The sequence below is a fragment of the Moschus berezovskii genome, chromosome 10 (assembly GCF_049115385.1).
Source record: "Moschus berezovskii isolate FMDL1 chromosome 10, NW_MosBer_1.0, whole genome shotgun sequence".
NCBI lineage: Eukaryota > Metazoa > Chordata > Mammalia > Artiodactyla > Moschidae > Moschus > Moschus berezovskii.
Window position 1 is genome coordinate 78,195,714 of NC_142469.1, and position 72,089 is coordinate 78,267,802.

Sequence of the window (72,089 nt, forward strand, 5' to 3'; positions counted from 1 at the left end):
CATCATGGATTAGGGTGTGGTCTAAATCCAATGACAATTGTCCTTTGAAGAGAAGAGAAGGAAGGAGGGAATGTAAAGACAGCGGCAGAGATGGAGCATCTGTGTCTGTAAAGTGATGCGAAGAGTTGCCAGCAGCCACCAGAAACTTCCCAGGTGGCACTAGTGGTAAAGAGCTTGCCTGCCAATGCAGGAGACTAAGGGATATGGGTTCAGTCTCTGGGTCGCGAAGATCCCCTGGAGAAGGAAAGGGTAATCTACTCTAGAATCCTTGCCTGGAGAATCCCACAGACAGAGGAGACTGGTGGGCTATGGTCCCTAGGGTTGCAAAGAATTGGACATGATAGAAGTGACTTAGCACACACACCATAAACTAGGAGGGAAAGTAGAACAGATTCTCTGTAGAGCCTCAGAAGGACCCACCCTGCCGACACCTTGATTTCAGACTCCTGGCTTCCAGAACTGTGAGAAAATAATATTTTCTTGTTAAACCACCATGCTTGTGGTAATTTGTTACTGCAGCTTCAGAAAACTAAGACAGATGGCAGTGGCCATGTGCTATCACAATCAAAAAGTTGTCCAGCTTGGACTTGCTGCTCTCCAGTAAAAGGGAAAGAAGTTCCCAGTGAGGCAGCCCGTTGAGTTATTGGGTCACTCTGCCCAGGTTCTCCCATTAGCATTTTCCCACAATGCTTCCCGGCTTTCAATAACAAAACATACTCATTTCCTTGGTTCAAGGTTACTTAGATGATGTTCCTAAAGGAAAAAAAAACAATGTTCCCCCAAATTCATGTGTGTGAGAAAAGATTCATGTTATATTCCAAATATAATTGTTATATATCCAAATATAATTGATGTATAAAGGTGCTGGTGTTAAGGAAGGTCATGGTAATCTAAAAAGCAACTGTGTATTAACAGCAAAGTTAACTGTCCAATAATTAGGAAGTGATGTTTTCAACATATTATATTCTACTGTACTTTTTTTTACTGTAAGGTTTTTTTACTTATATATAGGAATTATTGCACTTTAATAATTTAGTTGATGGATGGGGGTTATTATATAGCATATTTTAATTTTTTCCATTTTAAATAAGGGAAAATTGGCTTTTAGTTACTATTTTCTTTCCCCAGAATGTCTGATTTTAAAGAATGGATAATGCACCTTATCCAAGAGAGACTGATACTTCCTTTGTTTTTTATTGACAGATTTTAAAGGAACATGGAGGGACTGATGCTAAACCTGAAACTCCAATACTTTGGCCACTCATGCGAAGAGTTGACTCACTGGAAAAGACTCTGATACTGGGAAAGATTGGGGGTGGGAGGAGAAGGGGACGACAGAGTGAGATGGCTAGATGGCATCACCGACTCGGACATGAGTTTGAGTGAACTCCAGGAGTTGGTGATGGACAGGGAGGCCTGGCATGCTGTGATTCATGGGGTTGCAAAGAGTCAGACATGACTGAGCGACTGAACTGAACTGAACTGAACTGTACCTTTGGGGAAAATCTTTTGTTAGATTCAAGTTACTATATTTACCTAATTATCTGAATTCACAACTTTAAAGAGTGGCCAATTTAATTTAGATTTAGGATCTTTCAGTATCTTCAAATTCTAGTAGATTATTCTTCAGTTTTCATTTATGATACTGGCTAAAAGAAACTTTTGAATAAAGGTAATTTATTTAAAATAGACTGCTTTTAGAACATGAAAATGTTAAAAGTTGAGTTAAAATGTTGAGTTTTGGAGAATTAGACTGATAGCCCCAAAATGCTCTCTAATAGAAAAATCTAAAGGAATGCAGTATTTGAGGAAGAGTTTCAAATATGCCTAATTATCAGCAAAAAGTGTTTAGATTTCAGTGTCCTGAAGAAGTTAATCTGTCTTCCTACTTCAATAATTCCCAAGGAGTAAGATATTGGAAAAAGTAGCCAAAACTGTAAATTTGTAAAGCAGGACTTACAACCAACAGTGGATATGTAAATGCTCATTTGTTTAAAATTTGTATGCGGAAGGGCTCCTAGTTAAAAAAAAAAAGAAAAAGATTATCCAGAATGGATTTATCACAATTGTGTGTTCTAAAAACCCCATCTTTTTAAAAAAATGCCAAAGAAGACTGACACATGGAATTCATTACATTCTAGCTAATGGTTTCAATCAAGTTTATAACAGAGCTGAGTAGGCAGCAAGCATTTTTGGACCTGTGTCTCCAATCACCAGGGCACCCAGAGACACAGGCATTCCCACACAGGAAATTCAGTGCCCAGACTACTGAAGGCCTCCACCACCCACACTTTTTACTTCAGGGATAAAATAAGTTTCTCTTTTTAAATTTGGGCTCTATGAAAGGCCAAAATAAGAAGTTGGTAGGATAATTTTTTTTTAAGCATGACACTATGATAAGTTCATAGAATTAGATGGATTGGAGGGAGAATATTACATTTCTTTTTGTGGAATGGCATGGTATATTTTTCAAAACTTGGTAATTTACACATGGAGGAAATTAGAAAAATTTATTGACACTGGGAGTGCAAATGCATGTTCATTCTTTTTTATGCATTCAAATATGATTTAACATTGACATTTATCTAGATAATTTTTGAATTCTAATTTTTAGTCTGAGTGTTTTGTGAATTCTTCATGTATTATTTAACATACTTTGTTAACTTAGACAAATGAATTATCCTTTTTATTTCCTTTGGGGTATGGGGGTTGGTGTAAAGGAGAACTCTATGTGAATGTTTTATTTTGTTAATTTCTTTTCACAAGGATACTTTGAAAGGAATCAGCATTTGAAATTTATGGTAAGCTATGGATTTTGTTGGTATGATGAGGGAATTCTCTGCCTGTGTGTACAGTTTGGGCCTTCAGGGGGCAGCCAAGTGCAGCAAAGCTAACTGAACTGGCATGCACTGCCCTGTTTTCATGCTACCTGAGTAACCCTAGTTCAAAAAAATGCAGCAAAAGCCAAAGTAAGCACTCCTTCTCCATCTGTCACTGTGTGGAAGAGAGCTGAGGCAGCCATATTTAATCAACGCTGAAGTCTCCCCTTGGGTGATGTTCGTGCCCTTCTGTAATATTTTATTCTAAGCCATTTCCCAGACAGCATTATTGATTCGTGTCATTATTCTCTCTCAGCTCTGGGAGCTTGTGCAATGTGATACCAACTGCAGTTCTCTTCGTGAACATAACCTCAGAACCAAAAAGAAAGGTGACTGGCTGCAACATTCAGATTTGCCCAGATGGCATATTATGCAGTGTATCATAAGTATTCTAAGCTCTTACATTCTGACATCAGTTGATTATAATGCATTTGCAAAAATAGAAAATTACCAAAAAAAAAGGAGTTTGGCATTTGTTTCTCATTTCTGCTTTTTTACTTCTTAACTGGTAGACTTATGCTCATAGTGATAAGATACTGTATTATAGGTATTTTGTGTGGATAGTTGGGATGAGAAACTCCTCTCCCCAGAAGGCTTATTAAAAATAATAATATATCTGATATTTATCTCAATTAGAGTTCTGAAATTCTTTCCTCTCTCTTCTGTCAGAAATAAAGGATGATGGTAAACATTTTCTATTTTCTTAATGACAGATAGTGGGTTATCAGAGGAAGCCCTACTTGTTGAATGAATAAGTGAGGAAAGGAAGGAAGACAGAAAGCAAGATAGGAAGGGAGGAAAGAAGGAAAATCTAGTAATTTTCGTTATTCCTGAGATCTCTTACTCTCAGGAAATGGCTCATTGATCAATTTTCTCAAAGTCATTTCAATTTTTAATCCATCAGCATCCTTAAAACTGTGCATACTTTCATTTACCTTTCAGGCTGTAGTATCCTAAAGAGTCACAAACCTCCACCTCCATCTGTACCCCTACACACATACCCTAATGTGAAAGATCTGTAAAATACTACTGAGATAGTTGCAGTTTCAGCACCAAGGTTTTATTTTGTCTTGGACCCAATGGAGTAATGGAAGTTGAAATGCCCATTCTTTCCCTTCTCAACCAGAAATGTTTTTCTAATTATTGTATAAAAGACAGCCCCTGTACTACTAACCCTGCATTTCTGGTTGTATACACTTCAAGAGTCTTTTGGTTTAATTCAGTTTAAGCTTACTATTAGAGTATATTTCTATAAAATAGTCATTGTCAATCCAACATTTTGTCTGTTACTCTCTAAAGCATGAAGTCTTTATAATTTGTATCATGACAGATGATAGGTCAAGATTACAATAGTCACAATACTATCAACTATGGAACATCTATGCTTCAGACACTGTATTAGGCAATTTGTTTACATTAACACCCAACCTTCGCAATCAATGTAAGTAGGTATTATACCTAATTTGTATATGTTTAAATGGAAGCTCAGAGAGATTAAGTAATTACTATTGTTTTAATTATAACACTCACGTTACTACAAGGAAGGTAACTATTTTCTAAAGAATAATTATGTAATAAGGCCAGGGTACTGGAAGAAGCACAAGCTGGAATCAAGATTGCTGGGAGAAATATCAATAACCTCAGCTATGCAGATGACACCACCCTTATGGCAGAAAGGGAAGAGGAACTAAAAAGCCTCTTGATGAAAGTGAAAGAGGAGAGTGAAAAGGTTGGCTTGAAGCTCAACATTCAGAAAACGAAGATCATGGCATCTGGTCCCATCACTTCATGGGAAATAGATGGGAAAACAGTGGAAACAGTGTCAGACTTTATTTTTTGGTGCTCCAAAATCACTGTGGATGCTGATTGCAGCCATGAAATTAAAAGATGCTTACTCCTTGGAAGGAAAGTTATGACCAACCTAGATAGCATATTAAAAAGCAGAGACATTACTTTGCCAACAAAGGTCCATCTAGTCAAGGCTATGGTTTTTCCTGTGGTCATGTATGGATGTGAGAGTTGGACTGTGAAGAAAGCTGATCGCCGAAGAATTGATGCTTTTGAACTGTGGTGCTGGAGAATACTCTTGAGAGTCCCTTGGACTGCAAGGAGATCCAACCAGTCCATCCTAAAGGAGATCAGTCCTGGGTGTTCATTGGAAGGACTGATGCTGAAGCTGAAACTCCAATACTTTGGCTGCCTCATGCAACGAGTTGACTCATTGGAAAAGGGTCTGATGCTGGGAGGGATTGGGGGTGGGAGGAGACGGGGACGACAGAGAATGAGATGGCTGGATGGCATCACCGACTCGATGGACATGAGTTTGAGTGAACTCCGGGAGTTGGTGATGGACAGGGAGGCCTGGCGTGCTGTGATTCATGGGGTCGCAAAGAGTCGGATACGACTGAGCGACTGAACTGAATTGAATTCTAAGAAAAGAATTAATGCAAGACACTTGCTTTGATGGATATGAAACTATATAATAAAGATATAATCATTAAAAGTAAGATTTTGGCATTTGGCACAAGAATAAGCTGTTTGATAGGACTGAAAAGAAAAGTCAGTAATAAACCCAAGCAGACCTGGGGCAGATTTATGTCAATGTATGGCAAAACCAATACAATAATGTAAAGTAATTAGCCTCCAATTAAAATAAATAAATAAAAGAAAAAAATAAACCCAAGTGGAGCTGATAACTAATTTTATTGAAACTTTCTTAATAAAAGGTACTTGGCTAAGTTTTCTGCATACTATTTTTTTTTTTTTATAATTTTATTTTACTTGGTCCTGCCACTTGGAGTGAGGGATTTTAGTTCCCTGACCATGGATCAAACCCATGTCCCGTGCAGTAAAAGCATGAGGTCTTAACCACTGGACCACCAGGGAAGTCCTCGTATAATTTTTAATCACTTAATTTTCACGTGGTCCTAGGAGGCATTATTATCTTCACATTTTAGACAAGGAAACTGAGGCTTACACGAATAGATTTAGTAAGTTGTCCAAAGTTATACAGTTTTAGTTAGTGTGAACAGGGAAGTTCTGGAAGTTTTTATAATTCCAGAATCAAACTGCTTTACCATTAAGTTCACAGTTTCTCCAATGTTTCATGGAATTTAGTACATGATAAAAAAGTAGCATTTTAGGTCAACCAGTGGATAAACAATACATTATTTAGTAAGTGGTGCTAAGATAACTCTATCAGTGTGGTATCTAGTTTAATCATATCAAAATAAATTCCATGTGCCTCAAATATATAAACAATGAATGCATAAGTACACTAAAACAAAGTTAAAATGAATATTTTTATATTCTTGAAAAGGCTATTTTAAGTATGACAAGAAAACCAGGAATCATAAAATAAAATGTTGATAGCTCTGAGTATACATGCTTTTAAACTTTTGACTGTAAACATAGTTTAAAAGGCAAACAAGTTACTTGAAAAATATTTGCAGCATATATGCTAGGCAAAGTGTTAATGATCTTAATTTGTAAATGACTCTTCAAATCAGTATTAAAAGTCAACAATTTTAGAAAATAGGAAAAGTTTATGAACAAATACTTCACAAGAGGAGAAATACAAATGGGCAAAAATATCTGTAATGATCAAAGAAAAGCAAATTAAAACAGGAATGAGATAGCATTCTTTACCTTATTTGATTGGAAACAGATCAATGCTTTTTGCTAACAATGATTTAAGAAAAATCTGAATCCTATGAAATGTAATTTGCTATTACTAACGCTGTTACTGAAGCAAAAGTAAAAGCATATACCACTTGTCCCAATGTTACAATAATTCCACTTTAAAAATCTTAAGAAAATAATTATACAATTAAATAAAAGTATGTTATAAGAAGATATTTAGAACGTTCAAGTAGATTTATTGCCCCATTACTTATTACAGAGTTAAATTGGAAACAATATAAATGTCTATCATGAGGGCATTTCTGCTAGAGGTTATGGTATACGAACACAATGGAATACTATGAGCCAGGAGAAGTAATGCTACAAAGCTATATTTATGAACATGAAAATGTGTTCATGACATTTAAGTTAAAAAAAATGCAAGTTACAAGCCATCCATGAAAAATCATTAATATATGCGTAAAGAGACTTTTAATAGTTACTCAACAACACATTATTAATGTTGCAGTGTTTTTTAAAAAAACTTTATTGTATTTAAATAGTTAGTTTGCTTTATGATGTCTTATTTTTACTATTAGGAAAGAACCAAACTTCTTTATTTTCCTTTTAGTAAACGGTTGGGAGGACATACATGGGCTGGAGCTGAATGAAGCAGTATGGAAAGGTTATTCTGAGACTCCTCAGGCTTGCCACAGGCTTTACAGCCTCATTGGAACATCTCTGCTCCTGCGGAGCAACCACTGTCTTCTCCCTTTTAATGCTAATGTGTTGGGCTCTGCCATGACTTTGGTTTGCTCATAACTTTGGCTAGTCATGACCATTCTGTCATGGTGCCATTTCTGCATTTATGGTAACTGGCCTTTCTACTCTCTGGGTATTTACTCCTTAAGATCATGGAGAAAAGGAATCTGATTGACCCAAGGGCTTCCCTGGTGGCTCAGAGGTTAAAGCGTCTGCCTCCAATGCGGGAGACCCAGGTTCGATCCCTGGGTCGGGAAGATCCCCTGGAGAAGGAAACGGTAACCCACTCCAGTATTCTTGCCTGGAGAATCCCATGGAGGAGAAGCCTGGTAGGCTACAGTCCACCGGGTCGCAAAGAGTCGGACACGACTGAGCGAACGGAACGATCTATCCTTTCCTTCCACCTACACTCTGCCAAATGTCATTGACAGGCTTGTGACTTGGTTTTCCTTGAGTTAGGTGCTCACTTTGTACAATTACAAGGGCTGATTGGGCTATTACATGACACTTAGGCCAGTTCCTCAAGAAGTTTGGGAGCAAAGTAATTTCCTTTACAAGAGCATTCTGGTGGAGAGGTAGAGATTAGCCATTTGGCAATTAAAACTGTAGTATAGTGACTATCCTATTGCTTCCTATGACTGTTCATTTAACAATTTGGAGAGTTGATGGGGAAGAAGATATCAGAATTTCCTTTTATGTAACTGGATAATCTTGGAAATCTGGAAAAAAGAGACAACAGAATCATGTTTAGTAGGAAAACTGGTTAGAAAAGTTTGGCATTGAAATAATCAGATACCATTAGCAAATTTGAACCCTAGGTTCAAATACACAGATTATTGAGCACTCTGGTGTACATTTTTGAGAACCACTCAGAAATTTTTCATTGCATGTGATAAATTTTTGCTTCAAGAGATGTAATAACTCTTTACAAAGTAAAAAATAGAAAAATAACAATTAAATCAATGACAATTTAAGTAGTTTGGTCTAAATCTCTTTAATAGAAATTTATGGCAACATTAATTAGTCCATGTTGTACAAATTTAAAATTTTAATTTCTTTTAAGTTCTAAATGTCAGTGGTTTATTCTGGCCAACTACTATGATTTACTCTCTGTAAATGTCTTATTACAAATCACAAACTTTACTGACTTATAAGCTGAGATAAGAAATTTAAGTAATGACTTTGTCCAAATTTATATATTTACTTATTTGCTTGGACAAGGCAATATCAAATCTTGTGCAATTATTCTGGGGGCTAATTTGTTTGGCCAATGTTAATAGTACTGTGAAAATTCCCTAAGAAAATAGAACAAATGTTGATATTAGTTATCAGGGCCAGCGTTTCAGCCCAAATCTGAGGATTAGATTCCATGACATTACTTCTTTCAGATTATATTTATGAAAAGTTTTAATGCAAGTAAGCATAATCCTTTTATTACACCATTCCATTATTTCAAAACCATGATTAAAATTCCCAGTGTGTCTTAGCATATGCTAGCACTTGGGATAGAGTTTTAAAAGGATACAACTCTTAACATAAAGGAATTTAAAGTTTAGTGGAGGAGACAGACAAATAAAAAGATTATAGCATTATAGCATGTACTTTCCTAGAAAAGTGCTTAGGATGTTATGGGAAGGTGAGACATTATTCCCTTTCTCATTCTTGTTAGGAGTCATCTATATATTAAATATTCTCATGAACATTCAAGTGTTGCAATATCCTGGTTTTGAGTCTTTTTGAGGAGAGCTGTAACACATTTTTGGAGTTAATACATAGTCTACACATATGCACACAAGCCCTTAGGCATAATTTCTACTGATATGAAACATGACTTTAAATTCTTGCCAAACAATACTTCTGTAGTGTTTTTTTACTCCATGAGAACTGTTGTATTGAGTTCTGACAGCAATAAAGGTGTTTCATCAATCCATCTCATGAAGTAGTGGTACCCATCTAATGCAACCAACCAAACACTTTATAAAGTTTAATATTCTCATTTCATTTCCAAACACTCACTAAATACATGGTATATATATATATATACACATTGTTGATTTTCTATGTAGGATAAAAAGTATGTGCCTTATTCAAGTAATTGGTATTCAACCTCCTATACTTATCTCATTTAAAATTCCTTTTTTTTCCTGCTCTCTACTATCAACTTTCAAGTCATTTTGTAGTGCCCTGGATCATCTTATTTTGTTGATAAAAATCACTTAATACAAAAAGGAAAAAAAAAAAGGGAAAAGGTGAATTGGTACATGAGCTAAACATTTCCTTGATGGACAGTGCAAAAGACCTAAGGAATTTCCTTGATGATCCGTTTCATTTCCTAGCTATACTACTGAGAAAAAGATAACCTTCCAAAGAACCCTTTGAGAAAGACCTCATCTAACCTAATTATGGGATTTCAATTTCAATTAAACTAGGAATTTTCTCCACACAGTCTGAAATTGAGAATGAGACTGGAATCTTTCTATTTCAGCGAAGGCTGTGAGCTAGACAAATGGCCATGAAGGACAGAAAAATGGATAGAATAAAAATTCTGAATCTTCAAAAATTGTGTTACTACATGTTGAGATAAATACCATGTGTCAGAAGAAAGAGATAGGATGTTTTTCAGATATCTAAAACTCAATTTACAGCCACTTGCTAATAGAAACAGACTGTACAAAATGAATAGATTTTTTTCAGAGATCAAGATGCTAAAAGTTATGTGAATTGTTAGAGAATTGAAAGCTGAATGGTCATATTATATACATATTTTGACTTGTGCAGTACATAAAATCCTCCTGATTTGAATTTTTTTTTCCTTTCTCCTTCTCTCCCTGCCTTTGCCCCTCCCTCCCTTCCTTTCTCTTTCTTCCTCATTTTACTTTTTCAACCTGTTGAGATAATAAGAGAGTGGATGTATGTTTTCTTTTTTTTTTAAAGGCATTTACAACTGGCCTCCTGTTTGCATTTCTTTTCTGTTTATTGCAGGCTAATTATTTTACAATATTATATTGGTTGATTTTGCCATACATTGACATGAATCCGCCCCGAGTATACATGGGTTCCCCTTCCTGAACCCACCTCCCACCTCCCTCCTCCCTTTATCCTCTCTCTGGGTCATCCCCGCACACCAGCCCCGAGCATCCTGTAACATGCATCGACCCTGAACTGGTGATTCGTTTCACATATGACAACATACATGTTTCAATGCCATTCTCCCAAATCATCCCACCCTCACCCTCTCCCAGAGTCCCAAAGATTGTTCTATACATCTGTGTCTCTTTTGCTGTCTCGTATACAGGGTTATCATTTCCATCTTTCTAAATTCCATATATATGCGTTAGTGTACTGTATTGGTGTTTTTCTTTCTGGCTTACTTCACTCTGTATAATAGGCTCCAGTTTCATCCACCTCACTAGAATTGATTCAAATGCATTCTTTTTAATGGCTGAGTAATACTCCATTGTGTATATGTACCACTGCTTTCTTATCCATTCGTCTGCAAATGGACATCTAGGTTGCTTCCATGTCCTGGCTATTATAAACAGTGCTGCAATGAACATTGGAGTACATGTGTCTCTTTCAATTCTGGTTTCCTCGGTGTGTATGCCCAGGAGTGCTATTGCTGGATCATATGGCAGTTCTATTTCCAGTTTTTTGAGGAATCTCCACACTGTTCTCCATAGTGGCTGTACTAGTTTGCATTCCCACCAACAGGGTAAGAGGGTTCCCTTTTCTCCACACCCTCTCCAGCATTTATTGCATGTAGACTTTTGGATAGCAGCCATTCTGACTGGTGTGAAATGGTATCTCATTGTGGTTTTGATTTGCATTTCTCTGATTATGAGGGATGTTGAGCATTTTTTCATGTGTTTGTTAGCCATCTTTATGTCTTCTTTGGAGAAATGTCTGTTTAGTTCTTTGGCCCCTTTTTTGATTGGGTCATTTATTTTTCTGGAATTGAGCTGCAGGAGCTGCTTGTATATTTTGGAGATGAATCCTTTATCAGTTGCTTCATTTGCTATTATTTTCTCCCATTCTGAAGGCTGTCTTTTCACCTTGCTTATAGTTTCCTTTGCTGTGCAGAAGCTTTTGATTTTAATTATGTCCCATTTGTTTATTTTTGCTTTTATTTCCAATATTCTGGGAGGTGGGTCTTAGAGGATCCTGCTGTGATTTATGTCAGAGAGTGTTTTGCCTATGTTCTCCTCTAGGAGTTTTATAGAATCTGGTCTTACATTTAGCTCTCTAATCCATTTTATTTTGGTGTAAGATGTTAGGAAGTGTTCTAGTTTCATTCTTTTACAAGTGGCTGACCAGTTTTCCCAGCACCACTTGTTAAAGAGACTGTCTTTTCTCCATTTTATATTCTTGCCTCCTTTGCCAAAGATAAGGTGTCCATAGGTGCATGGATTTATCTCTGGGCTTTCTATTTTGTTCCATTGATCTATTTTTCTGTCTTTATGTCAGTACCATACTGTCTTGATGACTGTGGCTTTGTAGTAGAGCCTGAAGTCTGGCAGGTTAATTCCCCCAGTTCCATTCTTCTTCCTCAAGATTGCTTTGGCTATTCGAGGTTTTTTTGTATTTCCATACAAATTGTGAGATTATTAGTTCTAGTTCTGTGAAAAATATCATTGGTAGCTTGATAGGGATTGCATTGAATGTATAAATTACTTTGCATAGTATACTCATTTTTACAATGTTTATTCTTCCAATACACGAACACGGTATATTTCTCCATCTATTAGTGTCCTCTTTGATTACTTTCACCAGTGTTTTATAGTTCTCTATGTACAAGTCTTTTGTTTCCTTAGGTAGATATATTCCTAAGTATTTAATTCTTTTCGTTGCAACAGTGAATGGAATAGTTTACTTAATTTCTCTTTCTATTTTCTCATTATTAGTGTATAGGAATGCAAGGGATTTCTGTGTGTTGATTTTATATCCTGCAACTTTACTATATTCATTGATTAGCTCTAGTAGTTTTCTGGTAGAGTCTTTAGGGTTTTCTGTGTAGAGGATCATGTCATCAGGGAACAGTGAAAGTTTTACTTCTTCTTTTCCAATTTGTATTCCTTTTATGTCTTTTTCTGCTCTGACTGCTGTAGCCAAAACTTCCAGAACTATGTTGAATAGTAGTGGGGAGAGTGGGCACCCTTGTCTTGTTCCTGACTTTAGGGGAAATGCTTTCAGTTTTTCACCATTGAGGATAATGTTTGCTGTGGGTTTGTCATATATAGCTTTTATTATGTTGAGGTATGTCCCTTCTATTCCCACTTTCTGGAGGGTTTTTTTCATAAATGGATGTTGTATTTTGTCAAAGGCTTTCTCTGCATCTATTGAGATAATCATATGATTTTTATTTTTCAGTTTGTTAATGTGGTGTATTACGTTGATTGATTCACGGATATTGAAGAATCCTTGCATTCCTGGGATAAAGCCCACTTGGTCATGATGTATGATCTTCTTAATGTGTTGTTGGATTCTGATTGCTATAATTTTGTTAAGGATTTTTGCATCTATGTTCATCAGTGATATTGGCCTGTATTTTTCTTTTTTTGTGGGATCTTTACCAGGTTTGGGATTAGGGTGATGGTGTCCTCATAGAATGTGTTTGGAAGTTTCCCTTCCTCAGCTATTTTCTGGAAGAGTTTGAGTAGAATAGGTGTTAGCTCTTCTCTAAATTTTTGGTAGAATTCAGCTGTGAAACCGTCTGGACCTGGGCTTTTGTTTGCTGGAAGATTTCTGATTACAGCCTCTAGTTCCGTGCTTGTGATGGGTCTGTTCAGATTTTCTATTTCTTCCTGGTTCAGTTTTGGAAAGTTGTACTTTTCTAGGAATTTGTCCATTTCTTCCAGGTTATTCATTTTATTGCCATATAATTACTGATAGTATTCTCTAATAATCCTTTGTATTTCTGTGTTGTTGGTTGTGATCTCTCCATTTTCATTTCTAATTTTATTGATTTGGTTCTTCTCCCTTTGTTTCTTGGTGAGTCTGGCTAGTGGTTTGTCAATTTTATTTACCTTCTCAAAGAACCAGCTTTTGGCTTTGTTGATTTTTGCTATGGTCTCTTTTGTTTCTTTTGCATTTATCTCTGCCCTAATTTTTACGATTTCTTTCCTTCTACTAACCCTGGGCTTCTTCATTTCTTCCTTTTCTAGTTGCTTTAGATGTTCAGTTCAGTTCAGTTCAGTTGCTCAGTCGTGTCCGACTCCCTGTGACCCCATGAATCACAGCACGCCAGGCCTCTCTGTCCATCACCAACTCCTGGAGTTCACTCAAACTCATGTCCACAGAGTCAGTGATGCCATCCAGCCATCTCATTCTCTGTCATCCCCTTCTCCTCCCGCTCCCAACCTTTCCCAGCATCAGAGTCTTTTCCAGTGAGTCAACTCGTCACATGAGGTGGCCAAAATATTGCAGTTTCAGCTTTAGCATCAGTCCTTCCAGTGAACATCCAGGATTGATCTCCCTTAGAATGGACCAGTTGGATCTCCTTGAAGTACAAGGGACTCTCAAGAGTCTTCTCCAATACCACAGTTCAAAAGCATCAATTCTTCAGTGATCAGCTTTCTTCACAGTCCAACTCTCACATCCATACATATAGAGTTAGGTTATTTAGTTGACTTTTTTCTTGTTTCTTGAAGTGTGCCTGTATTGCCTTGAACTTCCCCCTTAGCACTGCTTTTACAGTGTCCCAGCGGTTTTGGGTTGTTGTGTTTTCATTTTCATTCATTTCTATGCATATTTTGATTTCTCTTTTGATCTCTTCTATGATTTGTTATTATTCAGCAGCGTGTTGTTCAGCCTCCATATGTTGGCATTTTTAATAGTTTTTCTCCTGTAATTAAGATCTAATCTTACTACTGCATTGTGGTCAGAAAAGATTCTTGGAATGATTTCAATTTTTTTTGAATTTACCAAGGCTATATTTATGGCCCAGGATGTGATCTATCCTGGAAAAGGTTCCGTGTGCGCTTGAGAAAAAGGTGAAATTCATTGTTTTGGGGTGGAATGTTCTGTAGAGATCTATTAGGTCTAACTGGTCTATTGTATCATTTAAAGTTTGTGTTTCCTTGTTAATTTTCTGTTTAGTTGATCTATCCATAGATGTAAGCGGGGTATTAAAATCTCCTACTATTATTGCATTGTTGTTAATTTCCCCTTTCATACTTGTTAGTAATTGTCTTACATATTGCAGTGCTCCTATGTTGGGTGCATAAATATTTATAATTGTTATATCTTCTTCTTGGATTGATCCTTTGATCATTATGTAGTTTCCTTCTTTGTCTCTTTTCACAGCCTTTGTTTTAAAGTCTATTTTATCTGATATGAGTATTGCTACTCCTGCTTTCTTTTGGTCTCTATTTGCATGGAATATCTTTTTACAGCCCTTCACTTTCAGTCTGTATGTGTCCCTCGTTTTGAGGTGGGTCTCTTGTAGACAACATATATGGGGGTCTTGTTTTTGTGTCCATTCAGCCAGCCTTTGTGTTTTGGTTGGGGCATTCAACCCGTTTACGCTTAAGGTAATTATTGATAAGTATGCTCCGGGAGTTGGTGATGGACAGGGAGGCCTGGCGTGCGGTGATTCATGGGGTTGCGGAGAGTCGGACACGACTGAGCGACTGAACTGAACTGAACTGAACTGACGATCCCGTAGCCATTTTCTTTATTGCTTTGGGTTCGAGTTTATACACCCTTTCTGTGTTTCCTATCTAGAGAAGATCCTTTAGCATTTGTTGGAGAGCTGGTTTGGTGATGCTGAATTCTCTCAGTTTTTGCTTGTCTGTAAAGCTTTTGATTTCTCCTTCATATTTGAATGAGATCCTTGCTGGGTACAGTAATCTGGGCTGTAGGTTACTTTCTTTCATCACTTTAAGTATGTCTTGCCATCCCTTCCTGGCCTGAAGAGTTTCTGTTGAAAGATCAGCTGTTATCCTTATGGGAATCCCCTTGTGTGTTATTTGCTGCTTTTCCTTGCTGCTTTTAATATTTGTTCTTTGTGTTTGATCTTTGTTAATTTGATTAATATGTGTCTTGGAGTATTTCACCTTGGGTTTATCCTGTTGGGGACTCTCTGGGTTTCTTGGACTTGGGTGATTATTTCTTTCCCCATTTTAGGGAAGTTTGCAAATATCTCCTCAAGTATTCTCTCACGGCCTTTCTTTTTGTCTTCTTCTTCTGGGACTCCTATGATTCGAATGTTGGAGCATTTAACATTGTCCCAGAGGTCTCTAATATTGTCCTCATTTCTTTTAATTTGTTTTTCTTTTTTCCTCTCTGTTTCATTTATTTCTACAATTCTATCTTCTAGCTCGCTTATCCTGTCTTTTGCCTCTATTATTCTACTGTTTGTTCCCTCCAGAGTGTTTCTGATCTCATCTATTGCATTATTCATTGTATACTGACTCTTTTTTATTTCCTCTAAGTCCTTATTAAACCTTTCTTTCATCTTCTCAATCCTTTTCTCCAGGTTATTTATCTGTAACTCCATTTTGCTTTCACGATTTTGAATCATTTTCACCACCAAAATTCGAAATTCTTTATCAGGTAGATTCCCTATATCTTCCTCTTTTGTTTGTGTTGGTGGGCATTTATCTTGTTCCTTTACTTGCTGGGTATTTCTCAGCCTCTTCATCTTGCTTATATTGCTTTGCTTGGGGTGGCCTTTCCGTCTTCTGGCAGTTTGTGGAGTTCTCTTTATTATGTAGTTTCCTTGCTGTGTGTGGGTTTGGACGGGTGACTTGTCAAGGTTCCCTGGTTAGGGAAGCTTGTGTTGGTGTTCTGGTGGGTGGAGCTGGATTTCTTCTCTCTGGAGTGCAATGAAGTGTCCAGTAATGAGTTATGAGATGTCAGTGGGTTTGGAGTGGCTTTGGGCAGCCTGTATATTGAAACTCAGGGCTATTTTCCTGTGTTGCTGGAGAATTTGCGTGGTATGTCTTGCTCTGGAACTTGTTGACCCTTGGGTGGTGCTTGGTTTTAGTGTAGGTATGGAGACGTTTGATGAGCTCCTATTGATTAATGCTCCCTGGAGTCAGGAGTTCTCTGGTGTTCTCAGGACTTGGGCTTAAGCCTCTTGCCTCTGGTTTTTAGTCTTATTCTTGGGGTAGCCTCTAGACTTCTCTGTCATTTCCAAGGTGGTTCCCTCTGTTTTAGCTTCTGTTTGCTGGTCTCTTCAGTGTCTAATTTCCACCCTGATACTAGGGGGCAGGTGGACACTTTTTAAGGCTCAGTTGTTCAGTCCTGTTCTGGGAAGGGAGGAACGCTGCTGACAAATATCTCTGGCGTCTGTGGGGAGTGCTCACAGCGTCTCGGCCAAACTGGGTTTGCCCCCGCTCACAGCACGTGTGCTGTCCCAGTCTACACTGCACAGGCTCTAAGTTGCTCTCACGGGAACTGTCCGTGGACAGTGCTGGGTTGTATGCACTTCCCAGGTCTGAGCGGCTCAAGTTCAGGTTCTCGGGTACTCCACTAAGGCGCAGACTTGGCTGGGTCTGTGTTTTGTGCCTTCCCTGGTCTGAGCAGCTCAGGTGACCAGGTGTTTGGAGAGCGCAGTCGCTGCGACTTATCGCCTCTCCAGTCCCTGCCACTCGGTTTTCTGGGTGTACAACCGGCGCATCTTCTCAGGTGGATATCGACCCGCCTGAGCCCAAGAAGTCTTGATTAGCAACAAGCCTGCCTGTAGCTTGTATCAGATGCCTTTCTGGGGCCGTGGTTGCCCCCTCCAGCTCTGGCTGACCTTCCTGCCTGTCTCAGCAGGGGATGGGGGATGGGCCGACCGCAGCCAGCTTGCTCTGCTCAGCCCTTTGTTCTGTGAGTGGGGCTGGCAGAGTCTTAGGTTAGAGCTTTCTGCATTTTCATGGGGAAGCTATCCCAGTCTGCTTTGCTATCCCCAGTTCTCTCAGATTGTTCTTGTGGCATTCAAGCCCAGTCCTCTCTCTAAGCAGTTCAGCCGGCTCCTCCCAGCCCAGCCCCCGCTTGCTAATGGTGTCTGCAGGCATCTGCGCTGCTTCTCCTCTGGGAGTTACCATTTGGTGGGTAATCTGTAGGTTTTAATTATTTCTTTCTTTTTCCTCCCACTTATGTGGCCCTCTGAGCTTCCAAGGCTCGCCACAGATTCGCCAGTGAGAGTGTTTCCTGGTGTTTGGAAACTTCTCTCTTTTTAAAGCCTCCCTTCCCAGGATGGAGCTCCATCCTTACTTCTTTTGTCTCTCTTTTTATCTTTTATGTTTTCTGCTACCTCCTTTAGAAGACAATGGGCTGCTTTTCTGGGTGCCTGATGTCCTCTGCCAGCATTCAGAAGTTGTTTTGTGGAATTTACTCCACGTTCAAATATTTTTTAATGAATTTGTGGGGGAGAGAGTGGTCTCGCCATCCTATTCCTCCGCCATCTTGTTCCTTCTCCAGATATGTTTTCATCTGTGCTTCATGTCTGCCTCAATTTCATTTTTAAGCCTGGGGCAATACCCATCTACCCACCTGGAGGTTCCTGTCTGAAATAAAAAGTCTCAAAGCTGAAGCTTCCTTTTAGAGTGTTAGAGTCGTTCCTATAATCTTTAGGTTTAATTCATTCTAACGTATGCTGATTGCAGACCTACTAAAGTAAAATAAAGCTGTTTTTGACCTACATGTTTCTTTGCAACATTTTCAATTGAACTAAGAGAAAATGCAATAATAAATCGAATGAGCAAATAAGTTTTCTTACAAGGAGTTTACAAAGGTTTACTCAAACTCCTGAGAGGATCTGTGGCCTGTTCTTAGCCCTACAATTAACTTTTCCAGGAGTCTGCTACTGATCTTGACCCTTGCAAGCTACATTTCCCAGACCCTGTTGTTGGCCAGCTTGTGGTTGGGTTTGACCAGTTTGAGGCTCTAGTGGGAGACTAGAGGGTGGGAGAAGAGAGAAGCCAACTATCTGACTTCGGTGGCATCTCCAGCAATGACTACTTCTCCTCCATGGCTCCAGCTCCTATCAGACTTACTTGCCATTGCTTGAGCTTCTTCTGAGTAATCGTGTCCCCTGACTTTTATAATATCATCTTCAATCTTTGTCTAAGCAGCCTAGAAATGGCAACACATTCCATTTTTGCTCCCAGGCTCTGGGTTTCCTTACTATCACCTATGTAACCAATTTTCTGCTTTAAAATCACTTGAACTATTTCTTTCTTCCTGGTTAGACCTTTTCTGATCTGTCTTATTTTTTTAAGTCATTGTTGAAAAAACTTTCAAAGAGTTACAAATTTCAGGGGGAAAAAGGCTAGGTTATGCCAATAGTACTGGCTGAATATTGCAAAAGGCACAAAATAAATCAATAGCTATTATTTCTACAAGAGACCGAAAAGCTAGTTGAATAGATTTATTTTCTTCCATAATTGAGTAATTTTTTGGATTTCTTTTGGTGTAATTTTATCCCACAGTGCTGTCTCCCATATGGTTACTTAGAGAAAAGCTACTCAAAGCATAAAATTTGGAACTGAATGCCCAATTGGTTGTCTACAGCTTCCTGGGGACATTTTGGTCTCACTCATATTGTTGGATATGTTGCATAAAAAATGACTATCGACTGTTGGAAAAATTTAAGATGATCATATTTACTGTGAGTTAAGTTAAGTAAAGAGAGAAGAGGAGAGGAGAAGAAGGGAAGAGGGCGAAGAAAACCTACCTGAAATGCATGGTGTTGCTACAAACTGCTACTTCGGGTAAGTCATTTAACTTCTTTGAGCCTCAATTTAAAAGAAAGGGATCTTCAAGCGTTCATATGCTCCTTCATGAATAGTAGAACAATAAACTCATCTTGTTTACACAATAAGGGTCATTTATTATCGCAAATGACAAAGGTTCTTAGGTGGAGCTTCTCCAAGTCATGCAGAAGGAAAGCTCATGTCATCTCCTGCTCCCTGCCTCCAAGTAAGGCTCCTTCCACTCCTCTCTCTGTCATTCAGGACTTCCCTGTGGTCACAGAGTTCACAACAGCATCTGCACATGAGACAAAACCAAGCACAAGACAGTTTCTCGTCTTTGGTCTCTTTTTAAAGAATGCAAGACACTTTCCCGGAAGGATCCCAGGTGACTTCTGAGGTTGGAATGAATCACTCTGAAATTTGGACATATTTTAGAAATAATTGTAATTGTTACATTTTACAAGTCTTAGGGAACAAGAATAATATAAAAGTTGCTGATGAAAATAAAAAGTTTTAGATGATGTAGCGAGAAAAATAGTTTGTAATTGTTATTTTAAACACGTTTAAAGGTTGATATATAGAGAATGGTTTGGAACTTTTTCCCCTTTAGGAAAAAGTAATAATTACTATAGTTTAATGAGCATTTATTATGTACCAGGAGGTTGTGTAAGTACTTTAATTTCACAGTTCATTACAATCATTCAATGGAGTTGGTGCTATTACTATCACCGCACTTTACAGATAAGATATTTAAAGTACAGAGTTGTTAAATCATTTTCCCACTGTTCCTCTCCTGGCAAATTTGGCAGAAAGCTAGGATTTGAACTCAAAGGTTTTAACAGTAGAATCCCTGCCTCCCAAATCTACAGCGATGACAGCACACATTTTATTCAAAATTACCTGAACATGAATCTTGGAACATTATGGGTTTTGCAACAGCTCTTTGCAGTTACTTTGAAACATCATGATGATTGGAGGTTTTGTCTAAAAGGCTTTTGTTTTTAGCCTTTTAAAAAGTGAAGGTGTGTATCCATATTTTCCTTCTCTACTATGTAACTTTGTATCCTCTCAAGTTGTTCATCAGCTCAGTGGTTCTCAAACTTTAACGTGTGCAAGAGTCACCCGGGAGTTTTATTAAATACAGAAGCTGATTCTGGAGAAGGGGTAGGGTGGGGCTACCAAGGTGATGCTGATGCCACTGGACGGAGGACCACAGACAGAGTAGAAAAGTATTAAGTGGTCATTCATAAGGTGCTGGTGGATCGTATGTGCTGGAGCCAGTATCTACCAGCTTGTAAGAGCCAATTGTTAAATTTTCAGAAATATTGGGAGCTGGTTGTTAAGCACAGTCGTTATCAACAAATTATATAAATGTCCAGTTAACAAAACTGTCGTCGTTCAGTTCAGTCGCTCAGTCATGTCCAACTTTTGCGACACCAGTCCTTTACCATCTCCCAGAGCTTGCTCAAGTCCCTCAAGTTGGTGATGCCATCTCGTCCTCTGTTGTCCCCCTCTCCTCCTGTCTTCAATCTTTCCCAGTATCAGTGTCTTTTCTAATGAGTCAACTCTTCACACCAGGTGGCCAAAGTATTGGAGTTTCAGCTTCAGCATCAGTCCTTCCAATGAATATTCAGGATTCATTTCCTTTAGGATGGACTGGTTGGATCTCCTCGCTGTCCAAGTGACTCTCAAGAGTCTTCTCCAATACCACAGTTCAAAAGCATCGGTTCCTTGGTGCTCAGCTTTCTTTATGGTCCAGTTCTCACATCCATACGTGACTACTGGAAAAACCATAGCTTTGACTATATGGACCTTTATCATAAACTAATGTCTCTGCTTTTTAATATGCTGTCTAGGTTGGTCATAGATTTTCGGAGCAAGCATCTTTTAATTTCATGGGTGAAGTCACCATCTGCAGTGATTTTGGAGTCCAAGAAAATAAACTCTGTCACTATTTCCATTGTTTCCCCATCTATTTGCCATGAAGTAATGGACATGAGTTTGAGTGAACTCCGGGGGTTGGTGATGAACAGGGAGGCCCGGCATGCTGAGCAACTGAACTGAACTGAACTGAATGGGACCGGATCCCATGATCTTATTTTTTTGAATGTTGAGTTTTAAGCTGGCTTTTCCACTGTCCTCTTTCACCTTCATCAAGAGGCTCTTCACTTTCTGCCATAAGGGTGGTATCATCTGCGTATCTGAGGTTATTGATATTTCTCCTGGCAATCAAGCATAACTCTAAACAAAGGCAATAAATAGGCATAACTCACCTTTCAATAATCATTTTCACCATTTCTCGATTTCTATTTTTACGCTGACTGTGGAATTATTCCACAATGATGTGACACCCCTCACCTCTTCCCTTCTCTGCATTCAGTGATGTCACATGGAAGGCTTGAAACTGATCATGGTAAAGACACTGACAGCATGGAAACTGGGAAGTATTACAAATTAGGGCTGTTTCCCCCAGAGAACCTGTTAAAACATTTACCAGCATACCACTCTGGTAAATATCGCATTTACACTTAGAATTACTGATTTAAAAAAAAAATCAAGTTGTCATTTCAAACCTGAAACTAGTTCACACGGAGCTAAAATTTACAGGTTGCTGGAGTTTGCAGGTTGGGTGAGAGTGTGAGGGAGGAGGGTCTTTTGGTTTCAAATTGTGAGTTAGCTGGACAATAGTTCCTGAGAGTATGTATCTGTGTTCTTACTTTGGGAAGGGGTAGACTTGTACTTCATTCTGTATCTGCCCTTCAAGTTAGTTATTCATGAGTGGGAAGAGGGTACAAGAAGAGTGATGTTGGACATGTTCTGTCTATGATCACCCAGAAGTTGTTACATGTCTGAAGTGTCAGCTTTCTTGATTGTTTGTAATAAGCACCCCCTCTTCAAAGTCATTTGCTCTGCGTGGACCAGGCACAGTTTTATATTTTGTCTTTGGCAGCTGAGAGCTATTGTCAGGGCCCACAACATCTGTTTCAACAACAGTGGGTCCCTGGTCAGAAAAACTAATTAAAAAAGAAGTCCAAAACAAAATGTTGTAACTTATATGTTGGACTTCTACAGTAAACACGGTTACCGGAAAAAGAAAGAAAACCCTTTCATATGGCTGGGGTTATTTACAAAACTATGACAGGCGATGAAAGGGTTGAGCTGTATTTGAGTTGGAGGCTGCAGGAGAGGATGCTAACTAGCCAACTTTCCTGATGTGGGATGCTTCGTAAAGGCTGCGCTAATTGGCAGGATCATTCTCCAGCATGATCAACTGAATAACAACATATAATGGGCCTCCAAACATTTGCTCAGTCCTTCTGGTTCATTCTTCCATCAAATTTTCACTCATCAAGAGTACAAAGTGCCGGTGATTTCCTGGAAGGCTAACTAGCTTTTCCTAACCTGGCAGCAGCAAGCGCGGTGATGTTTACGTTGAGCTGATGAGATGCAAGCACTAGACAAAACATAGAGAGACATGGAACTGGGAACCTGTAAAAATTCCATCACTTTTTCTTTGTTTACTGCTTAAGAGGTGATGGGAAAAAACTCAAAATCTCTGCTTTTCCCTTCTTTCATATCTGTAGGAACAAGTTTCTTACTCTTTTATTATGAACAGAGACTCAGTGATGTTGAGAATGCTGTGGTGTGTGTGTGTGTGCGAGCGCGCGCACGCACACACACCAGCTTTTCAGAGAAGTACAACTTTCTTCTTAAGATTTTGAGCATTTAGAAGCAAACCGACAACTAATGCCAACGGGAGAGTTTTTAAAAAACAATCAGTAAATGTTCCAGCTATAAACATTTTCTTTCCTACGGGAGCTGAGGCAGAATTGGGTCATGCTGACAATTATGCTTAGTTGTATTTTAAGCCTCCTTAGCCCCACAGGACAGCTGAGTGAGTGTGGGGACCCTTGGGGAGTACAGCCCACCTGGTTCTGTTCTTTTCCTTCCACTCAGATGAAATTTTTAGTTTTTTTTTTTTTTTTGGTTGCTAAGAAGGCAACTGCCCATTTCCATGGTTGGTTACCTTTAGCCCAGATAGTTTTGAAACTGGTGATGCTTTAACCTAGTGGCGGCTCCTTACACTCGTTTTGTGTTTAATGGTGTGAATCAGCATGACTTCGAGGCAGTGGTGCATACAAGAGTGTCCACTACAGCTACAGCTAAACTGCACGGGCTGACATCTCCATGAAACACTGATTTTATTTTTTTGTTTTTAAACAATTGCTCATATGGAACTTCCTGTATGTCAGGCACTATGGGAGAACTGTACAAATGTAAACTCATTTAGCTTTCACAACCTGGGGAGAGGATTTTCATTGTGCTCCATTTTTCAGATGGGATCACTGAGGTAGGAAAAGCTAGTGGGGCAAACTGATTCGCAGCATGGGAGCGGCCTTGCCTGAGTTTGGATTTCAGATTTGCTGCTTTTTGGCTGTGTGTGACCTTAGGCAGGACTTCCCTTGCGGCTCAGACGGTAAAGCGTCTGCCTACAATGCAGGAGACCCGGGTTCGATCCCTGGGTGGGGAAGATCCTCTGGAGAAGGAAATGGCAACCCACTCCAGTACTCTTGCCTGGAAAATCCCATGGATGGAGGAGCCTGGTGGGCTACAGTCCATGGGGCCGCAGAGTCGGACACGACTGGAGCGACTTCACTTGGTCGTGGTCACTTGGTGACCTTAGGCAATGAAACAGCACGTCTTCTCCACCCATCACCATTATGAAGAGAATGGGAATGACACAGTATCAGACTAAACAACAGTCTCATAAATAGGATAGATTTGGGTTTTTAAACAAACTACTACATTCTCCTTATTCTGTAATGTACCAGCCAGGATTTTAGTGCAGTCTTGCACCAGTGTGGACTGGTGTGTGGGAACCTGTCTCACTAGGCTATCTTTGGCATATCACTGTTACTGTTATTAATGCTATAGCACGTAGAGAGTGAGTCATTGCATTGTGATCATTATTGGACCAGTCTGCTAAAAACAAAAAAAAAAGAAGGGAAGGCAATATCCTTCAGACAAAGAAACACAAAAACCCACTGACACTTATTTGGAAAGTAATAGTACATATTCCATAACTTCCCTAATATAGATGGAAAATTCTAAATTTAGTCAGCCCAGAAAGTACACATTCACACCGTAAATTATACCTCCCTTAATTTCTGGATACCACAGAGCACGTCTTTGAGCGAACACAGCATATCTGGGATTCGAGGTGGTTCTGCTCTGTAGGTGTGTGCCAATCTGTAATGATCCATGGCTGTACTGTAAATAGCCCAGCTGTCAGCCAACCAGAAAGCCACAGAGACTCCCCTGGACATCTGAAAACACTGCTGTGAGGGGAGGCCCTGCCTGGCCATTTGCCTTTCTTCCTGGGAAGCAGGGCCAGTTTACTGCTGTCTTATTCTGAGGCCACAGAACTGTGGTCATCTATTCTTCTAATGGATCTTCCATAACATTTCTCACGAAGAATTACTAAATACTCTCAACCTTCATCAAAGAGGGTCTTTTCCCTCAGTCATCTTTCACCAGCTAAAAACATGTCAAGATAGGAAGGAGATTGTAGGGCTTTTGTTTTTCTTTTAGGAATTGACTGGGATGCAAGACTTATCTCTTGGGCAAACATACTTAGCAACGGAGCTGACTTGATAGATATTGCATGTTAAATAAGTGGCATTTTTATTGTCTCATTTAGAAATCATGAAAAACAGCAGATCATTTGTTGTTGTCATTCCTCTATATTTTTTAGGTTCTTTAAAATTCATTCTTTTTGGGAATTTCTTAGGTTGTGCATTTATTCATAGAGTCCTTTAAACATATACATTGAAAGGAAATGAGTGGGTGGCTCTTAAGCTCCCATTATGGACATAGATGGACATTAAAACAAATTCTGTTCATACCTTAATATTAATGGAAAAATCAGTGCTTTTAAAAAGCATTTTATTTCCAAGATGTTTGCCTGCCAAAACTGAGTATGATTTAGTGTAGGTAATTCAGTTATGTGTAGAGGGATTTAGGGGGAATGGTTTATCAGACTCACACTCCGGTAGTCTGAAACTTTTGGTCTGTGTGCTATGAAAATGAGTTGGCAAGCATCTCAGTCAGAAACAATTCTGAGCTCCTCCGTGGACGGGTACACATTTTCCGTTTCTATGTTGAGCGTAGATAGTAGAGAATGCAGCAGTCATTTTAGATTCTCTTTAGTGTTTTACTTTTTACTTTTCCTGCTATTCATGAACACGTTTGTTTCATTTCTTTGTGAAGCTCAATAAAATGCATTTAAATAGGAGGGCATTCTAGATCTTTCTTCAGGATCTTAGGTCACACAGGGTCCAGTGCTGCTCTATGATTATGGCTTTAGTTTTCTAAAGTTCTGTTTTACTTCTATTATTCTCAGTAGAGAAAATTCTAATCAAGGAGCAAATTGGAAAACTTGGATGGAATAATCTGAGCAAAACACAAGATAGTAAATCAATGCATGTTCATAATTCCCTTCATAATTTTTGACACCAGACATGTTTTGAGTTTAGGATTATATGGCTTCATGGGAGAACTTAGAAACCAAACATTTCTGTAGCAGAACATTCATAAAATGTGAAATCAATAAAGATTGTGCTGTGCTTGGTCGCTCAGTCATGTCTGATTCTTTGCAACCCCATGGACTGTAGCCTGCCAGGCTCCTCTGCCCATGGGATTCTCCAGGCAAGAATACTGGAGTGGTTTGCCATTTCCTTCTCCAGGGGAATCTTCCTGACCCAATAATCACATTCCTTTCTGTGAACCTAGAGAACCAAACATATAACAGCCATGTGCATGCTAAGTTGATTCAGTTGTATCTGACTCTTTCCAACCTTATGGACTATAGCCTCCAGGCTCCTCTGTCCATGGGGATTCTCCAGGTAAGAATACAGGAACAGGTTGCCATGACCAACCCAGGGATTAAACCCAAGTCTCCCTGGTTGCAAGTGGATTCTTTACCAGCTGAGCTACCAGGGAAGCCCCGATACTAATGATGTTGATACTTCTGCAGCAAAACATGAATCCTTACAAAGTGGGATAAAGACCAAAACATCATGTTAGTTATGATCCAGTTTGCTACCAATACTTATGAAAATTTTTCACTTTTCAGACTTCTAAAAATTTTTTGAATTTCAGAATTATAAATAAGGGATTATAGGCTTATATTAGAAAATTGATTAGGGTACAGATAGTGGAGATCAACATTAGTCTTATTTACAGATTTTTATTTCTTACCAGGACATGATACGGGAAATCAGGCATGATACATATTCGCTTGATTTTATAAAATTATCTTAAATTTTCAAATGAAATAAACATGGATGATATCCACTGATTCCTTTCCAAGTATAATTGACTATTCTAATTTCTGCTCCCATTATACTAAACAAATTCTTCCATTCAATAGGTATTTATTGAACTCGTACTGGGTGCCAAGTACCTGAATTAGGTAAGTGGGGATATACAAATAAACATGTCACTTATTTATCACTGTCCTTATTAAACACATGACTGAGGTAAGGAAAAAAGGGATTATGCAAATGTTTGCTAAATTAGCAGGGAGATTTAAAATTAGCTTCCTGAGAAGAGGCATTTAGACTGAAATCTGAAGGATGAGGTGGTGCCAGCCAGGGTAAGGGAGAGGCAGTATTCCAGAACATGAACATATGCAATGGACACTGATGGGAGAAACAATACAGGGATCTCCCCAAATCTAGTTAAGTCTGGAGTGCAGCATGGAGAGAGATGGAGAGAGCCAGAGAGGTGGGCTAGGGGTCAGGCAGGAGAGGGCCATAAGCCAAATGAAGGAGTTGGGAGTCATTGATTACCAGGCTGATCTTCTCTACGAATGAGATGGTCTTTGAGTCATGGACCATATTCTATTCTTTGTATCCCAGAGCTGATCACAGTGACTAGCATGTTGTAAAACAATCTTTGTTGAAGGAAAGAAGAAAGGAAGGAGAGAACAGATGAAGGGATAAAAGGAAAGTGGAACAGGGATGAATTTAAGAGTGGAATACTAAATACAGACATTAAAGAAAACTTGAGTGTGAGACAGAGGTCCACCATTTTTAAAAGGAGGGGTGGTAGTCTCTAAGGATTCAGAATCTGGATTTTTAAATCAAACTTTAACACATTCTACAGCTTCAGGCAATTATCTTTGCTCTCAGGACCTGTTTCCTCTTCTGCAAAATGAGATATTTCACATACTGTCTCTAGCTCAGAAATTCAATAATTCTATAAAAAGAGCTTTCAAATGAGTGTGGGGGCAGCTTTCTGTTGTTCAGAGCACAATTGGGTGCAAATTGCAGTGTGATTTCTTGTGGACACCACGTCATAAGGCAGGGATCATGGAAAGAGTCTGCTTTCAGAAAGGTATATGCCCACATACACAATCCAAATGTTTTGATTCATCTCTGATTGAATATTCATCCTACTTCTAACAATATAGTTCGAAGAGCTATTTTTCTTCAAATTCATATTCAGTAACGCCCTCAACATTTCTTAAATTACTAGTGTCAGTTAAGACAAGAACAAAACAAGAAAGTTAAAAATACATTGTGTCTCTATGCCATTGCCACAAAAAATGAATGGCCAACTTGCCAAGAAAGACTTTCTTTTCAGGGAAGATAATGTGCATGTGGGGCTTCATTCAAGTACTTTGAAAATGTGTCCAAGGAAACGTAGCAATTGAAATGATTATCAGAAACTGGTTGTATTTCATTCTAAATCACTATTTCCAAGACACTTTTGGTAAGCTAGAGGAGGATCAATGGGGAGTACTTGGAACCTACCCTTGTCCTTGATCATACAGGAAACTTTTGATTATTCCTTAATTTGGTCTGTGGTAACTTAATCTATTTCCTGTTTTGTTTGTCCAGTGTTTGCAGGTACAATTCACATTATTAGGCTTCAAACTGAGAAGACATATGGGCATCTATGTGTAAGGCAGTGTTGGTATTCAGTAGATATTATAGCAAATGGTTTGGAGAACAGGCTGGAAGTCAATGGAGCCAGTGGGCTAGAACATAATTTTTTTGAGTTACGTTTTCCCCAAAGAAAAAGAAGAGAAGAGGCCATATCAGCATCATTACAGGTGCAGGCAAATCTCAATATCTTACCATTTATGATATCATTGAAATAGTGAGCTATTGAGGCAAGAATCGAGAGGTTGAAATCAAAGTCCCCTGTGAGGTCTTGACTCCAGTTTCATGATCTCAGGGAGCTTACTCCATCTCTCTGGGTCTCCTTGTATTCATCTATATGAGGAATGAATCAGACCACAAGAAGCTCAAGATGTTTCCATTTTAAGATTCTCAAGTCTTATTTCCTACAAATGCAGAAAGATGAATTTATTTACATTTGAAAATTTTACAATAGTCTCTTTTGCTTCTGAGGTAAAAATCTTAGAGAGTCAAGCTTATTCGGAGAAAAATATTTACACATTTTATTTAAGAAAAGACTGTCAATTTCAGTCAAAAAAGGTATAATAACTTCTAGATGGTTAATTATCTTTTTACTTTGAGATAAATTTCATGTATTTTTCCCAATGAGTATGCTTTTAATCACAAAGCCCAAATATGATAAATCAATCAATAATTACAAACATGTTTAACTGTTTTCCTTCACACATACACATATGTGTGTATGTGTACAGTATGTATATATGTAATTATATTTACATATTTATATTTGGCTCACTATTTGAAATATTTTTTACTGTTAAGAGTTTTACAACTACTTTATGGTTTAAGGGATAATGGTTTTCAGACACAAGTATGCAAAACAATGCTATTAATTTATGAGAAATGAAAAAGAGAGATTGGCACAATCTGGAGTTTCTAGGAAATTTACTTTAGGAATTCAGCATTCCCTAGAGTAAACTTCCCCCTGACCACATTAACACTTCACCAGAGACACATCATCCAAGTCTGCTAGACTCAATTCAAGAGCAGAGGCATCAACATATCATGACACTATTAGTAGCAGTGAATTATTGTTCTGATTTTGTTTGTTTGCTTGTTTCTACCCTGTACTTCTGCTGTAACCTTTTGCTTTGCATTGTGCTACTCCAGACTAGGTGTGTAGATCCCTGTTCTATAAAATGAGAGAAAAATGGTATTCCGCCCACAAAAGAAAGAGGCTATAAGAAACATTTCCGAAGTTTTCTTCATTCTCAGGGAAGGCAGTACATAAATGTAACTTGTAATTAAAAATATTGAGTTTCGATTGATGACCAAAAAAATTTATGTGCCTTTTAGTAAAAAATGTAAGTGCAAGAAAAGAGAAGTATTAATACAAGAGTAAGAAGAACTGATCTGTAGGAGAGAAAAGAACAGGAGTCCTTTATTTGTTCTTCAGTATTGATCTGTTTGTTTTATTTGTTTGCTTGTTTTTGAAGAACTGAAAATCAAACACTGAATTATTACCCTAGGGAATTTTTACATACCGACAAAAGTCCGCCTCCCTGCGGGATAGGGCTGCTCGGTGGCATTACTACGGGATGTGAGTCTCTGACTTGGAGGCTGCTGAACCTGGCAAGTAGTAACTATCAGCAGTTACCATCTGACAGTTATTCTGTGGCTTAAGAAAAAATGGCTTGTGGTCACAGTCCAATCCCTGCTGGACAGGTATCCACATCATAAGAAACCACCACTAAATCTGGCACCAAGACGGACTATTATTGGCTGCAAAGAGAGAAGGGCCTGAATCAGCATTCAGACTTGAGAGCTCTGACCATCTAACCTGGTCACTCCGGGTCAGGGCTGAGGGAGGCAGGTTTGCAGGGTAAAATGGGAACAGAGAACAGCTCATTGCCTGGGAGCCTTTGACAGTCTAGAGACAAAACGATTGTGCTGATACTAGACTTTCTTAGCTGGCACATTTTATGTGCTGAATTTCATAAAGACAAGGAAATCCCCTCTCCTTTTATAATGAGTGTGATTTTTATCAGCCAGTTGAAAAATACAAGCAGATCCTACAGGCACTATTACTATAGAACAATGTATCTAAGCACTCACGGTTGTTTTCAACATAGTCACTGTGCTGAGGGAGCTCACATTTTTACAGAAGAGCAAAGTGATGATGAAGAAAAGCAAAGAAATCCATGCCCAACGTTTGCTCAGTCATGAAAGCATATCTTTCAGTGAGCTGGCAAATTCATGAGCAGGTCCTGCTGCCCATCTCAAGGGCAATAGAGGATTCATGGTGGGCCTATTCAGAATGCAAAGTTCTCAAGGCCTTATTTTTCTTAAACTTGATGTCCTTATAGGTGCTGGCATCTATTGCAGAGAAGTATAAATGGCTTATTCTTCCAGTAGGAGCTCCCTTTGCCTCCTCCACTTCTCCATATCTGTTTATTTTTAATCAACACACAGTTAAATACATCCCTGAATGGAGAAAGTGGACTGATGGATCAAAGGTGTTTCAAGGGCACTGCCACCAACATGTCAACAGTAGAATTTACCTGGCCCAAGGGGCCCAACAGTCATTAAACAGGGGAGCAGTCTGGGGCGCCAATGAACTCCCTGGCATTATAGTTAGCATTGACCCCAGTAGGGTGGGTGCACCTCCTGCTGGTCAGTAAATGAGGTACATTTAATGGTAGCCTTTGAGGTAAACCTATGTTTTATTCCTTAGCCAAGGCTGAAAAACGTGGCTGGCTGTAGGGAGCAGAGGGTGATATTTAGGAGTGTAGAGAGGCAGGCAAAATGCTCGTAAAGAGCTTGGAAAATGCTTATAAATGGGGCTGAGAAGAGAGGAGGCATTGGAAACAAAAGCAGATTTTCCAAACCAAATCTCTGAGATGCAATTACATTGCTTTTTTTTTTTTTCTGGAGACAAGCTCTGGTTGAACTGTGTGGTGTAACTGCTAACAGCCTTTTGCCAGAAGGAGTCAAGAAAACATGGCAAAGAAATGTTTTTCTCCTTTAGGGAATATTGACTTTTCTCTTTCCTGTGACTCTGTTTTTGTTTTTTTTTTTAACCCTACCTGGAAACAGTCATAGTTGTTGTAATCATAACCAACTAAAGGCATGGAAATGTATTAGCCTTGAAAGAACTTTCCATTAGCACATAGTGGAGTCGATGGAGTTAACACAAAACAATTAAAGTTTCATAAGGCTTCCCCTTTTCCTTCACACTGTATTTGCTTAATTGATTTGGATAGTCCTAATTTTTGGCTTTTAACTTAAAGATGTTGTATCTACTTTCACACTAAATCAAAGACAATTTTTTACTAAGTTTCAGTATTGTTTCGCAGCAAAGGGAACAGAATGCAATTGTAAACAAAAGAAGTAGGACTGACATGATAAAGGCAAATATAATCTAATTGCTAGCTTAAATGTAAATTATCATGATTGAGGGAAGAAGTTTATTTCCAATGGCTTATGATGCTTAAAATATATTTACCTGTCTTTCCAAAACAAAAATATGATTTTCTTTAATTTGTCATCTTACTTGACTTTTGACTCTCAGAGTTTTTCATGTAAATGATTTTTAAACTGAAGGACATTATGGGGAAAGCCTCAGTAAACTTACAGTGCTTTCTCATTACCAAAATATATATTTTGGAAACACTGGAGCATCATTATCTAATGACGGTAATTTAAATTTCTGGTAATTTAAATTAGTCATGTGCAAAAGAACACTTGGCCTCTACTAACTACATAAATATTTCCTATATTATCGGTCTATTTTCTCACAATAATGAGAGTAGAAGTCATTGCCACTTCTAAATCCTTCAACATGAAGTGGGCTAGGAGTTTATACTGTTTATGTCAATAAAGCATCTGATGAATACTACTTCTTTAAAAGAAAATTAGCCTGCTTCCTTAAGCCTCAAAAAAGCAGTGTGTTAAAGCTCTAATGCAGCAATGGTGAACATTTGGATTGTTTTTCCCCCTGGTGAACAGCAGACTGGGTTCTACCAGGGATGGTTCCCACGGATAGCATTTTTACCTTCAAGGCCACGTGTGAAAGTCAGAAGTAAAAGCTCAAGACACCACCAGGGGGAGCCAAAGGACAGCAACTGTTTGCATAATAGGCTAAAGAGCATTGCAGAAAGAGAAGAGAATGATCCCTAGGTGGAAACTTGTATCCACCTTGGGGCCAGGGTGGAGAAGCTTCCTATTTGTGCAAAGTGTCTTCAGTCACTAGAGATAGAGACGGCCACAGATCATTGCAATGATCTGACAAACTTCCTTATTTTATAAAGGACTCTACTGAGATCTAGAGAAATTAAGGAACATGTTCCAAGTCCCCACTGGTGGGTTGTGGCAGAATTGGGACCTGTACTGGGATGAGAACTGAGGTGTCCAGATTCTTCCTTCAGAACTTCTTCAACTCTCCCATGCTATGTCCTCACAATGAAGATGCTGCAAGGGAAGTTTAAACGTTGCACTTGACCTAGTTCCACTGATCTTTGCAACACTTCGGAGGATGGAAAACCATCTTTTTTCCTGAACCTCCAGATTTTAATGAAAAGATATTAAGTTTTTCCTCCCTACCCTTTCTGTGTTCTATTTAGGGAAATCATATTCCTACTGGAGTGTGTTCTAATTATTTCCTCACTTTTTATCTCTACTTTTTCAGTGAGGACCAGCTGCAGGATCTTTCTTATTTCTCTAGTCAGGACCTTGTTGGCTTCTTGTCAAAACTAACAAAATTTCTCATGCCAAAAAATACATTAGGAACTAATATTTGAAAATATATGAAAATGTCTCTGTTATAATGCATGCTAAAAACCCATTTTCAACTGATACAAATCTCTCCAGATAAAATCTATGTTCTTGCTTTATAATAGAGCCTCTGCTTTCTCCATAAACAACCGATTTCAGGCCCATATTCTGGATCAAGGTGAAAAGCCCACCGCATAACGTAATTTAGAATTAGAATCACAACGGAAAGCTTTTAGAGCATCTATTGATTTTAACAAGCCCGGTCCATAGGCGACTTCAGCAAGTCCACTTCTTCCTAATTTGACAGCTGCTTTGCTCTGGCCAGAGATCGGACTAATGAGGTTACAGCTGTCATGGTTAATCAACAGAGCCAAATATGAAGTAGGAATGGGTAGCTGGTTTCAGTTAATTTGTGCAAATGTACAGATTGGGTGGGCAATATTTACACTGGTGACTCAAAACAAGCTTTCAGGAATGGAGCCAAGTGTGATCTCATGTTTTCAGCTCTACCCAGGGGAGATAAGGCACAAATGACAGAAACAGGAGATGGCATACAAAAAAGTTCGGAGCTCCAAACTACCCATGAAAAGCCCATTTATCTCCAGCATATTTTCCTCTTAATTGAGGATCTAATTTAATTTCCAATCCTTGAGACTGGTCATTCCTGAACAAGTTCTCAAACTGTCCTGATGATTCAGTTTGGGATTTGTGCATCTTTTCCCCTTGCCACGGGGCTTTACGTAAGAGCTCCCCCTCCCCCAACCTGTATTCTTGTGAGAGCATCCAGAGTGAGTCCCTGATGGCTGCACATCCATTTTGTTATGAAAACATCATTCTATTAATATAAATACAGGCTGCATTTGCCAGGGCTAACTAGAACAGGTGCAAAGTCTTCAGATGCTTGCTGGTACCGAGAAATGAAAAGGGTGGACAAACAATTTTCTGTGGTGGCAATGCTGGTGTCAATGTAACATTCATCTATGTTGCATTCCTTGATGTTCATGGAAGGTAGCCCAGGAAACTCAATATGACCCGCTTGTAGGGTGGTGAGGGAGGAAGGAGGAAGAGAAAGATAGTGATGACATGGTCTCTAGGATTCTGTTTATGCAAATACTCTCCTCTTGATCTGGGGCTCGCATGGGTTATGTATAGAGTGCCTCTGTCAAACCTCCTGCTGTGAGATACGGGATACTGCCAACATAAATATTCTGCTGATGCTGAATTTAGAAAACAGCTTAAAGGCTCCTGATGTTTCTGTTCTTCCTCTTTTTTTTTTTTTAATCTTATCCATGTGACTGCCACTGTGTTGCTTGTGGTTTCAAATTCACTTTGTAGTTTTCCAGTCAAGAGAAAGTCATTGCTGAAAGGCACATCTGGGCTCCTGTTCCTATCATTAGATTTATCTCAAGATTTCACTTGGTTTCATGGAGTGAAAGCTTTAAATGCATATGCCATTTGTGGAATAGTCTTAATAACTAAACAATAAATTAACTGTGTGACAGTTGTGAATCTTAAGTATGGGATTTTACACTTTGGGGGAACCCATCCTCAGAAGTGAGTTCCTAAGGATATATGAGTGTGTCACACGCATATACATAATACATACATTTATAAATGTATAAACACATATGCATAGAGTAGTTTGGGGTTAATTGTTGACATTTCCATCATGGGATTCTCTCCCACAGTGGTAGGCAGAATTATATGTTGACTCAGAATTCCTGCTCTTTGGGGTACACATGCTCATCTTGAGTATGGGTAAGACCTGTGAAGTTCTTATGGGTAAGAACTAACTCATTGGAACAGACCCTGATGCTGGAAAAGAGTGAAGGCAGGAGGAGAAGGGGACAACAGAGGATGAGATGGTTGGATGGCATCACCAACTTGATGGGCATGAGTTTGAGCAAGCTCTGGGGGTTGGTGTTGGGCAGAGAAGCCTGGCGTGCTGCAGTCCATGGGGTCACAAAGAGTTGGACACGACTGAGCGATTGAACTGAAGGCCTATGAATGTGATGGGATGTCAACTCTGGGATTATCTTGTGTTGTGTGTCAGAGGGGAAAACATTTAAAAGATGTAGTTCAGGTTCTTAATCAGTTGACTTTAAATTAAGTAAAAGAGAGATTATTTTAGTCATCTGACCTAATTAAGTGAGCCCTTTAAAAGAGGGAGTGGAGTCCCCCTGAGGTCAGAGATTCTCCTGCTGCCTTTCAAGGAATCAGCTACCTCTCAGCCCCTGAGAGGTAGGTGCCAAGAACTACTGGGACCTGCTGGAGCTGAGACTGGCCCCCAGCTGCTATCTAGAAAGAAGAAAAGGACCTCAGTCCTCCAGCAGCAAAGAACTGAATTCAGTCACAACCGTGTGAGCTTAGAAGATCCTGAGCCCTAGATGGGGTCACAGCCCTGACAGACACTTTGATTTTGGCCTGGTGAGGCCATGAGCAGAGAAATCAGTCAAACTGTGAAATGATAAATGAGTGTTACTTGAAGCAGCTAAGTTTATGGTAATCTGTTGCACAGTGATAGAAAACAGGTCTTCCCAGGTGGCACTAGTGCTAAAGAACCTGCATGCCAGTGCAGGAGATCTAAGAGAGGTGGGTTTGATCCCTGAGTTGGGAAGATTCCCCTGGAGGAGGACATGGCATCCCACTCCCATATTCTTGCCTGGAGAATCCCATGGACGGGAGCCTGGCAGCCTACTGTCTATAGGATCGCAAAGACTCAGACACAACTGAAGCAACTTAGCACTCATGATAGAAAACAAATACACCCAAACTCAGTACAAATTGTATGCAGACTTTGAACATCAATAAGACTGGCATTCTCAAGAAAGGGAAAAGTGTACCCACACTGTGCAAGCCACAAATTACCTGCTACAAAGAACATCCAATTACAAATGGTGGCAGCGGTTGTTACAGTCTTCTTGTCAAACGTCTCATTTTCTTCTCTGCCTTAGGGTTAGTAGTTACTCTTTCATTTCTCAGAAGGGAGAGGAGCTTGTTTGAATTCTGATTGAAGGTTTCAAAACGCAACATCATAATCAAGATGCATCATAGTTTTGTTATGGGATTAAATAATTATTCATGAGGACTCCTAGCTTTTTCTCTGTGCTGCCTTCCAAGAATAGTGTGGCTCATCTCTAGACTGATCTTTTGGCTTTATGATAAAGAGTCAGAAGAAAAGGGAAAGGAGAGGATGGCAGGAGACACACAAAGAAGGGTATTTTGTTTGAGGGAATTTGTCAAGTCAGGGACCTTCCTGACCATGAAACCGAGAATCCCATCCCCTGGTCCAAGAGGCACTGTCTAGTGTGTAGTGGGATTAGTAAACAACTTTTAATTAACTACATTAAACAAGAACATAGATGGCAGACAAAAAGGGAGATTTTAAAGAGGTATTCTCTGTTTGGCAAATACCCATCATGGTATTAAAAACTGAAATAAATGACTGAAAAAGTTTTGAAATTACTTTTGTGAACTGTTCTTTGAACTGTGACACCACTCAAAGTCTGGACCATGGAGATCAGAGGTTTGTAAACATAAATTGGGCACCACATCCTGAGCACTTATGACATTCCTGGTGTTGGGCCCTTATGATCACGGCAAGATGTATAAAATGCAGGTCCTTAAGGTATGGCAGATGGAACTCTGCTCAATGTCATGTGGCAGCCTGGATGGGAGTGAAGTTTGGAGAAGAATGGATACATGTGCATGTATGGCTGAATCCTTTCACTATTCACCTGAAAGTATCCCAAAATTGTTAACTGGTGGGTAGTGGTTTAGTCGCTAAGTCATGACTGACTCTTGCAACCCCATGGACTTATCCAACCAGGCTCCTCTGTGCATGGGATTTCCCAGGCAAGAATACTGAAGTGAGTTGCCATTTCCTCCTCCAGGGGATCTTCCCAGCCCAGGGATCGAATCTGCATCTCCTGTGTCGGCAGGCAGATTCTTTATGGACTGAGCCACCAGGGAAGCTGGTTAATCAGTGCTCCAAGACAAAATAAGAACTTTAAAAGTGAAAAAAAATTAACAAAAAAAAAACAGGAAAAAAAGATGCAGGTCCTGCTTTAATGCTTCTGATGTCGTGGGAGGTCATATCAGGAGATCCCCCCTTCACTGGTTTTTGCTAAGAGTAGCAGAAGGACGGATTCAGACACTCCCATGGGCTCCAGCACAGTCTCCCCCAGCCACACTCTGGGGACAATGTGCATAGGCCTGCAGCTCATGCATGTCCAACTTATACACCTGAGCAGAAGTGATACAGAACTACCCAACATTTTCTTGACTACAATGAATCATTGATGTTCTCAGTCCTGATTTCATCCCATGATTTCCAAGCCCAGTGTAATTACTACTAATCTAAATTGTATACAGGGATGCAAAACTTTAAGGAGAAAGGAGAGAGCATAGTTTATATCTGTAGTTATTTTAAAATAAATCACCAGCATGCAAAGCTTGGCTAGAGATATATGAAAATGGAAAGTTGCTCATTCTTTTAAGAATAAATGTTAACAAAACCACAGGCTGTGGGCCAAACCCAACCAGGATTCTACTTTTGTAAATAAAGTTTTATTGGAACCAAGCCATGTTCATCTGGTGACACAGTGCTACAGCTGTCTCTTTTTTACATTGAAGTACAGTTGATTTACAACGTTGTGGTAGTTTCAGGTGTCCAGCACAGTGATTCAGTTATTCAAATATATTTATATATACTTTTTCAGATTCTTTTCCCGTATGCAGTATGTCCTTGTTGGTTATCTATTTTATATATAGTAGTGTGTATATATTAATCCCCAACTCCTAATTTATCCTTCCCCACTTTCTCCTTTGGTAACCAAAAGTTTGTTTTCTATGTCTGTGACTCTATTTCTGTTTTGTTAATAAGTTCATTTGCATCTTTTTTTTATTTTAAGACTCCACATATAAGTGATTTTATATGACATTTGCCTTTTTCTGTCTGGCTTACTTCACTTAGTATGATAATCTCAAGTCCATCCACAGTGCTGCAAATGGGATTTTTTCATTCTTTTTTTATGACTGAGTGATATTCATGCTATAATGGCAGAGGTGAGTAGTTGAGACACAGATCATCCAGCAAAGCCTAAAATATTTCTACTAGTTCCTTTAGAGGAAAGCTTGCTGACCTTTATTTTAGAAAGACATCTCTTATTTTTCCTGTCATGAAAAACAATGGGAAGAAAATCTTTGTGGTAAAAGAGTATAGTCATTTAGGAAGATTTAGGGAAAGAAGACATTTATGTGGATCAATTTGGAAAATGTCTAACTCTGAAAAATCAATCAGCAGTAACCATGCTTTCTTATAACTAAGCTAAGTATTCTGCAAGCGTTGCTCTATTGGATCCCATAATAGCTCTATCAGGTCATATTATTCCCGTTTTATAGATAAAAAAGCTGAAGCTGGGGTAGGACAAGGAATGGTAAAGGATTGTTGCATCTGGGATTCAAACTCATATATTCATGTCTGTTTGAATCCAGAGTCTGTGAGCTGAACATCATGCTACCACAAGGTGTCAAAGCAATAAATACTGGTATCTCCAACACAGGCAGCCAAGAGAGAAGAAAGTCTTCCTATTTTTAATCCAAATGCATATCTTGGGATTAAAAATGAGTAATATAAAAATAGTGTAGAGTAAAAAAGATTCATTTCACCCACTAACCGTGCCCTTAACAATATAGCAGCTTTTCAGTATGTCTTGTCTGAAACTTCCCATTTTTATTCCCTGGCTTTGAGGAGTAAAAGCTGTTCATTGATGCAATAAACATTTATTGAGTATTTACTGTGGCAAGGGGCCTGCCTGACAGCCATCGAAGACAATCCTTTTCTCCAAATGAATTGATGTTTACTCACTTTAACTTCTGTTTCCACCTACAGGACAAGAAGATGGGACTTGCCAAATGGACATATTTGTTAGGCAAAAGCTTCCAGCTACAAAAAGGAAGATATCTTTTGGAGGCCAATTTAGTAAGGTTCATGTGTCAAGGAGCCTCCTCTTTCACGTGTGTTAGCCTCCTCCACCTAACCCAGGAGGTCAAGGTGAAGTTCTCAGTAAATGGTCCTAGAATTGAATAGGATTGGTTTGCCTGGGAATAAAACAAGACTTGCGTTACTAAGGTTTGGAAAGTCTTTGAAGGCAATTGAAAACCAGGGATCAGGGAATATCAATTATAATTTATTTTTATTGTTTTGCATTCCAAGATTGCAACTGGTCCCTGAAAACATATTTAGAGTAGTCATTCTCATGGGAGTGAGGTGGGTGGTTTTGCCTCCCAGGGGATATTTGAAAATGTCTGCAGACATTGTCACGGCTCCAGGGAGAGGGTTACTGCCATCTAGTGAGTAGAAACCAGGAATGCTGCTAAACATCCTACAACACAGAGGACTGCCCCAAACAGAATTATCTAGCTGATAATAGGGCAGAGGCTGAGAAATTGCAGCTTAGAGGTTTTTAGCTTTGGAGGGCCCTAGAACACTTCTGCAGTTTGATAGTCACATAGATGAGTCGGACATGACTGAGCGACTGAGCAACTTCACTTTTCACTTTCACACATTGGAGAAGGAATGGCAACCCACTCCAGTGTTCTTGCCTGGAGAATACCAGGGACGGGGGAGCCTGGTGGGCTGCCGTCTATGGGGTCGCACAGACTCGGACACGACTGAAGTGACTTAGCAGCAGCAGCAGACAGAGTGAAAGTGAAAGTGATAGTCGGTCAGTCGTGTCCAACTCTTTGCGACCCCATAGACTACACAATTCATGAAATTCTACAGACCAGAATACTGGAGTGGGTAGCAGTTCCCTTCTGCAGTGGATCTTCCTGATCCAGGAATTGAACCGGGGTCTCCTGCATTGCAGGTGGATTCTTTACCAACTGAGCTATGAGGGAAGCCCACATAGACAGAAGGAGAGATCAATTCTAGTTTGCTTAAGAAGATGCTTATATAACAGCAGAATCTAGCCCATTAATGGTGTTACTACCACTGACTTATCTGTTGAGATAGAATGCTTGGGGCTGGTGCACGGGGATGACCTGGAGGGAGGATATGGTGAAGAGGGAGGTGGGAGGGATGTTCAGGAGGGGGAGCACATGTACACCCGGGGCAGATTCATGTCAATATATGGCAAAACCAACCAATATATTAATGTAAAGTAATTTGCCTCCAATAAAAAAAAGAATGAGTTTTCAGATCCATTTACTGTATATTTTTTAATAGCTTGGAACTTATCATTAGACTCATCTTCCTCTCTTAGGGTTGGTGTATCAAAGTACTACAAATGGATGGCTGAAACAACAGAGATGTGTTGTCCACAGTTCTGGAGGCTGAAAGTTCAGGATCACAGCATTGGCAGATCACAGCAGCCCTTTCTAAGGGCTCCGAGGGCAAGCCTGTTCTGTGCTTGTCTCTGAGCTTCGATGGCATGCTGGTCATCTTTGACTTCTTCAGCACCCTGATCTCTGCCCTCTACTTCACGTGGCATTCTCTGTGTGTGTGTGTCTGTGTCCAGTTTCCCCTTTTTAAAAGGACACTGGTCATGCTGGATTAAAGCTCATCCTAATGACCTTATTTTAACTTGATGACCTCTGTAAAACACTATTACCAAATAAGGTCACATTCTGAGGCACTGGGAGTTAGGATGCCAATCTCTCTTCTTTTGGTGGGGTAACAATTCAACCTGTATAGCACCATCGGTCAGCCCTATTTTAGAAATAGCCAGTTCGGTTGTTATGTATGTCCAAACTTACTGAGTGTCCACTCCCCTTTTGAGATTCGAGAAAGGCAGATATTTCGAGGAGACCCAGTGGGAGAGATTAAAAGATTGTTCCATGGTCGAATGGTACAATTAAGATGAAAAGGAATTATCATTCAGTTCACTCACGGCACCTTTCTTTACCACAATAAGTGATTTAAAAGCTCCTTGTAAAAAGCAACGTCTAGTATACAAGTGATAAAGAAGAGGTTTGATTCTAGAAAAGCTGTATTTCTCCTGAAACTGAATCTGAGCAATTTCATCTGCACTTAAAAAAACCCGAGCCAGGCAGACTTGCTGCCCTCATCACCCACTTTCCTAAATGGTGTTCCCGCAGCTGTGGTCCCCTTAGGTGGTCAGCAGGAGGCTTCAAGAAAAGAGCACAATGTGCTCACTGCCACCCTGAAGTGACCAGCCCAGATTACCTGTGACCTTTCCCAGGAGTGGGAGCAGTAAAACCTTCTGGAAAGAGGGAACGATAAAGAAATTTCGACTTCATTCTTTCATGGGTTTGCTCATAGGAATGTTTATGGGTGAGACACTAAGAATAAACCCAGTTATTGAAGAGGGAGCTGGGAAGTTGACAAGCATGGCTAAACTCAGCAGAGAAATTTGATGAGGAAATTAGATGCTGTGTAGATGGTGTGTAGTGATTAGTCTTCTGAAAGCCAGGATTATTATATAAGTAAGTGGGGGAAGGGCAGTTTATTGTGTCCGGCAGATCCCGTTTATACAGGTATTCTTCTAGATAATTAGACCCATCATGCTGCCTTTGTACATAAATTTCTCATAGACCCTTTTCCATGGTGTACTTTAGTGAGGTGAAACCCCAAAAGTGGCATATTCTCTTTCAAAAGTAGATCTCAGAAAAAGTAAGATTAATGAAAATGTACAGCTAAAAATCTATTCCTGTAATAAGTAAGCCAATGCGTTTAAACTTTGTATATGCATTATTAATTATGCCAATGCATTTTAAACTTTATGTATTTGTTAATACTTGGATTTAAGTGTACCTATGGCAATGAAGAATCCTCGTCCTATAAACATATAATACAGAGGAAAAGAGATACATTAAAAACCCTCTCCCAAAGAGCATTTAAAAGTCTTACTCTGTGACTTCTATCCCAACCAGCACAGATAGAAAGCTTATCCTCGAAACCCTCAGTCCTCATATAATTGTTCATTCTGAAAGGCTCTTCTAATTTTCCTTTTATTCAGTCCATCTAATGAGATAACACGTAACAAACTTACCTCTCACAGTACCTGGCACATAATAAGTGCTCAATAAATTGGATTATCCTCTCCTCATTTTAATTCCGGTCTTCACCCCGGCTCCCAGTCCTGTGATCACACTCAGAAAGCAAAGATACCATTAGTCGGCGAGAAATAGTGTAAAAACTCGCCTCTGGGCTGTGCACACGGTGTGGCTGTGCTGGTGGTTTGCTCAGCACCCTCTGCAGCGTCACAGGCGGCCAGACCAGCTGCAGATTAAATGGCTTGTTTAAACTGCGGTAAACAAATTTTATATGTGGATTTCTTTGACAGCCATTATGACCCTTTTGTGGGAAAAACTCAACCTTAGCAAAGTAAAAGTTCAAGTGACTGCAAATGTGGTCCATGTTTCAGATTGTGCAGACAAATTTTTCTGTCCCAAGTTGCAAGATGCAGGGAGAAAGCATTTTCCTGCCAAACGTCAAGCATGAAACTAGCAAAAATACTTCTTGAGGTGTCTCCTAAAACTGTTTCATCTCTAATTTTTTTAAATTATGCATTTCATCTGACCATGTAGTTATTGCTTTAAATGAACTACAGCTGACGCTCTATATCTGGGGGTTCCTCTGTTCATAAATTCCACCCAACCAAATGTTTGAAAAAAAATTCCAGGAAGTCCCCAAAAGCAAAACGTAAAATTGTCATGTTCCAGGCAATTATTTACATGGCATTTACATTGTATTTGCAATTATTTACTTAGCATTTACATTGTGTTACGTAAGAGTGAACTCCGGGAGTTGGTGATGGACAGGGAGGCCTGGCGTGCTGTGATTCATGGGGTCGCGGAGAGTTGGACACGACTGAGCGACTGAACTGAACTGAAAGTAGATTTAAATTATGCTAGAGGAGATGCGTAAGTTATATGCAAATTCAGCGCCATTTCATACAAGGGACTTGAGCATCTGTGGATTTTGGTACACATGGGTGTCCTGGAACCAGGGGATAACTGTATTTGTTTTTGCATGATGTTTGTTTAAATATATATCCTCCAAGTCACCCAAAAGAGAAGGAATATGACTAGTAATGAATTAATTTTCTAGAGCTTAATTAACTAATAAGGACAATTATACTGAATCAACTCTTATTATAAGCAAGACATGCCACAGAGACTTCTCCAGGTCTCTCTGTGTTGAAATTGCACACAATTGACATAGAGATCATCACTGGGTCTCATCATGCTATCACCATCACAAATAGATTTTTCTCCTCTTTCCCAAATATAACCTAATGTTTTGTGTATACACTAAGAAGTAAGGCATGCACCAAAAAACAAGGGATTACTTAGTAATGCTGGCTTGTTATTTAAATGAAATTAAGCTTATTTAATGTACAGTATACTTGGTGGTGCTGGTGGTAAATTTTTTTGGAGGCGGGCATGGCAACCTACTCCAGTATTCTTGCCTGGAAAATACCCATGGACAGAGGAGCCTGGCAGGCTACAGTCCATGGAGTCACAATGGTAAAGAACCCACCTGTTAATTCATAAGACATAAGAGATAGGGGTTTGATCCCTGGGCCAGGAAGATCCCTTGGAGGAGGGCATGGCAATCCACTCCAGTATTCTTTCTGGGAAAAGCCTCATGGACAGAGAAGCCTGGTGGGCTACAGTCCATAGAGTTGCAAAGAGCTGGATACTACTGAAACGACTTAGCACATATACATGATATATGCTCTATATACTTTATGAATGCTTGCCACTAATAATGGCACTCAAATTGCACATATTGCAAAGAAACTCTTAGTTCTTTACTTACCTTTACTCACTTTTTCTTTAATAATCTGATGGGCAGAACCTATTTTTAGTTCCATTTTACAGACTAGGAAACTGAAGCCCAGAGAGCTTAAATAATTTTCCTAAGATTACACAGCTAGCAAGTGGAAGAGTTCAGGCTCCAGATCTCATGTTCTTAAACATCATACTACCTCTTAATGAAAAAGAAAGAAAGACAGATAGGGAAGAAAGAAAGAACTCGTACTGGAGGACAGAACTCAAAAGAACAGTCTCAAATCAACTAAGCTATTCACTTTAAGACATTAGAAAAAAGAAGTGTCTAATAAACCCAAAACTAAGAAATAATGAAAAGAAAAAGATCAGAAATCAAAGACATTGGAAGCAGAAAACAATAAAGAAAATCAATAGACCAACTTAGACATGCACAAAATTAGTCAAAAGAATTTGGGCCTATTTATGCATTGCATTCAAATAACTGATTCTATTTTTTAATTCATAAGGTAGAAAATTCATTTTTGGGATCTTAATATAATATTAACCCTTGTACTAAACCATAATATCAAGTCACTGTATTTATAAACTACTTAGAATTTTATATTTTAAGCCTCACTGTTAGAATGAGTGTTTTGTAGCTCAACAATTATATATTTAAATAAAAAACATGTGTTTTGAATATGTTTTAGCATTTTGTGCACACCCATTCTCCATTTCACGGTGTTTTCACATATTGCTGAATTAATTGTTTTAGGCATAAAAATAATCACCGTTTGCTGAAATGAACATCTTGCTTCACAAAAGATGCGGAAGAGGTACAGTGCCATTGAATTAGTCACGAATGCTTGCTTTGTTTTTCTTGCAAACTCTGCCAAACCAAAAGTGTTTCAAGGGTTTATTTTACCTTTAAATGGAAGAACCAGTTCCTCAGAGGGAAATTATGTTTTGCACATTACAGTTAAAAATTGTGTTTATTTTATTTTATTTTTGCAGCCGAAGTATTGTGACAAAACAGTTTTCTCTTTACAGTCATTATTTGCCAAGATAGCCTTGAAAATGTTGTTCATTTTCCTTTCTGAGGACTCTGTTATTTCAAGTATGTTTTCTCTCTCTCTCTCTTTTTTTTTTTTTTGCCAGCTGTGCAAATTTTTATAAAACAGCTTCAATATGAATCTTTCATGACTGTTCTTCAGTTATCTGAGTTATACGAAGCACAAAAGGCATGAGAGATAGCCACTTTGAATACTGGCTGAGAGAGAGAGCAGCATGCAATCTACACAAAGGAAACACAATCCTCTAACAGCTAATTAAAAAAGCATTACTTTCCACCAGGGCTGACCTCTAGCCATATAAAGGATAAAGATGGCTGTCTGTCAATCATGTTTACCTAACAAATTCTGGCACGGGATCATGATGAATGGACAGATCTAAAAAGGGACGATATTGCTCAGAACTCCTAGGTACTCTTAATACCACCTTTAAAGAGGCAGAAGACCTCATCAGTAATTTGAAACCCCTGCCTCAGTGCTAGAGCTACACCAGGGCTAAATTTGCCGAGGACAGCAGATACTAGATACAAGAAGGAGAAACATATTTTCACATCTGCAGGAATTTTGATGGAAGCGCACTTAAGATATTTCTAATCAGTTCATGTACATGAAAGTTTTTGTTCAGTATGTTTAAATCTTTTCAATCACGTCCTTGGCGGTAAACCAAAGGCCTAGTGAGCTGATTTGTTTTTCTGTGCAATTATCCCCAAATCAACCAGCAGGAAGGAGTCCTTGAAATCATTTAGTTCATCCTCCTGTTTCCCTGCCAGCCAGCAACATCCTCTTCTCCTTCAGTCATAAAAGTGCTAGGAAAAAGTTGAGTCCTTGATTTACTTTGCTGTACTACTACAGAGACTGTAGGTTTTTACAGCCCAGCTATTTCTTCTAAGGCTAAACTAAATTCTACCATTTTCAAAGCAGCATTTTATTTTGCCCTTCCTAAAAACAAAAACAGGCAGCATATCTTTATCATCAGCCATAAAATATCCCTTCAACTACTTTCCACTATGGAGACTACTTCAAAGAAAACGCTGGGAAGGAAAATGTTCACTCTTGGGAATGATAGTCAACCTTGATTCTCTCTGTTCAGTAAAGGTATGACTGTCTCCATAGGCTTTCTTTTTTTTCCTCCCCCTGACGTCCTCAGGTTTTCTGACCTGTGTCTTTCAACACAGTCCATACTCCATCCAATCGGTCCTTTCATTCTTGCTGAGCTTACCTCATCTGCTTTAATGTCTGCCCTATCTTACCTGCTTTGATTTTGAACCTCAATAGAGAAAGTTGCTTTTTCATCATTAATCATAAAAATAGAAATAGCAATAATACTTCTAATAAAGCACAGATCCTGGAACTTTACTAACAATTTGGATGGTTTTTATCTTACAATTTTGAGCTCCAGGAGCTTCATACCAAGATGGTACAATGGCAAAGAATAGTCTGATCAAGGATGTTGGTAAGACATCCTTATGTTCTGAGTTTTTGGCGTTCTATTTATGCTTTTTGAATTTCATTTATTTGGTTGAGTCTGTGACCTATCATATCTCTTTTCTGTATCATCTTTGTGTAGATTATTATTATTTTATTTGTCCCCTGAATAAGATGACAGATATGAAAGTATATTATATTCCATTTTGCAATTCAATGCTTACTTTGCAATTAAATACTATGAATTCTTTTCGTTTCTTGATTCTGCTTCTTCTCTAATACATGCATACTCATTTTCCATGTTACCTTGGTTTGTTTGTACATGTTCCTCCTATTACATTTGTAATTGTTTTCTGACTATTTAATATGTTAGTCTTGCCTTTTCAAAGACAAGAAACAGTGGTGGCTTTAGTTCGGCCATTTCTTGGGGCAAGTTATATAACCTCTCAGTGCTCCAGTTTATCACAAGTAATACTGTTGTAATAGCAGTACTTCCTCATAGGATTGTTGTGAAGATTGCAAGGATTGATGTAGTGCTTTGGGCAATTTCAAATACATAATAACCACTGTAAAGACAGTTATCAAGAACTAACCACCCATTTAATGTTGTAGCAATATCATTTGAAAGTCCAAACAACTGATAAAAATACAAAATTCTTTGAAGTTAATTTCTATGTCTTTCTCCATCGCGTTTGTCATATGTGTGCCTCTTTTCCTCCACTCTGGTTGATATTCTAGAATAAGAAATTACTCCTTGGTCAAGCACCCTCTCAAGTATATGCTCCTGCATCATCTGCAAACTACATTATCCTAGTTCTTGCAGTGCATTTATGGGACACATTTAAATAATTGTTTTTCAAAGTCAACTTATAATATCTATTTTTTCTGATTTCTTATATTTGTAGTTCTATGAAAAACATCGTCAGGCTAATTTTGTTTGTTGATCTCACTCATCACATTAAAATTTTACTTAATTCAATGGTTTTGAGCCTCACAAATAAATTTTAGGTGATAAGTTTTAATATAGTTCCAACTTTTTCTTTATAATTTTAATGGCTAAGACCTGTTACATGTCCATTCTCCTTTAACTGGAGAATTTATCCGTGGTCTTTTTTCCAATTGCTAATAAAAGATTACCTGATTATCTAAGTATTCTGATTGATGAGATTGTTCCGTTCCGTTCCGTTCAGTCACTCAGTCGTGTCTGACTCTTTGCGACCCCGTGGACTGTAGCCTACCAGGCTTCTCCATCCATGGGATTCTCCAGGCAAGAATACTGGAGTGGGTTATCATTTCCTTCTCCAGGGGATCTTCCGGACCCAGGGGTCGAACCCGGGTCTCCTGCATTGGAGGCAGACGCTTTAACCAAAGTCTCGCATACCCCCAAACCCATTATTTTAGTGCACAAGGAAATGAAGATATTGGGGAATTCTACTTAGTGAATTAAATTCAGTGTCATCTTGGGGCTATGTGTGTGTGAGATTTCCTTGCTGTTTCTAAGAAAGGAAAGAGATTTTATATAATTTATGACATATTAATGATGCCTCATTGAAATACATCTGTAACTTGTAATATTTAGTAGTAGTGAGAAAGTTTAATTTGCCCTTTTTTTTACTCATATTATAAAAAAAGAACATCTGAGTTGAGAGAAAGTGAAATGCTAAGCAGGGAATATTATGTGGCTCCCTCTTTTTATTTGCTTTCCATGAGCTTTACCTTAAAATTCCTCTAAATGTCTGTCTTCATAACAGCTTTTGGCACTGTTATTTTTGGGTGACCTAATAAAGAATTCAACACAAGAGAAAAAGTGTAAGGGCTTTGGGCCCTGCAGACAAATATCTGCAATCAATCATGAAATTTACAACAGATACTAAAAGGAGAAGTGATTTGGCAGAGAAATGATCTAGAATGGCATAATGTCATCATAGGGAAAGACTATAAATGGCATTTAATTCCAGTGTACTCCAAAAGTGCAACTGATATTTCTCAAATCATCTGTGTTAAGACATTATGTTAAAGGGCTATAAAAATTGAGGCATCAATGCATGTAATTCAAAGTGCTCAGCTTCAAAATGAAGCCACTCCCTTGAGAGTAGTAAGAAACTATGTGTGTGTGTGTGTGTGTGTGTGTGTGAGTGTGTGTGCGCGCACGCGCGCGCTTGCTTTGTTGCTCAGTCGTGTCTGACTCTTTGTGACCTCATGGACTGTAGCCTGCCAGGCTTCACTGTCCATGGATTTCTCAGGTAAGAATACTGAAGTGGATTACCATTTCCTCCTCTAGGGGAATCTGCCTGACCCAGGGATCGAACCCAGGTCTCTTGCATCTTATGCATTGGTAGTGTATGCTTTACCATTAGCACCACCTGGGAAGTTAGAAACTGTCTCCTCCACAAAACTTCGTGATAGAACTTGTGGTAGCTTAGCTAGTAAAGAATCTGCCTGCAATGCAGGAGACCCCAGTTGATTTCCTGGGTCTGTAAGATACCCTGGAGAGGGGGTAGGCTACCCACTGCGGTATTCCGGGGCTTCCCTGGTGGCTGAGATGGTAAAGAATCCTCATGCAATGTGGGACACCCGAGTTCCATCTCTGGGTTGGGAAGATTCCCTGGAGGAGGGCATGGCAACCTGCTACAATATTCTTGCCTGGAGAATTCCCATGGATGAGGACCCTGGCTGGCTACAGTCCATGGGGTAACAAAGAGTTGGACATGACTGAGCAACTAAGCACAGCACAGCAACCTCGGAATGGCCATGGTGGAAGACAATTTGAAGTCTTTGATCAGTGACTTGTAGACTTAAAAATCCAAAGAGTTTCTTTCCACACCATGCGGCTCCTGCATGATATGATCATCCAACACCATTTTGCAGGGATCAGGGCAGGTCCAGGTAAACTTCCAAGAAGTGGGGGAGTACAGTGTGGTGGAAAGTGGACTGGATATCAAGCAACACAGAAGCTGGCCATACAGATGTATGTGGTGTGTTATTTGAGAAATACTGAGTGAATATTTCAGTTGAGGCCTCAAGACAATGCCACAATTCAAAGGAAACTGTGAAAATATGAAGCAACGGTTTCCTTTTTTAATTTCCTGGAAAACTCCAAACATTGACAAGTTGACCAAATAGTATAATAAATCCTTAGTATCTGTCACTTGGCTTCCATACAGGACCAGTCTTGCTTCATCTCTAACTTCATTCTCGAAACATCCAGACATCATAGCACTTCATCTTTAGATACCTACTTACTAATATGTAAGGACGCTTTGATGTTTAACATTGCCACAATACCACTATCCCTCTGAAAATTTTAACCTCATTTCCTTAATATCATCAAGTACACAGTCAGTGCTTATACTCTCTGTTTGTCTCATAAGTTTTTTTATAGATAACATGTTCGAATTAGGGTTCAAAGTCCATGAATCATATTTGGTTGATACGTCTCCTCAGTTTTTTTTAATTTATAGTTTTCTTCCTCCTTATTGTCCCCTTTTGTAAATATTGTTCAAAAAACTGAGATATTTGTCCTGTAGTTTCCCACATTCTAGATTTTGCTGATTTTGTTCCTGTTTAATAATTCTTCTGTTCCCGTTGTAAATTGACAATATGGTTTAAAGGCTTGAGTAACACCACGTTTTCAAAGAAAATGGCCCAAAATTATCCTCTTAACCTTTCACTCACAAAAAGGGTAGAAAGAGTAAGAGTTAGAAATGGGAGATGATACTTGAAGAGAGGGATTGTCATGCTGTCAGTATTTTCACCTCAAATCAAGAGAAAAGGACCTGCTAGTAACAAACAATGAAAAAAGGTACAAAACAAAGTAATCCCATTAATATTAACATAAAAATTGTTTATAAGAATATGTTTAATGGAAGATATGTAATATTTCTACACTGAAAATTTTAAAACATGTTAGTCAATGTTAAACAGATGGTTATCAAATTAACACCAAATACTTGTATCTAGAAAATATGCTCCAGTAATTTTTGGAGATGTTATATATACTTAAACCAAAGCAGAAGCACATGGTGTCAATTTACTTGCACATACAAACGTGCTTTGCTCATCCTTGGTAAAATAGACTCATACTCTTATAGGGATTGCAAATAATTTTTAAAATATGTTAGTAACCGTCCACTCATTAAATTTTCTTTTCTCTTGTTCCCATAAAAAGTAAGTGCATAAAGAAGTAAAGCTAAGGACAGGGGTGCATTTCCATATATTTGAGTACGTGTGTAGAAAAACAAGCCTCAGAGTCAAAGAATTATTTATATTTCTGCAACATGCTTGCTTCATCAATAACTGTAAGTTGAGTACCTGAATAAACACGGGTCAATTTATGGAATTCTGTCATTTTGGTCAAATGGCAAAATCATCAAATTAAATCACGTTTTTAGAAGGTACATGGAACAAGTTTTGTTTGTCTTTTCTTTGAATGGGGCCTTGTCAAGCACTTAGTCGCATCCAACATTGCTGAAAGTTTGCCCTTGATTGTGACTGCCCTCTACAAATGTAGGAGAGCAGCCAGCTTCAACACATGACTCTCAGATTTCACTTGGGGTTTTGATGGCAGAGTGCAAATAAAAACATATATTTGCTGTTGGTGGTTAAACATCTCAGTTGGCATCTTTCTAGATGTTGTCTGACTATACAAATTATATTAGGGTATTAAGTCGTTGGTAGAGACGTTTCTTATTTGGAAGAAACTAATTAGGTCGAAATGACTAATTCCCAGTTGCAGAGTCATGAACACAAAATATGATTCATGGAAGTAGGCATGACTTCACATCCAGGACATGGTAACGCTTTATTTGTGTGCATTTAAGGAAGACAGGGCAGAAGTTCATTTGCTGCACCTGTTACAAAAAGTTGTGAAGGCAAGTAATAGTCTGGAATGGTCAGTACATCATGCCCAGTGGCACTTCAAGAATGACCGTATCTGCCAGCCACACGCTGGCACCCTCCCTTCTTCAGTCTTACCGTGACTCACATGCAGTTGGTACAGAAGCAGGGAGAAACTGAGAGGAAGGACGCAAAACCTCCCGTGGAACCAGGGTTAAAAGAGAAGGCCGTCAAGGTGGAGCTAAAAAAATATTTTTTCCTCTCAGCTTTATAACCCGTGGTAGGTTTGTATTTGTTGATTTAAGAATCTGTATGAAGTGTATACTTTATTCTCATTAGTTGTGCTTCTGAATTCGAATCAGGGATTTTCTGCATCACACACACACACACACACACATTTGTTTTTTAAGCACTGGCAATTCTGTAAGAAATCCAAAGCCTAGGATTTTAAACAAAGCCTTGGTTCCTGGAATTTTGTAACATTTTTCTGCTCTTCTCTGTAACCAAGAAAATATAGAGCATACAACCACTGCTTACTAAAACTGCTATATATGTGGTAGGTCTTCTCAGCTGAGATCCATGTGCTTAGGGGACATGCATGGAACCGTACAGGTTACAGATTACATGAAATTTCAGGATGCAAGCTGCATGAGCATTGGTTTTACTTTGTTTTATTTTATTTTACTGGGCAGCACTCATCTTTCTTCAAGTCTTCATTTCTTTTTATTCATATTTTAATTGAAATATATTTGCCATATAGCATTGTGTTAGGTTTAGGTGTATAACACAATGATTTGACATATGTATATATTGAAAAATAATCACCACAGTAAGTTTAGCTCACATCTGTTACTACACATTGTTACACAGTTTCCCCCCCTGTGATGAGAACCTTTAAGATCTACTCTCTTAGCAACTTTCAAATGGGCAACTCAATCTTGTTAACTATAATCACCATACTGTGCATTACATCCCCACGACTTAGTTATCTTATCACTGGAATTTTGTATCACTTGACAATCTTCACCTATTTCCTTTCCTTTAGTTTTCTTTTTATAAGCAGCATTCTCACTGCTCTCATCAGAGACCTGATGTGTTCCAGCCAAAGACAAAGTTAGATCAATCAGATGCTCCATTTTAGGATTTTAATCTTGAGTAGAAGAACAAATAGACCAAGACACTTAGGTTTCTTCCCCTTGCTGATGAGATCCTCACCGTCTTTCCTCAGCTGTGAGGCTACTGTGGTTGTTCCTGCTTCCTAGTTTCGGGAATTGACTTCTTTCCTTTGTATTCTCAAGCTTTATTCTTTATCCCCTGTTAAACTGTGAATGCTTTCTCTCCACCCCTCAATATTATTCCAATAAATTCTGTCTTTATACTTTAATCCAAGTGATTTCACTGATATATTCTTTATAATTTCATTTTTACAATTTACATGAAATGCAAACAATCATAATATAAATTACATTATGAAACAAAGAACTCTTAAATATTTTACAGTTATTGTTAATAGAAAAGTATAATTATCCCACAATTATTGACACAAATATGCATTGGAACACAGTGGTTGAAAAATTCTGATATTCGGTCTTAGAAGTTACTGCCTAATGGCAACCTGCTTCTCATTAACTTTGAGTAGAAAAGGTCTCTAAGATACTTTATAGGTCTTGGGCTCTGAGAATTTGTTGACAACATAATCTTACCATTTGGAGGAACATACTAAATTTGGGGGAGGATACTTGGGGTGCCTTTGGCTAAGCTAAAGTGGGAATGGAAGAGGGAGGGAAGAGTGTATCTGGTAAAGGCACGAGGGAGAACCTCAGGGGACCAGACTGAAGTAGGTAGATACATAATAAACAACTTCATTAGATCAACTTGGGGATTTCTCCCTTGATGTATGTTATATTACTAGGTTTTCCAACAGTAGGAATATACTACATAGGTATTATTTTCAAAATTATAGCCCTTGTATAAAAGAACTGCCTCACTGACAGAGCCTGCTAGGATAGCATCCATTCTCTCCCAGAATGGCTGCACTCCATGCTTTGATGCCTGGACTGAGGGGAAAGCGATGGGCAACTAACATGGGGCCCCGGTCCACAGTCTGACTAGCAGCCTGTAGAAATGGTCTGGTATCTCTGCCTAAACAAGGAATAATGGCCAACAGCAAGAACAAGTCCTCTTTTTTCTCGGGAATGTAAATAGAGAAATTCATGAAAAGAAGTAAAGAGAATGGTTAAGAGAATGTGTTTGTTAGTATAGCCATGGAAAGTCAAAGCTCTGTATAAGCTGAAATTAGAAGTTAGTTCAGTTCAGTTCAGTCGCTCAGTCATGTCCGACTCTTTGCGACCCCATGAATCACAGCACGCCAGGCCTCCCTGTCCATCACCAGCTCCCGGAGTTCACTCAAACTCATGTCCGTCGAGTTGGTGATGCCATCCAGCCATCTCATTCTCTGTCGTCCCTGTCTCCTCACGCCCCCAATCCTTCCCAGCATCAGAGTCTTTTCCAGTGAGTCAACTCTTCGCATGAGGTGGCCAAAGTATTGCAGTTTCAGCTTTAGCATCAGTCCTTCCAATGAACACCAAAGTTAAAAAAAAAAAATAGTAAAGTAGACCAGAAGGCTTCCATTTCTGGCAACATGCTGACAACCTGAAAAACCTTGTGTACTACCTGGAAATACAAAACAACAAATATTAACTTCTATATATTTGTATACCAACTTGTGTACATACAAGTATACACATATGCATACATAAAAGCAATTTCTGGAAGCTAGAACCCAAGGGGAAAATGAAAACTAGAGCATTAAGAAGGAATTTTTGTAGGAGGTGTCTGGGATATTTGCCAATTTTAGTAGCCGAGGATTTGGCTTTTATATACCCTTGGAAATAGGCTATTAAGCTTTGAGTCTCCTTGAGATAAAGGTTTGAGTCTTTTGTTTAAAGCCAGGGCTGCTACTTCAGTGAAATGGTGGACTAGAAACAAACTGCCTGCCAGCACTGGGGAATGACAAGGGAGTTTGTCAGACTTGCCTTGGGGTCAGGGTGGGAAAAGAAGATTATCCTCTGCTCTGTGATTTTGAGATTCGAATTTATCCTTCCTTTAGGGTCTGGAGGGCTTCCCAGGAGGCACTAGTGGTAAAGAAACTGCCTACCAATGCAGGAAACATAAGAGATGTGGGCTTGATCCTTGGGTTGGGAAGATCCCCTGGAGGAGGTCAAGGCAATCCGCTCTAGTATTCTTGCCTGGAGAATCCCATGGACAGAGGAGCTTGGTGGGCTACAGTCGGATATGACTCCAGTTCAGTTCAGTCACTCAGTCGTGTCCGACTCTTTGTGACCCCATGAATCACAGCACGCCAGGCCTCTCTGTCCATCACCAACTCCCAAACTCATGTCCATCGAGTTGGTGATGCCATCCATCCATCTCATTCTCTGTCGTCCCCGTCTCCTCCCGCCCCCAATCCCTCTGAACATCAGAGTCTTTTCCAGTGAGTCAACTCGTTGCATGAGGTGGTCAAAGTATTGGAGTTTCAGTTTTAGCATGAGTCCTTCCAATGAGCACCCAGGACTGATCTCCTCTCAGTTCAGTTCAGTTCAGTTCAGTCGCTCAGTCGTGTCCGACTCTCCGCGACCCCATGAATCACAGCACGCCAGGCCTCCCTGTCCATCACCAACTCCCGGAGTTCACTCAAACTCATGTCCACAGAGTCCGTGATGCCATCCAGCCATCTCATTCTCCATCGTCCCCTTCTCCTCCCGCCCCCAACCTTTCCCAGCATCAGAGTCTTTTCCGGTGAGTCAACTCGTCGCATGAGGTGGCCAAAGTATTGCAGTTTCAGCTTTAGCATCAGTCCCTCCAATGAACATCCAGGATTGATCTCCTCCAGAATGGACTGGTTGGATCTCCTTGCAGTATAACGGACTCTCAAGAGTCTTCTCCAACACCACAGTTCAAAAGCATCGATTCTTCGGCGATCAGCCTTCCTCACAGTCCAACTCTCACATCCATACATGACCACGGGAAAAACCATTGCCTTGACTAGACGGACCTTGGTTGGCAAAGTAATGTCTCTGCTTTATAATATGCTAACTAGGTTGGTCATAACTTTCCTTCCAAGGAGCAAGCGTCTTTTAATTTCATGGCTGCAATCAGCATCTGTAGTGATTTTGGAGCCCAAAAAAATAAAGTCTGACACAGTTTCCAATGTTTTTCCATCTATTTCCCATGAAGTGATGGGACCAGATGCCATGATCTTTGTTTTCTGAATGTTGAGCTTCAAGCCAACCTTTTCACTCTCCTCTTTCACTTTCATCAAGAGGCTTTTGAGTTCCTCTTCACTTTCTGCCATAAGGGTAGTGTCATCTGCATATCTGAGGTTATTGATATTTCTCCCGGCAATCTTGATTCCAGCTTGTGCTTCTTCCAGCCCAGCGTTCCTCATGATGTACTCTGCATAGAAGTTAAATAAGCAAGGTGACAATATACAACCTTGACGTACACCTTTTCCTATTTGGAACCAGTCTGTTGTTCCATGTCCAGTTCTAACAGTTGCTTCCTGACCTGCATACAGGTTTCTCAAGAGGCAGGTCAGGTGGTCTGGGATTCCCATCTCTTTCAGAATGTTCCACAGTTTATTGTGATCCACACAGTCAAAGGCTTTGGCATAGTCAATAAAGCAGAAATAGATGTTTTTCTGAAACTCTCTTGCTTTCTCCATGATCCAGCGGATGTTGGCAATTTGATCTCTGGTGCCTCTGCCTTTTCTAAAACCTGCTTGAACATCTGGGAGTTCACGGTTTATATACTGCTGAAGCCTGGCTTGGAGAATTTTGAGCATGACTTTACTAGCGTGTGAGATGAGTGCAATTGTGCGGTAGTTTGAGCATTCTTTGGCATTGCCTTTCTTTGGGATTGGAATGAAGACTGACCTCTTCCAGTCCTGTGGCCACTGCTGAGTTTTCCAAATCTGCTGGCATATTGAGTGCAGCACTTTCACAGCATCATCTTTCAAGACTTGAAATAGCTCAACTGGAATTCCATCACCTCCACTAGCTTTGTTTGTAGAGATGCTTTCTAAGGCCCACTTGACTTCACATTCCAAGATGTCTGGCTCTAGGTCAGTGATCACGTTATCGTGACTATCTTGGTCGTGAAGATCTTTTTTGTACAGTTCTTCTGTGTATTCCTGCCACCTCTTTTTAATATCTTCTGCTTCTGTTAGGTCCATACCATTCCTGTCCTTTATCGAGCCCATCTTTGCATGAAATGTTCCCTTGGAATCTCTAATTTTCTTGAAGAGCTCTCTTGTTTTTCCTATTCTGTTGTTTTCCTCTATTTCTTTGCATTGATCACTGAGGAAGGCTTTCTTATCTCTCCTTGCTATTCTTTGGAACACTGCATTCAGATGCTTATATCTTTCCTTTTCTCCTTTGCTTTTCGCCTCTCTTCTTTTCACAGCTATTTGTAAGGCCTCCTCAGACAGCCATTTCGCTCTTTTGCATTTCTTTTCCATGGGGATGGTCTTGGTCCCTGTCTCCTGTACAATGTCACGAACCTCCATCCAGAGTTCATCAGGCACTCTATCAATCAGATCTAGTCCCTTAAATCTATTTCTCACTTCCACTGTATAATCATAAGGAATTTGATTGAGGTCATATCTGAATGGTCTAGTGGTTTTCCCTACTTTCTTCAATTTAAGTCTGAACTTCGCAATAAGGAGTTCATGATCTGAGCCACAGTCAGCTCCTGGTCTTGTTTTCGCTAACTGTATACAGCTTCTCCATCTTTGGTTGCAAAGAATATAATCAATCTGATTTCGGTGTTGACCATCTGGTGATGTCCATGTGTAGAGTCTTCTCTTGTGTTGTTGGAAGAGGGTGTTTGCTATGACCAGTGCATTCTCTTGACAAAACTCTATTAGCCTTTGCCCTGCTTCATTCCGTGCTCCAAGGCCAAATTTGCCAGTTACTCCAGGTGTTTCTTGACTTCCTACTTTTGCATTCCAGTCCCCTATAATGAAAAGGACATCTTTTTTGGGTGTTAGTTCTAAAAGGTCTTGTAGGTCTTCATAGAACCGATTAACTTCGGCTTCTTCAGCATTACTCGTTGGGGCATAGGCCTGGATTACTGTAATATTGAATGGTTTGCCTTGGAAACGAACAGAAATCATCCTGTCATTTTTAAGATTGCATCCAAGTACTGCATTTCGGATTCTTTTGTTGACCATGATGGCTACTCCATTTCTTCTAAGGGATTCCTGCCCACAGTAGTAGATATAATGGTCGTCTGAGTTAAATTCACCCATTCCAGTCCATTTTAATTCACTGATTCCTAGAATGTCAACGTTCACTCTTGCCATCTCCTGTTTGACCACTTCCAATTTGCCTTGATTCATGGACCTAACATTCCAGGTTCCTATGCAATACTGCTCTTTACAGCACCGGACCTTGCTTCTATCACTGGTCACATCCACAACTGGGTTCTGGTTTTGCTTTTGCTCCATCCCTTTATTCCTTCTATAGTTATTTCTCCACTGAGCTCCAGTAGCATACTGGGCACCTACTGACCTGGGGAATTCCTCATTCAGTATCCTATCATTTTGCCCTTTGTTACTGTTCATGGGGTTCTCAAGGCAAGTATACTGAAGTGGTTTGCCATTCCCTTCTCCAGAGGACCACATTCGGCTGTGGTCCATGTGATCAGATTGGCTAGTTTCCTGTGATTATGATATCAGTCTGTCCGCCCTCTGGTGCCCCCTAGCAATACCTACTGTCTTATTTGGGTTTCTCTTACCTTGGTCGTGGAAAATCTCTTCACAGCCGCTCCAGCAAAGTGCAGCCGCTGTACCTTACCTTGGGTGAGGGGTATCTCCTCGAGGCCGCCCCTCCTGACCTTGAACGCGGAGTAGCTCCTCTCGGCCCTCCTGCGCCCGCGCAGCCACCGCCTGTTGGACGTGGGGTAGCTCCTCTCGGCCGCCGGCCCTGGCCTCAGGCGTGGGGTAGCCCCTCACGGCCGCACCTCTTTGCGTGGTTCGTTGCGCCGGGGCCGGCGTCTCTCGCGTCGCGTCGCGTCTGCGATCTCCTCTAGGATATGACTAAAGCGCCCCAAACTATGCAACTATCTTTTAAAGTAGTAATATCCACTTTCTAGAGTAATTTTATGATGGTGTTATAATAATATAAACATAAATCTAAAGGAAAACAAGTTCTTTTATTTTTTTCTGAATATCACAATCCAAATTACAAACTCAAAGAAACAATCCAGTAGGGGGAAAATGGGCAGATCACAATAAAAATCAAGATTAGACCAATAAGAAGTCCAGATAAGAACATTTTTAAACAAAGATACATGTGCTTTTAAAAAAACGAAGATAAACGGAAGATATAAAAAATGAAATAAGAATCAGAGTTTATCCAAAAAGAATAGGCGTATTGTATGAAAACATCATATTTGTTGTTAAACAATGTTCCAGAAGCAGCAACAGAGAAGGGCAAGAAGAGAATGATTTTGTGATGTTTTGATAATTACTGTGCAGAAAAATCTGATTTCGGTGTTGATGTCCATCTGGTGATGTCCACATGTAGAGTCTTCTCTTGTGTTGTTGGAAGAGGGTGTTTGCTATGATCAGTGTGTTCTCTTGGCAAAACTCTATGAGGCTTTGCCCTGCTTCATTCCGTGCTCCAAGGCCAAATCTGCCTGTTACTCCAGGTGTTTCTTGACTTCCTACTTTTGCATTCCAGTCCCCTATAACGAAAAGGACATCTTTTTTTGGGTGTTAGTTCTAAAAGGTCTTGTAAGTCTTCAAAGAACTGTTCAACTTTGGCTTCTTCAGCGTTACTGGTTGGGGCATAGGCCTGGATTACTGTAATATTGAATGGTTTGCCTTGGAAATGAACAGAAATCATTCTGTCATTTTTAAGATTGCATCCAAGTACTGCATTTCGGACTCTTTTGTTGACCATGATGGCTACTCCATTTCTTCTAAGGGATTCCTGCCCACAGTAGTAGATATAATGGTCATCTGAGTTAAATTCACCCATTCCAGTCCATTTTAATTCACTGATTCCTAGAATGTCTATGTTCACTCTTGCTATCTCCTGTTTGACCACTTCCAATTTGCCTTGATTCATGGACCTAACATTCCAGGTTCTTATACAATATTGCTCTTTACAGCATCAGACCTTGCTTCTATCACCAGTCACATCCACAACTGGGTATTGGTTTTGCTTTGGCTCCATCCCTTCATTCTTTCTGGAGTTATTTCTCCACTGATCTCCAGTAGCATACTGGGCACCTACCGACCTGGGGAATTCCTCATTCAGTATCCTATCATTTTGCCTTTTGATACTGTTCATGGGGTTCTCAAGGCAAGTATTCTGAAGTGGTTTTCCATTCCCTTCTCCAGTGAACAACATTCTGTCAGACCTCTCCACCATGACCCGCCTGTCTTGGGTGGCACCACACGGCATGGATTAGTTTCATTGAGTTAGACAGGGCTTTGGTTCATGTGATCAGATCGACTAGTTTTCTGTGATTATGATTTCAGTGTGTCTGCCCTCTGATGCCCATTCGTAATACCGACTGTCTTATTTGGCTTTCTCTTACCTTGGTCATGGGCTATCTCTTCAGAGCTGCTCCAGCAAAGCACAGCTGCTGCACCTTATCTTGGACAAGGGTTATCTCCTCAAGGCCGCCCCTCCTGACCTTGAACGTGGAGTAGCTCCTCTCGGCCCTCCTACGCCCGCGCAACCACTGCCTCTTGGATGTGGGGTAGCTCCTCTCGGCCGCCGGCCCTGACCTTGGGCGTGGGGTAGCTCTTCTTGGCCATGCTTCTGCATGTGGATGGAATCACCAGATGGTCAACACCGAAATCAGATTGATTATATTCTTTGCAGCCAAAGTTGGAGAAACTCTATACAGTTAGCAAAAACAAGACCAGGAGCTGACTATGGCTCAGATCATAAACTCTTTATGCCAAATTCAGACTTAAATTGAAGAAAGTAGGGAAAACCACTAGACCTTTCAGATATGACCTAAATCAAATCCCTTATGATTATACAGTGGAAGTGAGAATAGATTTAAGGGACTAGATCTTATTGATAGAGTGCCTGATGAACTATGGATGGAGGTTCGTGACATTGTACAGGAGACAGGGACCAAGACCATCCCCATGGAAAAGAAATGCAAAAAAGCAAAATGGCTGTCTGAGGAGGCCTTACAAATAGCTGTGAAAAGAAGAGAAGCGAAAAGCAAAGGAGAAAAGGAAAGATATAAGCATCTGAATGCAGAGTTCCAAAGAATAGCAAGGAGAGATAAAAAAGTCTTCCTCAGTGATCAATGCAAAGAAATAGAGGAAAACAACAGAATAGGCAAAAACAAGAGATCGCTTCAAGAAAATTAGAGATTCCAAGGGAACATTTCATGCAAAGATGGGCTCGATAAAGGACAGAAATTGTATGGACCTAACAGAAGCAGAAGATATTAAGAAGAGGTGGCAAGAATACACAGAACAACTGTACAAAAAAGATCTTCACGACCAAGATAGTCACGATAACGTGATCACTGACCTAGAGCCAGACATCTTGGAAGATGAAGTCAAGTGGACCTTAGAAAGCATCACTACGAGCAAAGCTAGTGGAGGTGATGGAATTCCAGTTGAGCTATTTCAAATCCTGAAAGATGATGCTGTGAAAGTGCTGCACTCAATATGCTAGCAAATTGGGAAAACTCAGCAGTGGCCACAGGACTGGAGAAAGTCTTCATTACAATCCCAAAGAAAGACAATGCCAAAGAATGCTCAAACTACTGCACAATTGCACTCATCTCACATGCTAGTAAAGTCATGCTCAAAATTCTCCAAGCCAGGCTTCAGCAATATGTGAACCGTGAACTTCCAGATGTTTAAGCAGGTTTTAGAAAAGGCAGAGGCACCAGAGATCAAATTGCCAACATCCGCTGGATCATGGAGAAAGCAAGAGAGTTCCAGAAAAACATCTATTTCTGATTCATTGACTATGCCAAAGCCTTTGACTGTGTGGATCACAATAAACTGTGGAAAATTCTGAAAGAGATGGGAATACCAGACCACCTGACCTGCATCCCGAGAAACCTGTATGCAGGTCAGGAAGCAACAGTTAGAACTGGACATGGAACAACAGACCTGGTTCCAAATAGGGAAAGGAGTACGTCAAGGTTGTATATTGTCACCCTGCTTATTTGACTAATATGCAGAGTACATCATGAGGAACGCTGGGCTGGAAGAAGCACAAGCTGGAATCAAGATTGCTGGGAGAAATATCAATAACCTCAGATACGCAGATGACACCACCCTTATGGTAGAAAGTGAAGAGGAACTCAAAAGCCTCTTGATGAAAGTGAAAGAGGAGAGTGAAAAGATTGGCTTGAAGGTCAACATTCAGAAAACATTGATCATGGCATCTGGTCCCATCACTTCATGGGAAATAGATGGAAAAACAGTGGAAACAGTGTCAGACTTTATTGTTTTGGGCTCCAAAATCACTGCAGATGCTGATTACAGCCATGAAATTCAAAGACGCTTACTCCTTGGCAGGAAAGTTATGACCAACCTAGATAGTATATTAAAAAGCAGAGACATTACTTTGCCAACCAAGGTCCGTCTAGTCAAGGTTATGGTTTTTCCAGTTGTCATGTATGGATGTGAGAGTTGGTCTGTGAAGAAAGCTAATCGCCAAAGAGTTGTTGCTTTTGAACTGTGGTGTTGGAGAAGACTCTTGAGAGTCCTTGGACTGCAAGGAGATCCAACCAGTCCATTCTAAAAGAGATCAGTCCTGTGTGTTCATCGGAAGGACTGATGCTAAAGCTGAAACTGCAATACTTTGGTCACCTCATGCTATGAGTTGACTCACTGGAAAAGACTCTGATGCTGGGAGGGAATGGGGGTGGGAGGAGACGGGGAAGACAGAGAATGAGATGGCTAGATGGCATCACCGACTCTGTGGACATGAGTCTGAGTGAACTCCGGGATTTGGTGATGGACAGGGAGGCCTGGCATGCTGTGATTCATGGGGTCTCAAAGAGTCGGACATGACTGAGCGACTGAACTGAACTGAACTGTGCAGGAAAATGAAACTTCATCACTGAAAAAGCCTTCAGGGCAAGAGAATGATTTTAGTGCACGACAATATTATCAAATGAGTGAGTTTTGGAGAATGCAATGTAGAACTTATTTTAATGGGAAAATTTTTTCAAAAGGCATATGAAAAGAATTAAGAGAAAAGTTAATAGAAGAAATAATACTTGGAAATGTAAATCTATAATCATACAAAAACAATAGTTTTTGAGTGTATTTCGTTGGCCTGAGGGTTCTGCATCCTGTTGGTGCTCAGAATGACTGATTGTCCTTTGTATTTGAAATAACATGCTTATATGTGAAATTTCAAGTGATGCCCAGAGTTAATTGATATATTTTTTCCTTTCCACATTATCACAGGTGGCAATGTTGCTAAACTTTCTACCACTTCACAATAAGGATACCCCTTCCTCCAGTTTCCAATAACATTCTCTTACTTTTCTTTAAGCCTTCATTGGAAGTTTCCTCAAAACCTATTAGAATCCTGCCAAGAATATCTCCATAGCCTCTTAGCCTTTCCCTAGTACTCTCCTCAGAGTTCTTTCAGCTTCTTCTTGCTGTCCAGGTACACAGCTTCTTCTACCTTTTATGTTTTTCTTATATAAGCACTGCATGCCCAGTTATGAAATCTATAGTACGTGCCTAGTGCTGTGAAATAAATTACTCCAAACTTAGGAACTTAAAACAACAAACATTTATCATTCACAGAGTTTCTGTGGGTCAGTAAATTGGTAGCAGCTTAGTTGAATGGTTCTTTCAAGATTTCAGCCAGGGCTATAGTCATCTGATTAATATATGGAATGAAAGAATTTGATGCTCACTTACGTTGCTGGCAAGTTGGGGCTAGCTATTGTCACATGGACATCTCTGTAGGACTTCTTGAGTTTTCTCATAGCATAGCACCTTACTCACACAGTGAGTGATCCAAGAGAGCAAATTTGAAGCTGTGATGTCTTTAAAGACCGAACCCTGGAAATCATGTTCTGCCATTTCCACATTACACTTCTAATTATACAGATCAACCTTTTTCAGAGTGGAAAAGCACTATACAAGGACAAGGATACTTAGAGTGGTAATCACTGTGGTCTACATTGGAGGCTACTGCAGGAGACCTGGGTTCGATCCCTGGGCCAGGAAGATACCCTGGAGAAGGGAATGGCTACCTACTCCAGTATTCTTCCCTGGATAATTCCACAGATAGAGGAGCTTGGTGGGCTACAGTCCGTGAGCTGCAAAGAGTTGGGCAGGACTGAGCGACTAACACTTTCACAATAATTTAAACTCTATTGTGTATTCAAATTTTGCCGATCTTTGTCAACTCAAGACTTTTCTATCCCCTTACTTTTGTGAAACTGCCAGTATTAGCCATGTTGAAATCATCAGTAGTTAAATATTTAAGACCAACTACCCATCTAAGTTCCGGTGTAGTCCACATCTGTATAGTCTCTGGGTCTGTTTTTCACCTTTTGTCATCTATTGATAAATATACAAATATAATTTGTCTTTCTTATCCTTAATTATTGTGATTTTCTCCATAAAGACACAGTCCAAGTGATTCCCATCAGATGAGGGTCCTTTTTGGCAATACTGCTGAGTCCTCCTTTTCTCAGCTCAGGGCTTCTTTATTGTCCCTTTCTTTCTCTGAGCTACTTCCATACTCTTGAGAGAGAGACAGAAAGCTGTTCAAGTGCAGGGCTGCAAAATTACTCAGCAGGGCTATTTCAGGTCCTCTCATTCCAGATGTGTCAGATGAAGGGGATATAATGTGAGGCAATACAATGTGAAGGGGATACAACGTGACCACTTAACCTGCTGTATCAGTGAGGGACTGGCAGCAAACAGCTGGTACACTGCACATTCTAATTTGTATTCTGACTTTTAACAAGTTAAAAATTTAAAAACCACTTGTCAATTTTTAGGTAGAAAATGTGAATCCTGTAGAAAACTGGATAACTGATTTCTAAAGGTCTCAGAGAAGCAAAGTCTTGGATAATTCAACCATTTTAGGTTCCTGCATTATCAGCTCCCTAAACCTTTCACTATTAAATTATTTCTAAGTCTTATTTCCATTTTTAAAACACTGTAGTTTTATTGAAAATATCTTGAAGACTTGGGAAAGATATGTCTGTTTTAAGAGTAGATAATAAATATTTATTTCTCATTATTTTCAGGTAAAGAAGAAAAGTTGAATCTTCTGGTCCAAATCTAGAAGCCATAATTCAAATCTATAAACTTCCTTGATTTGTTTTTTGCAAGAATTGATACAGCAATCTTCTTTCTCTACATAGCATGTTTTAAAAAGTACAAAAGACTTCAGTAGTCTGGTTTTATTCGGTTTAGATAAGCAGCCAAAAAGTCAGAAGCCCCATCCAAAATTATTCTTAGTTTTCCTTGCCAAAAGATCAGATTAAATATCGCTTAAGAATAGGCTTTCTTGGAAGATTTCTGGTTCAGGACTTCCTGGCTTTGGCATGAAAAAAGAACACCACAATACTACCAGTAGTTGACTCAGATTGGAGTTTAGTGGTACCTAGAAGTCTAGAATTGAAATACTATTTGCATCTTCTATCTGAGTAACTCATAAATCTTCATTTTATATCTATCTCTATACCAGTATCAGATTTAAATAACATCTCGCTACTTAGCGATCTTAACTTAATGGTGATGAAAAAACTTAACGACTTGAATATACTTGTCGTTTGTCAAAAAATGCCGTTTTTTAAGCAACAATCGGTGTCCTTAAGTAGAATACATACCCTTTAACCGCTTGATCATTACATTTCTTTTTTCGTGCTTCTGTGAGGTATAATTTTTGCACTTTAAATAGTACACTATTAAGACATGTGGAGGCTATTTTTAACTGTATCATACCTATGGGTATTTGGTTTTTAAACATAATATGGTCTCTTAAAACAACAAATTTAGAATAAATTTGCTCTCTTAACCATATCCCTGAAATGGCTTGAATTCTAGCTGTGGATAAATCCTAGTTCCTTCAGAGGTTACCTCTCCCCCTTAGACCAGCCATTCCCAGCAATTAGACTGCCAGTGCACTCTTGCTGAACCTTCCCGCGTCAATTTACAGGGTTTAGAATTAAGGAATTTTTCATGAAGGGTGATTGCTAAAAGTTTCCTAATGCCTCCAAGTGCTACAAAGACTGTATATTTTAAATTTCATGTTTATAAATTTTCATCTATACTTTTTTCTATGCTTTAAGTCAATTGTTTGCTGCTATTTGCTTTAGCTTTTTATCCTAAATGAAGCAAAGCAATCTGAAAAGGCTACATGTCACATGATGCCAATTACATGACATTCTGGAAAAAGCAAAATAATAGAGACAATAAAATAATCAGTGGTTGCTAGGGGTTTACGGGAAGGAGAAGGGATGAATACATGACTTTCTAGGGCAGCTAAACTATTTTGTATAATACTGTAAAGGTAGACACATGATATTATGCATTTGACAGAACTCAGAATTTTACAGCTCAAAGGATAAACATTTATGTATGAAAATTAAAAAAAAATGTTTAAGAGGTTGGGGGGAATCCCAGAAAGGACTACAGACTGTAAAAGAGAAAGTCTGTACAACAAATGTATTAAACAGGATCAGCGAAGGCAATGGGGGTAAAAGATGCTGGCCTAAATAACTTTGGAAATGATTAGTCTATGATACTAACGGTAAAAGTCAGATGGTGGGAATTAGATTTTTCCCTGTGGGCATGGAATCCATAGGTAAACTAGGAGAAGAGACTAGAGTGATCCATGGGGGAATGGCTTAGCATTAAAGATAATTATGTTTAGCTTTGTATAAACATGAATAGTTACACATAGAGATATTTATAGATATTTGTATATACGGGGTTTAGTATACATATACATGTATTTCTTTGCTCTCTTAGCTGAGAGAGACAGAAGCAATATCCCAGAGCATATCCAGAGCCCAGATATTGGTTTCTAATACCATTCTACAGTAAAAGGAACCAGAGCTCCCTGGAAAATGATTGACTCTAAAGCTGTGGAAGGAAAGATTCAAGATAAGCCTAGAACATCTTGTAATGCCAAAAAGTTATGAACAACACATAGAAAACAAAAACAAAAAATAAGCAAATACTAATGGAAGAAATGCAAAGAGGTACAGGAAACAATAGACTGGGAAAGACTAGAGATCTCTTCAAGAAAATTAGAGATACCAAGGGAACATTTCATGCAAAGATGGGCACAATAAAGGACAGAAATGATATGGACCTAACGGAAGCAGAAGATATTAAGAAGAGGTGGCAAAAATACACAGAAGAACTGTACAAAAAAGATCTTCACGACCCAGATAATCACAATGGTATGATCACTCACCTAGAGCCAGACATCCTGGAATGCAAAGTCAAGTGGGCCTTAGGAAGCATCACGACAAACGAAGCTTGTGGAGGTGATGGAATTCCAGTTGAGCTCTTTCAAATCCTGAAAGATGATGCTGTAAAAATGCTACCCTCAATATGCCAGAAAATTTGGGAAACTCAGCAGTGGCCACAAGACTGGAAAAGATCAGTCTTCATTCCAATCCCAAAGAAAGGCAATGCCAAAGAATGCTCAAACTACCACACAATTGCACTCATCTCACACGCTGGTAAAGTCATGCTCAAAATTCTCCAAGCCAGGCTTCAGCAATACATGAACCATGAACTTCCAGATGTTCAAGCTGGTTTTACAAAAGGCAGAGGCACCAGAGATCAAATTGCCAACATCCACTGGATCATGGAAAAATCAAGAGAGTTCCAGAAAAACATCTATTTCTGATTCATTGACTATGCCAAAGTCTTTGACTGTGTGGATCACAACAAACTGGAAAATTCTGAAAGAGATGGGAATACCAGACCACCTGTCCTGCCTCTTGAGAAACTAATATGCAGGTCAGGAAGCAACAGTTAGAACTGAACATGGCACAACAGACTGGTTCCAAATAGGAAAAGGAGTACAACATGGCTGTATATTGTCACCCTGCTTATTTAATTTATATGCACAGTACATCATGAGAAATGCTGGGCTAAAAGAAGCACAAGCTGGAATCAAGATTGCCAGAAGAAAAATCAATAACCCCAGAAATGCAGATGACACCACCCTTATGGCAGAAAGTGAAGAACTAAAGAGTCTCTTGATGAAAGTGAAAGAGAAGAGTGAAAAAGTTGGCTTAAAGCTCAACATCCAGAAAACTAAGATCATGGCATCTGGTCCCATCACTTCATGGTAAATAGATGGAGAACAGTGGAAGCAGTGGCAGACTATATTTTTGGGCTCCAAAATCACTGCAGATGGTGACTGCAGCCATGAAATTAAAAGATGCTTGCTCCTTGGAAGGAAAGTGATGACCAACCTAGTTAGCATATTATAAAGCAGAGACATTACTTTGTCAACAAAGGTCCATCTAGTCAAGGCTATGGTTTTTCCAGTAGTCATGTATGGATATGAGAGTTGGATTATAAAGCAAGTTGAGCGTTGAAGAATTGATGCTTTTGAACTGTGGTGCTGGAGAAGACTCTTGAGAATCCCTTGGACTCAAGGAGGTACAACCAGTCCATCCTAAAGGAAGTCAATCCTAAATATTCATTGGAAGGACTGATGTTGAAGCTGAAACTCCAATACTTTGATGCAAAGAGCTGATGCATTTGAAAAGACCCTGATGCTGGGCAACATTGAAGAAGGGAGGAGAAGGGGACAACAGAGGATGAGATGGTTGGATGGCATCACCAACTCAATGGACATGAGTTTGAGTAAACTCCAGGACTGGTGATGGACAGGGAGTCCTGGGGTGCTACCGTCCGTGGGGTCGCAAAAAGTCAGACACAACTGAGCGACTGAATTGAACTGAATGGAAGTGTATCTAAGAAGTACAGAAGCAAAATAAAGGCATTCCCAATGGCCAAAGTGGGAGAATTTGAGTTTAGAATAAATAAAACAGTATTGGTTATAACCCAAAGTATACACTAAATATCTATGTATACATACTTAAACATATAAATAATTGAATAAATTAACAAATTTGAAGAAGAGATAAATCTCTTGTGTAAAATAATTCCAAACAATTTATGGAGGGAATTATAACGCTTCTTAAAGTGTGGTCTGTGCATAGTGACTTGCATCCAAAGAGTACAGGATAAAGGGAGGAAGGGCAGTGTAACTTTACAGTGGAGAAACCTGACAAATGCTACTTCAGCCAGGTGATGAAGGTCAACATCAACAGTCATAAATCATGTTGATAATATTTACCTTTGACATGAAGTGATGAAAATGACACTTAACCTTTGTGATCTTCCTCCTCCTAATCCAAAACTCCAGTCTTATTATGAGAAATTATCCATCAAATACCCAAGAGGAACATTCTGTAAATACCTGACCAATAATTCTCAAGAGTGTCAAGGCATTTAAAAACAAGGAAAGTCTGAGAAACTGTCAGAGTTCAAGAGATGTGTTAATTAAATGCCATGGATGGGATCCTGGAACAGGGAAAAGACATTAGATAAAACTAAAGAAACCTGAAGAAACTATGTATTTCATTTAATAATAATGTATCAGCATTGATTCATTAATTGCACCAAATACATGAAACTGGAAAATTCTGAAAGAGATGAGAATACCAGACCACCTGACCTGCCTCTTGAGAAACCTGTATGCAGGTCAGGAAGCAACAGTTAGAACTGAACATGGAACAACCGACTGGTTCCAAATAGGAAAAGGAGTACATCAAGGGTGTATATTGTCACCCTGCTTTAACTTCTATGCAAAGTACATCATGAGGAACGCTGGGCTGGAAGAAGCACAAGCTGGAGTCAAGATTGCCGGGAGAAATATCAATAACCTCAGATATGCAGATGACACCACCCTTACGGCAGAAAGTGAAGAGGAACTCAAAAGCCTCTTGATGAAAGTGAAAGAGGAGAGTGAAAACGTTGGCTTGAAGCTCAACATTCAGAAAACTAAGATCATGGCATCCGGTCTGGGGAAACAGTGGAAACAGTGTCAGACTTTATTTTGGGGGGCTCCAAATCACTGTGGATGCTGATTGCAGACATGAAATTAAAAGATGCCTACTCCTTGGAAGGAAAGTTATGACCAACCCAGATAGTATATTAAAAAGCAGAGACATTACTTTGCCAACCAAGGTCCGTCTAGTTAAGGCTATAGTTTTTCCAGTGGTCATGTATGGATGTGAGAGTTGGACTGTGAAGAAAGCTGATTGCTGAAGAATTGATGCTTTTGAACTGTGGTGTTGAAGAAGACTCTTGAGAGTCCCTTGGACTGCAAGGAGATCCAACCAGTCCATTCTAAAGGAGCTCAGTCCTGGGTGTTCATTGGAAGGACTGATGCTAAAGCTGAAACTGCAATACTTTGGCCACTTCATGCGAAGAGTTGACTCACTGGAAAAGACTCTGATGCTGGGTGGGATTGGGGGCAGGAGGAGAAGGGGACGACAGAGAATGGGATGGCTGGATGGCGTCACCGACTCGATGGAGGTGGGGTGAGTGAACTCTGGGAGTTGGTGATGGACAGGGAGGCCTGGTGTGCTGTGATTCATGGGGTCGCAAAGAGTTGGACATGACTGAGGGACTGAACTGAAATGAACTGAACTGAAGGTACACAAAGGGAAACTTGGTGTGGGATTATTGGAAATCTGTACCATCTTCCTTTTTTAAATCTAAAGCTATTCTAATGAAATAAAATCCATTGAAAGAAAACTGTACATGCTACATCTCAATTAAAGCAATTGAGATGTTTGTACATAGTTGCTTCAGTCATGTCTAGCTCTTTGAAACTCCATGAACTGTAGCCTGTCAGGCTCCCTTGTGCATGGGATTCACCCGGCATGGATACTGGTGTGGGTTGTCATGCTCTTCTCTAGGGGATCTTCCCAACCCAGTGATTGAGTCTGTGTTTCTTGTGTCTCCTGCATTGGTTGGCAGGTTCTTTACCACTAGTGCCACCTCAGAAGCCACTGAGATGTTTGTAAGGCTGCTGTTTAAATGAAAACTCCTTAGCCTGTTTTTCAGTTTTGATCACTAGTGATAACAATGCTAACAATTTGCTTAGTATCTTATTTACTTTTTCTAAATATTTTTGGTTACATATAAATGTGTGTGTGTATAGATATGTGTGGTGCTTTTCTTATAGAAGTGGACTCTATTAGGACATATTTTTTAATTTGCTGGCTTAATTTGACAACATAAAATGAACATTGTTCTATGAAGTGTATGAATATCTATTTTGCTCCTTTAATGCCAGCGTAATATTCTATGTTATGGATGTACTATCTATAAATTATCTCTAATTTTTGGCTGATAGAACTAATGTACATCTTAAGGATATATTCTTACCTATTGCTTAGTCTGTTGCTTAGAAGAAAAGTTAAAAGGATACAAAAATTCTTTCATTTCTTCGTATTATGACTTGGAGATTTTATGTCATGGTTAGGTTAGGTAGATTATAGAAATAGCTTTAATATATTATTTTGTGTTATTCATTACTTTTAATATTCATGTTAGCAAGTTTACTCCATCTGGAAAATACTATTTGCAGTTTCTTTTTCTCCAAAAGGGAGAGTATTTTTAATATCAATTATTGAATAGTCCATTTTCCCCTGGCATTTGAAATGCTACATTTTAAAATATACTAGGGAAAATCCCGTGATTATGATTTCAGTGTGTCTGCCCTCTGATGCCCCCTCACAATACCTACCGTCTTATTTGGGTTTCTCTTACCTTGGGCGTGGGATATCTCTTCACAGCTGCTCCAAGAAAGTGCAGCTGCTGCACCTTACCTTGGATGAGGGGTATATCCTCAAGGCCGCCCCTCCTGACCTTGAAAGTGGAGTAGCTCCTGAAGAAATGGAGTCAACAAAAGAGTCCGAAATGCAGTACTTGGATGCAATCTTAAAAACGACAGAATGATTTCTGTTCATTTCCAAGGCAAACCATTCAATATTACAGTAAACCAGGCCTATGCCCCAACCAGTAACGCTGAAGAAGCCGAAGTTGAACGGTTCTATGAAGATCTACAAGACCTTTTAGAACTAACACCCAAAAAAGATGTCCTTTTCATTATAGGGGACTGGAATGCAAAAGTAGGAAGTCAAGAAACACCTGGAGTAACAGGCAAATATGGCCTTGGAGCACAGAATGAAGCAGGGCAAAGGCTAATAGAGTTTTGTCAAGAGAACGCACTGGTCATAGCAAACACCCTCTTCCAACAATACAAGAGAAGACTCTACACGTGGACATCATCAGATGGTCAACACCGAAATCAGATTGATTATATTCTTTGCAGCCAAAGATGGAGAAGCTCTATACAGTTAGCAAAAACAAGACCAGGAGCTGACTGTGGCTCAGATCATGAACTCCTTATTGCCAAATTCAGACTGAAATTGAAGAAAGTAGGGAAAACCACTAGACCATTCAGATATGACCTAAATCAAATACCTTATGATTATACAGTGGAAGTGAGAAATAGATTTAAGGGACTAGATCTGATAGATAGAGTGCCTGATGAACTATGAACGGAGGTTCGTGACATTGTACAGGAGACAGGGACCAAGACCATCCCCATGGAAAAGAAATGCAAACTAGCAAAATGGCTGTCTGAGGAGGCCTTACAAATAGCTGTGAAAAGAAGAGAAGCGAAAAGCAAAGGAGAAAAGGAAAGATATAAGCATCTGAATACAGAGTTCCAAAGAATAGCAAGGAGAGATAAGAAAGCCTTCCTCAGTGATCAATGCAAAGAAATAGAGGAAAACAGCAGAATAGGCAAAACAAGAGATCTCTTCAAGAAAATTAGAGATTCCAAGGGAATATTTCATGCAAAGATGGGCTTGATAAAGGACAGAAATGGTATGGATGTAACAGAAGCAGAAGATATTAAGAAGAGGTGGCAAGAATACACAGAAGAACTGTACAAAAAAGATTTTCACAACCAAGATAGTCACGATAACGTGATCACTGACCTAGAGCCAGACATCTTGGAATGTGAAGTCAAGTGGGCCTTAGAAAGCATCACTACGAACAAAGCTAGTGGAGGTGATGGAATTCCAGTTGAGCTATTTCAAATCCTGAAAGATGATGCTGTGAAAGTGCTGCACTCAATATGCCAGCAAATTTGGAAAACTCAGAAGTGGCCACAGGACTGGAAAAGGTCAGTCTTCATTCCAATCCCAAAGAAAGGCAATGCCAAAGAATGCTCAAACTACCACACAATTGCACTCATCTCACAC

At 39.5% G+C, this 72,089-nt stretch overlaps 1 long non-coding RNA gene across 1 annotated transcript; it reads right to left on the reverse strand.

The window, feature by feature from the left end:
* Positions 1 to 6,655: 6,655 nt before the first annotated feature.
* LOC129561174 (uncharacterized) lies at positions 6,656 to 41,888 on the reverse strand. The gene is made up of 4 exons (XR_008686934.2): positions 41,667 to 41,888; positions 28,093 to 28,301; positions 18,928 to 19,241; positions 6,656 to 7,981 (listed from the first exon to the last, which is right to left on the reverse strand). It is a non-coding gene; the product is annotated as an uncharacterized LOC129561174 (long non-coding RNA).
* Between the last annotated feature and the right edge of the window lie 30,201 nt (positions 41,889 to 72,089).